The sequence below is a fragment of the Lepidochelys olivacea genome (assembly GCF_965140295.1).
Source record: "Lepidochelys olivacea isolate rLepOli2 genome assembly, chromosome: 4".
Taxonomy (NCBI): Eukaryota; Metazoa; Chordata; order Testudines; family Cheloniidae; genus Lepidochelys; species Lepidochelys olivacea.
This window is the reverse complement of record NC_140414.1, coordinates 134078846-134150934: the sequence shown is the minus strand read 5'-3', so window position 1 is coordinate 134150934 and position 72089 is coordinate 134078846. Positions and strand designations below refer to the sequence as shown.

At 41.1% G+C, this 72089-nt stretch overlaps 2 protein-coding genes across 2 annotated transcripts; both read right to left on the bottom strand.

The window, feature by feature from the left end:
• Nucleotides 1-23426: 23426 nt before the first annotated feature.
• On the bottom strand, nucleotides 23427-53539 carry RNF212 (ring finger protein 212; the record flags this gene model as incomplete). Its single annotated transcript, XM_084627492.1, has 12 exons — nucleotides 23427-23527; nucleotides 28171-28364; nucleotides 29579-29651; nucleotides 31828-31891; nucleotides 34557-34602; nucleotides 36040-36100; nucleotides 36198-36262; nucleotides 37188-37246; nucleotides 40535-40591; nucleotides 43123-43197; nucleotides 49987-50048; nucleotides 53428-53539. 12 exons carry the CDS (start codon nucleotides 53537-53539, stop codon nucleotides 23490-23492), a joined length of 906 nt encoding a protein of 301 aa, XP_084483618.1. The 3' UTR covers nucleotides 23427-23489.
• A 6175-nt stretch (nucleotides 53540-59714) lies between these two features.
• LOC311519720 (transmembrane emp24 domain-containing protein 11-like) lies at nucleotides 59715-70988 on the bottom strand (the record flags this gene model as incomplete). The annotated part of the gene is made up of 5 exons (XM_084626536.1): nucleotides 59715-59872; nucleotides 66495-66641; nucleotides 67977-68102; nucleotides 68744-68844; nucleotides 70859-70988. The coding sequence occupies 5 exons, from the start codon at nucleotides 70986-70988 to the stop codon at nucleotides 59723-59725; spliced, it is 654 nt and encodes a 217-aa protein (XP_084482662.1). The 3' UTR covers nucleotides 59715-59722.
• Nucleotides 70989-72089: the final 1101 nt, after the last annotated feature.

Genomic DNA, 72089 nt, shown 5'->3' with positions numbered 1-72089 from the left:
ACAGATAATTTCTGGGGTGTAGCAAGGTAAATTTCCCTGGTTTCTCCTCAAATAGATAAATCACTCTCCACATTTTGAGAGTGAAATATAGGGGTACAATTGATATTCTTCAATATTCAAAGACATTTTTGGCTTCACTGGTTGATTGCAGAAGTTTCTCTTTAGATATGATGGTACCTGGCTAAGAAACTTATTTCAATAAGGTGTTAGCCCTCAGAGCAAAGTGCCTTACAAACTCTCCTGCTTTTTGCAGTTTCATATATTACTTTCTCAGAAACTAGTTGTGATCATTTCTATCTGTCTTACTGTGATGGATATGACACAGTGGATTAATGCAATAATTTTCCATCTTTGGGATCATGGGTTAAGTTATTAATGTCTTACTGCTTGTACATACATACACAAACCAACACAGAATTTTGCACAATTGATTATGGCTGGCTATTTTTTATGCAAAGCCCAGAACCAATAAGCAGGGATGTACTATCTTGAGCAACTGAGGTCCATTGGCACAGCTAGTTTTTTACTACTATGGACTATCATATTAATGAATACCCTCCCACCTCAAACTCACACATTGGGCCAGCTTCTGTTCTGTCTCTCTGCTGTAATTCTAGAGTACTTCCATGGATTTAACTGGAGTTACTTACTTTGGATTTACATCCATTTAAACTCTGATCAGAATCTAGCTAACTGTCAGTGGGTTTGCTCAGAGTATAAAAAAGAGGGCAGAATCTGGCTTACTATCTGTCTGTTTTTTAATTAGACTACTTTCAGTCTCTCTATATTACAAAGAATATACTGTGCTTATTGATCAAACTCTTAGAATGTCTTACTTTTTTAAAACAAGACCCTCTTTCCTTGCATGTCTGATTCTTAGTTGCCAGTATGTAACTAAGCTTGGACATTAATCAGTGTTGCCAGTATTTTCTCCCCATTTAATGCCCAGGTTCAGAAAGAGTTTAGAGATTTAATTTGCCTTGCTCAGCTCATATTACATTTAAACTGGTTCGATCAATGCATCATGTTCCATGCGTAAAATGGTTTAGGGTTTAAATTTAAAATTCAAATGAGCACCAGAAATCACAACACTCCATATCTCAGACTAGATTATTTCAAACTTTGCGGGGCAATGAATACAGGAACATGGCAACTTCCAATACTCTTGGCCAGAACTGGCAGTCTGTCTGTCCCTGACAGTAGTTAACACTAGCTGCTTCAGAGGAATGTGCAACAAATCCTGCAGTAGAAGTTATGCAATAACCTGCCTCCTGGGAAATTTCCTTCTTAACCCCCAATTAATTAGAGATTAGTTTGCGCCCCAAACCATGAAAGTTTATATTCCTTCCAAAACTTTTTTTTACAAAATTCTTACTACTATAACTTGGATATTTGTGTTACCCATACGTACCCTTTCCTCCCTAGTGGTGGTCTCCAGGCTCTCTTCTTTTTATATCTCCCTGACTATTAAATGGCATGACCATGTGCAGTACTAGAAAAACAAGATAGACCAATAAAAGATATTACCTCACCCACCTTGTCTCTCTAATATCTTGGGAATGACAACACTGCATACAGCAACATACAATATGCATACGATATGTTAGTACTATCACATTCTTCCTCCTTGCACACAACAGATCCTTCTCCAGAATAATCTTCTATCACTTGTTAAATGCTGTTAATTGTACTTTTTTCCTTACTCTATTGTACTCCAACAGACCTTAATACACAACTTTAATGCCTGGGCCCACCACCTTTCTTAAACTACCACCCCACAGTGACTGGGAGGGTGGCTGTGAGCAGTGGCAAAGAATGGGGAATCAGATAGAGTTTTTTGTGGGGAAAGATACTAAGGCTAATGTCTACACGACACAGCTTTTAGCGACATGGCTGTGTCGCCATAGATGTGCCGTTAAAAGTTGAGCAGTGTAGCCACTGTTTGTCAGCTCTCTTGCTGACAAAAAACTCCTACCCCAACGCAGCATTTGCGTTGTCAGCAGGAGAGCACTTCTGCCAACAACGCGCTGTTCACATTGGCGCTCGTCACAGCAAAACTTTTGTCTTTTGGGGGAGAGGGTGGTGTTTAACACTCTGAAAGACAAACGTTTTGTCGTTCAATTGCCAGTGTAGATATAGCCTATGTTTTTTCTGGTTTTGTGGAGAATGGTGTTGGGAAAGAGCGTGTGAGGGAGCGACATTTGCCAGCTAATACTTAAAAAGGGAAGTGCATGTTACTGATAATGTTGATATGGAACACCTCTCTTTGTATATAGTAATGCAAAGGTCCATCAAAATCCATTCATCTTAATACCCTTGACACAGCTGCCAGACCTATCGTTTCTTACATCCATAAACAAGTAAATCTATAGAGAATAAGCATGTCACAGCCTCATAATATAAAATAAGGTTTAAGCCAAAGCAAGTTTGATTTAAAATAACAATGGACAAAACTGCTGCAATTATGTTTAATATAATATTTATTATCATTAGTTAGATCCTAACCAATATCCATATTTAGCAGGCACAGAATGTGAGCTTGAACTTTAATACACTTTCAGGGACTGACTCATCAGTGGATTTATTCCAGGGTAAAACTGGAGTAACACAGCCATGAATCAGCCATCATTCCATATTATGGGCCAGGCCCTCAGCTTGTGTAAATGTGAGTAGCTCCAGAGACTTCACAGTTGCTATACTGATTTATACCAGCTGAGGGTCTCGCTCTTTATCTTTTACTTAATTCAAAATAGACATCAGACATTGTCCTGGAGTGGATTCTAGAGTGTGATTCTCTGCTAAATGAAGGTCTAAATTCTCTGAAGGTCTTTAATTTTCAACTTGTGTTCAGGTTTCAGAGTAACAGCCGTGTTAGTCTGTATTCGCAAAAAGAAAAGGAATACTTGTGGCACCTTAGAGACTTCATCACTTCATCGATGAAGTGAGCTGTAGCTCACGAAAGCTTATGCTCAAATAAATTGGTTAGTCTCTAAGGTGCCACAAGTACTCCTTATCAACTTGTGTTCAGTCGCTTACATGCCTGGTAAGCCCTGGGAACTATTTCACAATAATTAAACAGCTTTTGTGGGGTTTGTTATGTCAAAGAATGCAAAGTCTCCCTCATATTATGATAAGAGCACACCTATTATAACAAATGACATTTAATATCTAGAATGACACAGCCCTGAATACAGGGAATATAGTATCTACCAGATGACTAAAGGGTGCTACTGACATGAAATTAGCCACATGTGCCAGCTTTGCAAAAAGAACACTCTGTTTCTGCTTGGCCTTGGCACACTTTTAATCCTGGCTAATTTAACATTAAAGCTACACTAGTTGTCTCAGTTCCACATTGTTAAAGCCAGCTGAATATGCCAAAAACGGCAAAGACAGAAAGCTTGTGCCTAAACAAACAATACTGTCATTTTGCTTAAGGACTTAATCTTGTTAATGAGCAACAGGTAAGGTGACTACCCTGACTGAATACATTTTTCAGAGACAATTATATTTAACATATTGCATGCTGATATCCAATACAAGACATACACTGAAATCTTAACTTCAGTATTATGCAACAATTTGTACTTTGCTTATGTTTTGCCTTTACACTGATTATAGCAGTCACAGTATATTTACACAACCATGTATCAAAATGGCACGGGGGCCACTATTGTTAAGGTTGCATCATGATATCTGTTTAAAAGTCAATATTTCAAGTCCTCTAAAATCAACATGCTTGTTATGCCGGACTATGCAGATATGCAGGCCTGTTTGTAAAGGCCTAAACTCTAAGAATTTAGGTGTATTTTTATCACTTAGCTAGTTATAGAGGTATAAAAGAAAGAATCAAAATCACTGTCTGCTGGTGTAAGGGCCTTCTCTTACTGTGAGAGTCTGAGGCCCTGTGCTTAGGCTAAGATCTTTGGCTAAGCAGCAGAGGCAGCCATAAGCTGGAAAGTGACCGGTCACATCCGCACATTCCAAACTAGTCACATTGAAATAAGGTGCTATTGGGCTGTTAGGAATACAATCCTGTCCTGATAATGCCTATTGCCTCCAGAGAAAGGGAAGTGCCTAGAAGATGTAAAAGGAAACTTAGTTTCATAGTATCCTATCTGGCAAGAACTCACTTATCAATAGCTGGGATGTGAAATTCTCATTTCTTTGTTGTTCTGTCACTGTAGTCCCCATTTCCCTATTGTTTGTCTGTATAATCTCTGTCTGGTTCTGTGATTGTTTCTGTCTGCTGTATAATTAATTTTGCTGGGTGTAAACTAATTAAGGTGGTGGGATATAATTGGTTACATAATCATGTTCCAATATGTTAGGATTGGTTAGTTAAATTTCAGGAAAATGATTGGTTAAGGTATAGCTAAGCAGAACTCAAGTTTTACTATATAGTCTGCAGTCAATCAGGAAGCAGGTGGATGGGGGAAATGGGAGTGGGGAATTGGAATCATGTTTTGCTAAGGGGGGAGAAATGGGAACAGGGACACAGGTAAGGCTCTGTGGTGTCAGAGCTAGGAAGGGGAACACTAAGGAAGGAAACTGGAATCATGCTTGCTGGAAGTTCACCCCAATAAACATCGAATTGTTTGCACCTTTGGACTTCGGGTATTGTTGCTTTCTGTTCATGCGAGACGGACCAGGAAAGTAAGTGGGTGAAGGAATAAAGCCCCTAACAATGCTGAGTCAGATTTCTTTGAAATTACTTGTGCTCAGGAGGGTTCAGAATAGGGTTAGTAACCCAAATTTGGAGTTGTTTGAGCCCACGGTTCTGGAGATGTAAGCCCCACATAAAATAGACATTTAAAAAAAATTCTGCATGGTGGGGTTCTGGTTTTTTGTTTGTTTGCTTCCCCAGAGCTAGAGATAGAGCTATTGAGGTGCTGTGGCTTAAAATGGCATCAGTCTGCTGATTACAGTACTCATTAAATCTTTGGGGACCCTGTCATAAATATATAGGGAAGGGTAAACACTTTTAAATCCCTCCTGGCCGGAGGAAAAACCTTTTCACCTGTAAAGGGTTAGGAAGATAAGATAACCTCGCTGGCACCTGACCGAAATGACCAATGAGGAGATAAGATACTTTCAAAGCTGGGGGTGGTGGTGTTTTTGCTTGGACCAGAGCAGGAATGCAGGTCAGAACTCCTGTAAAGAGTTAATAAACAATCTAGTTAGATATGCTTTGGATTCTGTTTTGTTTAAAATGGCTGATAAAATAAGTTGTGCTGAATGGAATGTATATTCCTGTTTTTGTGTCTTTTTGTAACTTAAGGTTTTGCCTAGAGGGATTCTCTAGGTTTTGAATCTGATTACCCTGTAAGATATTTACCATCCTGATTTTACAGAGGTGATTCTTTAATTAAAATTCTTCTTTTAAGAACCTGATTGCTTTTTCATTGTTCTTAAGATCCAAGGGTTTGGGTTTGTGTTCACCTATGCAAATTGGTGAGGATTTTTATAAAGCCTTCCCCAGGAAAGGGGGTGTAGGGCTGGGGGGGAATTTTTGGGGGAAAGACGTTTCCAAGTGGGCTCTTTCCCTGTTGTTTTTGTTCGATGCTTGGTGGTGGCAGCAATAAGATCCAGGGACAAAAGGTAAAATAGTTTGTACCTTGGGGAAGTTTTAACCTAAGTTGGTAAAAATAAAATTAGGGGGTTTTTCATGCAGGTCCCCACATCTGTACCCTAGAGTTCAGATTGGGGAAGACAGACCCAAACTGAGAATGGTATTTAAGAAAATGTACACTTCTATACTCTGCATGCTCCAGTACAGAAAAACAGCTAGATGGTTTCCATTGCCACCATTTTATATGCTTTAAAGCTTGACTCTTGCAAGTGCTCTACAATCTGAACAGTTAATTTGATTGCTTTGAAATTTGGTGTGCCTCATGGGGGTGCAAGGTTGCATTATTGACTCAAATTTGCATTATTTGACTAAGGGGTCCCTGAGTTACAGTTTCCATCTGTTCTATTCCATCAGTTTCCATCTATTACTTTGTATTGTTAAACTGAGAGGTCCTAATGACTGGATTAATCTTGATTGCTGTAATCTCACCCTTCAATTAACATAACTAAGGACCAGGTAATCACACACCACCACTTAAGAGAAAGGGGTTTTGGACTGATGTTGGCTGGATGTTGCTATAATTTGTAAAAAAAAAATAAAAAAAAAATCAGTGGATGCATCTGATGAAGTGAGCTGTAGCTCACGAAAGCTTATGCTCAAATTTGTTAGTCTCTAAAGTGCCACAAGTCCCCCTTTTCTTTTTGCGGATACAGACTGACCGGGCTGCTACTCTGAAAGCTGTAATTTGTGAGTCATGGGTGACACATTTTGTTTTGGTGCGAATGTAATCAAAGTCTTTAGTGGAAAATAATTAGACACTTGAATGCTTCCTGGGTGGGGAGGTAATGAGGGGAAGGGAGTGAAGGGATGGTCAGTGGACAAATAGGGGGTTTGGAGTTGCAGTAAGAGGAGGTGGATTTATAGGGGGATGGATATAGAGGAGGTGAGAGAGGGTAGGGGCTTGGGTAAGGGAGGCATGGCACACCTCAGCTCTGCCAGCTCACCCCAACCCCCATGCATTCCACAGGTTTGTCAATGCACCCCACTCTCCAGTTCTGCTAATGCTCCCCAAACCTCATACATTCCCCAGTTCTGCTAATGCTCCCCAAACCTCATACATTCCCCAGATCTGCCAGTGCACCCCAATTAACCTGTACCCCAAGCACCCTGCAACCCCAGCATGACCAGTGTATCCCAACCACCCTGCACCGCAACTTGCCTGCATCTCCAGCTCTGCCAGTGTGTACCCCAACCTACCTGCACCCCACAGCTCTGCCAGTGCACCCCAACTGTTCACTCCAGCCCCTTCACCCCAACCTTCATACACCCCAAAGCTCTGCCAGTGCACCCCAGCCCCATGGTAGTTAATGCAGAATTAAGGTTGCTTGGTGGTACGTCATAGCCTTGCAGAACATTGAGTTGAGCAAAATTCAAATGTCTGAAAGGCAGTTAAAGTTGCCCATCCAAACTGATCTCTGCCCTCTTTTGGTAATACACCCTGTTAACTTTACTCTGCCAATCCCACAGTTGCTGAAATGCACAAGCTCCTCATCTCCTGTTACAACACATTCATTCTCTATGCTACCACTTATGTTAGTATAACTTAGGTCACTCAAGAGTGTGAATAAGGGCTTGTCTACACTGGCACTTTACAGCGCTGCAACTTTCTTGCTCAGGGGTGTGAGAAAACAGCCGCTTGAGAGCAGCAAGTTTCAGTGCTGTAAAGCGCCGGTGTGGACAGTGCCACAGTGGAGGTGGGGTTTTTTATAGCGCTGGGAGAGTTCTCTTCCAGTGCTCTGCCACAATCACACAAGCCACGGCAGCACTTTAACGTTGCCAGTGTAGACTAGCCTTAAGCAACCCCCCTGAGCGACATAAGTGATACTGACCTAAGTTCAAGTGCAGACAGGTCTAGAGAATACTTAATCCTGCCACGAGTGTAGGGGACTGGACTAGATGACCTCTTGAGGTCCCTTCCAGTCCTATGATTCTATGACAGTGCTATGTTGCAGGAGAGCCTCTCCTGTCGACACAGCTACCAGCACTCACTGGGGGTGGATTCATTAAGTTGATGGGAGATCTCCAGAGGTGAAAGGAAGCTGGTACGTCCCGGGACGGCATACTGGCAAGAGCCCGTGTGCCGTACTGGGACTGGCTTTCCCACATGGCAATTTAAAGCCTGGGGTAGCGGCAGCGGGGATTTAAAGGGCCCTAGGGCTCCAGCAGCCGCTACCGCCCGGGCCCTTTAAATCCCCACCGGAGCCCTGCAGCCGAAGCCCAGGGCTCGGGCAGCAGGGCTCCGGCAGCCACTACCACAGTGGAGCCCCAGGCCCTTTAATGCTCTGCCAGAGCCCAGAGCCGCGGGGTAGCAGTGGCAGCCAGGAGCCCCCAGGGCTCCTCAGTGATTTAAAGGGTCCAGGGCTCCACTGTGGTAGCAGCAGCTGGAGCCCTGGGCCCTTTAAATCGCCCCCGAGCCCTGGGACTCCCAGCCGCCTCTTCAGCTGGTAGCTCGGGGGTGATTTAATGGGCCTGCGGCTCCCAGCTGCCACTACCGCAGCTGGAGCCCCGGGCCCTTTAAATCTTGATTTAAAGGGCCCGGGGCTCCAAGGCCCTGCCTCTTCCGGTTCAGGCCACACCTCTTCTGGTTGAGGCCATGCCCCCTGCTCAGGGCTCCGGCATACTGGTAAGTCCTTTAACTTACTTTCGCCCCTGGAGATCTCTCTCCTGTTGGCTTAGAGCGGCTACACTAGAGAGCTTCCAGCGGCGTAGCTGCATCTGTGTAGCCGTAGACATAGAGGAGAAGGCGGCTTGAGGCACCTGGACTACAACTTCTATCAGTTAACTTTCCAAATATATTTTTTTAGTTCTTAGAAAAAAATTAATTTTTTAGCTGAAAACCAATAACTTTCTGGATTTGGGATATTGAGTTTTTTTCACAAAAAAACAAAACAAAACAAACAATCCACAGCAAACAGACCATTTTCCCCCAAGAAATTTATTTACTTAATATTCCAGTTTGTGTTAAAAAACAGTGTCACCTCACTTCCTTAGGCACTTTTGAAATTCCTGCTCTAATTAACTTTTTTAATGCACTGCAGTTTATTTTTAAAGTAATCGTTAACAATAGCTATTTAAAAAAATATGAAAAAGGGTTATGTGGGATCTAAGTATTTATGACAGAATAGGGCCCTAAGTAGTGTAGATAGTTGGCACCCCAAGAAAGGATATTCTACTGCTACACCTTAATCTAATTTTCTTCTAGCTTTACTAAATCATTTTGACAAAGTTACAGTAGATCACTCTTTACCCAAGTAATCAGCACCAAATTTTAAAGATATAAAGATATAATCAGACTTTTTGGAAACATTTCAGTCGTAAGCTCCATTAGCTACCAAGTCATAAATGTTTGTTCTCTCTCTTTTTATAAGAACCCAGTTGCCAGAAAATTGATTATCAAATTATCTGGCAAGATGTATACATACATATCTTGCTAGATGCCAAAGTCCACAGTGTTCTTAGATGCAAATAAAACTGACCATGGTTCACTCAAAAGTGACCTCTACAGAAATTAATTGTTTGGATATTATAACACATTTTTGTTGTTCTTTAGTAAAAATAATTGTTAAGAAGCAAATAAATATACACTAAGTATTTCTGCCCAAAGAGTTTGCATTGAGTAAAATTCACCCTTTGCAGAAGGCTAGTACAAAGTCTATGCAGAGAGCCAGCATAAACCCCATGCACAACTTTTGTCCCACTTAATCTCTATTTTGAGGCTTGCATGGGAATTAAGTGGTGCATATGCCTTTTGCTGGCACTCCTTCCTTGAGTAAATGGTATGGCGTCTGCACAGGTAACTCATGAAAAAAGGCGCAAAACGATTGTCTGCTATTGCTTTTCACAGAGGGAGGGAGGGTCTGACATGTACCCAGAACCACTCCCGACAATGTTTTTGCCCCATTAGGCATTGGGATCTCAACCCAGAATTCCAAGGGCAGTGGAGACTGCGAGAACTGTGGGATAGCTACTCACAGTGCAACGCTCTGGAAGTCGACGCTAGCCTTGCTAGCTGTCAACGCTGTGGAAGCACTCTGCCGAGTTAATGCACTTAGAGCATTTTGTGTGGGGACACACACAATTGACTATATAAAAACGATTTTCTAAAAAACTGACTTCCATAAATTCGACCTAATTTTGTAGTGTAGACATACCCATAGTTTGGATCAATATTAGTATTCTAAAAGGTTTGTGGTATGGGCAGAGAAAGCTTGTGACCATGGGCATCTCTCTTTGGCTCCCCCCCCCCCGAATGTAATCTCAGGTATGCCACAGCCATGTTGTTCAAATAGTTACTCCAGCACACTTGCAGGAGCAAATGAAGATATATGCCTGCAGTGGCCACTAGTGAACAGGATGGGGATGATGAATACCAGTTGATCAGGTGTTTGTCTTACACATACATACATATATCGTCTCATTTTTGGCCCTGAAACTGCAAATGTATGAAATATTTGAAAAACAAAATTATTTAATTTTACTGTGTTTATTTTATAATTCCACCTTTTGTGTCAAATGTGAGGACTGCATGTTGTTATTATTTCATGTCAGATTCAGTGATGTGAGAATAAAAATGAAAAGATAAAAGGAATACCATTAAGTATGCATGTATCCACGTAAAAGGTTTCCCTACATTTCGTTCACATACTTCCTACAACAGCTAGAAAAAAAAATGGAAACTGATAAAAGAGCAACTAAAATGCATATTTCATGAATACAGACTGTCATGTTTTCTTTAAATAATTTCACTCAAAGAGTGCTGTGTCAAAGAACTGACATTGTTATACACTGGTAATTTAGCACTGAAAATATAGTGTGAGTATTCAATATACTGTACTATAGCCACTTACCTTATAACTTTAGAGTTGCAGTTGCACCAAAAGCAGAGAATATGAAGGAAGCATAAAACTGCAAAATGGTCCCCTCCCCAAAACACACAGATAAGAGACCCTGTATCTAAGAAAAATATGTAAACCAAAGTACAGTATTAAAGGCCAGAACCTTGATAATTCACACTTCACTAATCTGCTCACCCTATAATTCTCACACACAAAAAACCCATGGTCTCTTCCCACATCTCAACAAAAATTTAATAAGTGTACTGTAGTGTCATACCATTACTAAGGCTTTGTTGTGTTTACAAAATATATGCATAACATCCATTCGCATGAATTGTTATCATAAATAATGAAAACTAAATTGCACTTGTGAAAAAAGCACAAAGTCTTAGATATCTTGAGGTGCATTACCCTTGCTTTTTAACTCTGTCCATTTACTCAATAATTAGCAAAACTCAGTAATTTGCAGTAGGTCTCCTGGCCACTAGTGTGAATTAGAAAGGGTCTCCTGTTCAGGGGTATGTGGGAAGATGGAGATAACTATTCCAGAGCTCAAATGACATCAGGAAGTTTGGTGTTTTCATCTGAAACTCTCTTTGAGTTACAAAATACCCAATTACATCTCCACTTGCATGGGTGCAACTCCAACAGATGTCACTTGGAGCTGCACTCAAATAACTGAGGGCAGATTGGGGCCAAAAATATTTCTTGTTACATCAGATGCCTGATAGGACACAGACATTAACCTTAAAATATCAAATACAGTAAGAACCGTAGTCACTATTAAAAAGTCAACATTGCTACATATAATGAGAAATAACTACAGTATCTGATACCTCAGTGTGGCTGGCAACCATTACAACCATTCTATGCCTGAAAAGGAAGAATTACTAGTATTACTGCCCTGATAAAGAGCAGGTGTGAAACCACAGAAAAATCTCTTTTCTATGGAATGGATAAACAGTCCCACACATGGGCAGAAAACGGGATTAAAAAATCAATGTGATAATCCCAAAGCATATAAAAACAAAGTTCATGGCCTATGTGGATGGCCTCCAATTAGTCCCTGAATCACTGAAACCATCTTTCTTTCACCCTGGGACCTAAAAGGGCCTAACACAGACAAAAGGACTATCTGATTTGGGAGCCCCTTGGAACCATAATTCTCCAGGGATGATGAGATCTGGAAGGTTGAAAGTACCCAAAGTAGAGTAAAAAGTGTCTCTGACCTGAATATTATCAGCCAATATCTTCTCCTTTTAGGAACTCCCCTGTTGCCAAGAGGATTAAGGGAAGCCAAAATTATTTCCTGGCCTTGAACAGGGTGAATGGTGGGAGGGGATTTATTAGGAGACAGCTTCTGTTTAAGTCTCTACAGGAATTGGCCAGGGCTAAAGGCACATAATGCTGGTTTGCAGGTAGGGTACTTTCAGCCCTTTCTAACTTTTATTTTATCCATGCTGGCCTGGGAAAGAAACAAAATAGAGTTCTGTCTCAGAAGTCATGGAAGGAGTGAACTACTGAACTGCACTTCTTCAGATCAGAGGCTGATTAAGTGCTAGCTGAGAAAGGGAGTGTTATGGATAGACGGTGTCAAAAAATGCTGTACCCTGTTTAGTTACTCTCTCTTGTCAATCTTGTGACGAGATCTGACTGGCAGAACCTGAGAGTACAGAAATAAGCAGTGGCAATTTGGCATCTTAATCAGCTTGATTGTACAAAATGCTACTTGGCAAGCGTTAACTCACAGACTAAACATTTGTCTGCTGCAGACTTCCCCTCCATTACAAAGTAATAAATAATTGAGAGGATTGTATGAGAGTGTCATCTTGTGAGAAAGGTAAGTGAGAAAACTACACAGAGAAAATGAAGTAACTTGGTGCAGACACTGCAAATAGCTGCTACACCTGTAACACAAGCAGTAATCCCAATGACATCTAGTAACTCATGATATACCACTCTAATTCGTTATAAAAATTATACTCATTTTTTTGTTTAAATGTATTAAAACACCCTCGGTTTATTGGAACTTTCCACCAAACGAAAATGGATAAGCACCCTATCATTCCTTCCCAAGGAAAATGGGAGGAAAACTCCATAACCTTCTTCTTACAGAGTTTACTCCCTCATTGTTCTGTTGGGGGAACATGGATCCCCTAGGATCACTGGGAGGTCTGGTTCCAGGCTGGCTCTGTGACATCCTAGGCCCCACTCCTTAGCAGCTCAGTGTAGCCATACTGACAAGTCTCAGGCAGTTGGTAGTTGCTCTTGGGAAGTGGAATCTCCCTTAAAGGAAGATTCCCCAGTACAGAAGGTATGGAAAGATAGCACAGCCAGGGGCCGTATTATTTTTCTGTGTGTTACTCTGGGGGGTTGAGGTGGACTGCCTAGCCTGGCCACTCCCCCCACAGATCCCAGACCCATGAACAGACTGCTATGGAAAAGATTCTGTGGGTCTCTTGATCACAGCTAGGTCCTAAGTTTGGTTTTGCTCTGAAAAGTGACTCTCTAAAACTGAAAAGGAGTACTTGTGGCACCTTAGAGACTAACCAATTTATTTGAGCATGAGCTTTCGTGAGCTGTAGCTCAAATAAATTGGTTAGTCTCTAAGGTGCCACAAGTCCTCCTTTTCTTTTTGCAAAGACAGACTTACACGGCTGTTACTGTGAAACCTCTCTAAAACTGGCACTGTGCAGTTCCACATTTATTATCTGTCAGCAAGCTCCAGATCAAATTTTCTCGGTTAACAAGTAAAAAGGTGCTTTTTTCTAACAGTCAACCTTGCAAATTCTACTTGAGATTGAAAACTCAAGCAGTGGTTTCTTTTCTGGCTTCCACATCCTCTACACTCAGTACTAAAGTAATTTAGTTAACAATTGTGCTGATAATATGCAAGGCAGAACAGACTCAAGCTCTTGCAGCTGCATGACTAACAAGGAGAAAATGGTAAAACTATAGATTTATCAGTAAAGAAGCAGATATGCTTTCCATACATATAGAGTTCAGATCTGTTGATTACAGGTTACTCATCTGTAACAAGTTTTTTCAGATAAAAGCTTGTACAACTCCACTTGGATACACATGCACTCTCCATGCTTTGCCAGGACCCTTCAGTAAGCTTTGGCTCTTGGGGCTGTGTATATGCTTCCTTCTATTACCAGATATTTGTGCCATTGCTTGTTTGGACCTGAGAGTGTATAAAGAGGTGTGGTGCTGTCCTGTTCCTTCCATTACCTGAAAGTCCATTACCTAGCCTAGCGTGGGGGACAGGGCAGGTCATGTGGATCTGCACATGAAATCAACTAAAAAGCCCTCCGGATACAGGTGAGTAACCTGTTCTTCTCCACTGAGTATTGCCTGAACAAATCCCTATCTCTTTCTTTGTTTCACCCACATTATATCTTGTCCACTTCGGGCCAGGTTCTCTTGAAATCAGTGGAAGTTAGGCTCTTGGGCCAGATTTTTACAGGTATTTAGGTGCCTAAAGATGCAGTAGGCACCTTGTGGGATTTTCAGAAGTGCTCGGCATCTAGCCCCCATTGATTTGAACAGGAATTAGGCAAGTAGGCACTTTTCAAAATCTCACTCCTACTGCATCTTAAGCTACCTAAATGCCTTTAAAAAATCTGGCCCTCAGATCTTAAACTCTTTGGGGGAAGGGTCATTTACTATATATCTGTACAGTGCCTAGTATAATGGGGCTATTGGTGTAACTGTACAAATAATATAAATAATAAATATTATGCAAAGGGCACCATTTGAAGCTTTTTACTAGGGCTGCCAATTAATCGCAGTTAACTCGTGATTAACTCAAAAATTAATCGTGATTAATCACAGTTTTTATCATATTGTTAAACAATAGAATACCAATTGAAATTTATTAAATATTTTGGATGTTTTTCTACATTTCATATATATTGTATTCTGTGTTGTAATTGAAATCAAAGTATATATTATTTTTTATTACAAATATTTACACTGTAAAAATGATAAACAAAAGAAATAGTATTTTTTATTTCATACAAGTACTTTATGTAATCTCTTGGTCATGAAAGTGCTACTTACAAATGTAGATTTTTTTTTGTTACATAATTGCACTCAAAAACAAAACAATGGAAAACTTCAGAGCCTACAAGTTCACTCAGTCCTACTTCTTGTTCAACCCATTGCTAAGACAAAAGAGTTTGTTTACATTTACAGGCTCTCTTCTTACAATGCTGCCCTTTTCTTATCTACAATGTCACCAGAAAGTGAGAACAGACATTTGCATGGCACTTTTGTAGCCAGCATTGCAAGGTATTTCCGTGCCAGATATGCTAAACATTTGTATGCCCCTTCATGCTTCAGCCACCATTCTAGAGGACATGCTTCCATGCTGATGATGCTCACTAAAAAAATAATGTGTTGATTAAATTTGTGAATGAACTTCTTGGGGGAGAATTGTATGTCCCCTGCTCTGTTTTACCCGCATTCTGCCATATATTTCATGTTATAGCAATCTCGGATGATGACCCAGCACATGTTCATTTTAAGAACACTTTCACTGCAGATTTGACAAAACACAAAGAAGGTACCAATGCGAGATTTCTAAACATAGCTACAGCACTTGACCCAAAGTTTAAAAATCTGAAGTGCCTTCCAAAATCTGAGAGGGACAAGGTGTAGAGGAGCATACTTTCAGAAATCTTAAAAGAGCAATGCTCTGATGCGGAAACTACAGAACCTGAACCACCAAAAAAGAAAATCAACTTCTGCTTGTGGCATCTGACTCAGATAATGAAAATGAACATGCATTGGTCCGCACTGCTTTGGATTATTATTGAGCAGAACCCATCATCAGCATGGACGCATGTCCCCTGGAATGGTGGTTGAAGCATGAAGGGACATATGAATCTTTAGCAAATCTGGCACATAAATATCTTGCAATGCCAGCTACAACAGTGCCATGAGAATGCCTGTTCTCGCTTTCTAGTGACATTGTGAGCAAGAAGAGGGCAGCATTATCTCCAAATATAAACAAACTTGTTTGTCTGAGCGATTGGCTGAACAAGAAGTAGGACTCAGTGGTCTTGTAGGCTCTAAAATTTTATACTGTTTTATTTTTGAAGGCAGGTTTTTTGTACATAATTCTACATTTGTAAGTTCAACTTTCATGATAAAGAGATTGCACTACAGTACTTGTATTAGGTGAACTGAAAATACTATTTTTTTTTGTTTTTTTACAGTGCAAATACTTGTAATCCAAAATAAATGTAAAGTGAGCACTTCGTATTTGTATTGTAATTGAAATCAATATATTTGAAAATGTAGAAAACATCCAAAACTATTTAAATAAATGGTATTCTATTATTGTTTAACAGTGCAATTAATCACAATTAATTTTTTTAATCCCTTTTTAATTTAAAAATCCCTAATTTTTACCTTACTGGATTGTTCCACTCTTCAAGTTTTGCAGAGAAGTGCCTGTGGCAACATCAAAACTAAAAACAGAGTAAAAAACAATCAGTAGTTGAACTTTACACTCTACCCTAAACTATACTACAGTAAATAAAGGAAGAAAATACACACAATAAGATGTGTGATTGAGAGAAAGCAGAAAGAGGAAGCTAGGGAGGTTCTGATCAGATACTCCTGCCTCTCAAAGAAACTGAAGAACAGGGTAGGGTTGTGGCTCTTGAGATCCACTTGAGCTCACACCTTTGTTTGAGTACCTCAAAAAAGTATGAGACTGCAGGGGACTGACGATGCAAGTCAAGCTCCTTCTTTTGTGCAGGGAGGAGCTAAAATCCTGGATGCAAGGCATAGGGAAGTGCTGGTACCAAAAGCAGCACTATATAATGGTGGGTGTAAAAAAGAGCTTTTTTTTTTGCAGCTGATTTATTGGTTGGCCAGGTAAATTTGCTCCTGTTTAAATATTTGTTGTTTAAATGTTGCTGGGTATACTGTGCTGTTTTAAGATTCACTTTTAAGATTTACTTACATCAAAATAAATATACATCCAAAAGGAGTTGGAGTGAGGATAGGGCCATGCCTCAGATACCCCGTCCTATATTTAGTAGCAAAGGAAAGCCAGCGCTGGAAAGAGTGCATGTTACACTCCTTTTAAAAAGAATTAGTAGTGCCACCTCAGAGTGCTCCCAACTGCCACTGGAGGTTCCTATGGCTGGTACAGTACATTTTCACACACACACAATTGCAACTGACAACTGAAACTCAAAAAGACACAATTTAGCCCTTTTGTAGAATTTGTATTTAAGTAAGGAATACAGAGCTGAAATTCATAGAATTGTAGCTAAAAAGCCCAGACTAAAAACTCTTAGGTTATTCAGGCTGACCCCTGCATTTTTCAGAACGATACACTACATCATTCCCACCAACATCTTATCTCATGTATTCTTGAATATCCACAGTGATGGTGCCTTGACCCTATCCCCTGGGAGTCTACTCCATTGCCAAATTATTCTGTTAAGAATGTTTTCCTATATCTAGCCTAAATATTTCTCTCCTTCACGTCACTGCTCCTTGCCCTACCAGTGCCACTAATTCTCTGCTTCCATTGCTATTATTACCTTTAAGGTATTTGTAGACTATAGATCATGCTCTCTCAGAGTATTTTTTCTGAATTTAAATATAGTCCCTTCAGTCACTTCTTGTATGTTTTATCTTCAAAGCCTTGTATCATTTTGTTGCCTTTCTCTGTATGATTTCTAGCTTGCCTAAACATTCTCTGAACTGAGGGAACCAGAACACTTCACAGCTTTTATACTAGCAAGCCATGAATTGCCTACAAAAATCTGATGACTGAAATTATTTTGTTTAAAGGTAATTTAGCACCCTCTGGTGTACCGTTGCTCTATTGCAAATTTCATTTTAGAGGAAGAAGAGTGAAATATCCAGAGAAACAATACTGTATACGTTTTCATGTTAATGTTTGTGAAGCAATAGTTATGGGTGGTTCAGCAGTTTTATTATTTATGTTTGTATTCAGGAACTTATGGCTCATTGGAAAACTGCTCAGGACGGCAACATGTGGCTAAAAGTTAAACTTCCATTGACTTCAATAGAAGATGCTTAAATATGAGCATAATGTTTAGATCTTTCTGTTCAGTGTATTACAGAGAACACCTTCCTGATTATTTTAGACATTCTCTTTTAAATATTTTAATCATTTTTGTGTTGTACAATGCTAAAAAAACACAAACAAAAAACGGCAACATGGAAGTTAACCAATTTAAGATACTCCTTTTTTCCTTTGCTTACGCCACACATGGTTTCCATTAAAAAAAAATAATTTTTGCAAGTAATTAGTCTGTATTGTAAATAAGATCCACTATGATGTTGTTGTTGTGGTTTTAAATTTCACATGACCTAATTATAAGCTCTTGAATAATGCACATACACAGTTTAAGTTCTCATCAATCTTGAGCCCACAGGCACCTATTAAGAATATTTCCCAAAATTTGCAGCCTCTGTCAATGCCATTTATTAATTTTGAATCAAACTGGATTTACCTTTCCTCTCCCTTTAAACTCATTATCACTGCTGAAGGTAGGGTTGGACTGGCAGCCACCAAGTGGACTAGATGATAGCTTTTGACCAATTTATAATATGGAGCAATTTGTAGCAGAACCATAAATAATATAAGCCCTCCATTCTATTCCCAAATCCCTGTCAACATCAATGTTAAAAAAAAAATAAATTCCCCAAACCTTCCCCAATCAGTGTTTTGACTTTGAAAGGGTAGATGCGCCAGGGACTCCATGACATCCAATAGGAACTTAGCTAGTGCTATTGATTTTACGTGGAAGGCACCCATATACTTCAGGGATGGGAAGCAGTATAAAACTCTAAGATAGATACTACCCTAGTAAGGGGTTCCAGGCGTATTTTCCCCCGATAAAGTGTTCTGAAAATATGCTATGCTTGCAATATGGTGCAACTTGGTGCAATATGGCACATTTCATTAAGTAAATTACTTTTCAGAAGTATTACTAAGATCGAGAGAGAAACTCAAACTGTGTGGGTGAGCATTCCTATAGAAGTTAGGCTGCTGCCTGGGAAAAGGAGTGAGGGAAGAGAGGACTCAGGCTGCCTCCTTCAAGGCCGTGTGTGTGTTGGGAAGAGGAACTTCATGTTGAGCACCAAAAGTTTTGCTAATGCCTAGGGTGACCAGATGTCCCGATTTTATAGGGACACTCGCGATTTTTGGGTCTTTTTCTTATATAGGCTCCTATTCCTTCCCCCCCCCACACACACCCCGTCCCGATTTTTCACATTTGCTGTCTGGTCACCCTACTGCTGCCTGAGGGGAAGAGGAGGATCACAGGCCTTCCTCGCTATATGCTGCCTTTTACCACGCAGGCCTAACTGGGGGCCTAAGAACTCCTCTGAAGGGTAAGAAGATTCGCTAAAGGAAACCAGCAGGGCGATAGTGCTACCATCCAAAAGGTAGAAGGGGACAAGCTTGGCTGAGGCACAGTTTAGTTAGTCATTTTTCATTATAAAAGTAAACTATGTAAATATGGTACCTTCCTACTCACACAATCTGCTCCCTGTGTGTATTCAGAGTCACACCTGCTTATTTTAATGACAGAAGTAAGTTTTTACTACTTTTAATTACTGTCAACTCTGCAGAATCAACAGCTCTAAGAGTGAACTGGATTCTTTCCAGATGTGTTCAACATCAACAAAACTGTTAAGTAAGTTCCATTTGAAGAGCCAACTGTGCAATGTCATTGTGTTCCATTCTGCCTTCAGTTACACCTGTGCAATTCCACAGAAAGCAATGAAGTTCAACAGTTATAACAAAGGGCAGAATTTGGCTTTCAGAAGCCAGAAAGAACACAGCTTGACTTTCAGATCCCAGGATGAATTTGCAGTGAGATGAAATGGCAGTTCAGAAAAATATTTTTTACTTGTACTCTGAAATAATCTGATATGGAAATCATAGAATCATAGAATCATAGAATCATAGAATATCAGGGTTGGAAGGGACCCCAGAAGGTCATCTAGTCCAACCCCCTGCTCAAAGCAGGACCAATTCCCAGTTAAATCATCCCAGCCAGGGCTTTGTCAAGCCTGACCTTAAAAACCTCTAAGGAAGGAGATTCTACCACCTCCCTAGGTAACGCATTCCAGTGTTTCACCACCCTCTTAGTGAAAAAGTTTTTCCTAATATCCAATCTAAACCTCCCCCACTGCAACTTGAGACCATTACTCCTCGTTCTGTCATCTGCTACCATTGAGAACAGTCTAGAGCCATCCTCTTTGGAACCCCCTTTCAGGTAGTTGAAAGCAGCTATCAAATCCCCCCTCATTCTTCTCTTCTGCAGGCTAAACAATCCCAGCTCCCTCAGCCTCTCCTCATAACTCATGTGTTCCAGTCCCCTAATCATTTTTGTTGCCCTTCGCTGGACTCTCTCCAATTTATCCACATCCTTCTTGAAGTGTGGGGCCCAAAACTGGACACAGTACTCCAGATGAGGCCTCACCAATGTCGAATAGAGGGGAACGATCACGTCCCTCGATCTGCTCGCTATGCCCCTACTTATACATCCCAAAATGCCATTGGCCTTCTTGGCAACAAGGGCACACTGCTGACTCATATCCAGCTTCTCGTCCACTGTCACCCCTAGGTCCTTTTCTGCAGAACTGCTGCCTAGCCATTCGGTCCCTAGTCTGTAGCTGTGCATTGGGTTCTTCCGTCCTAAGTGCAGGACCCTGCACTTATCCTTATTGAACCTCATCAGATTCCTTTTGGCCCAATCCTCCAATTTGTCTAGGTCCTTCTGTATCCTATCCCTCCCCTCCAGCGTATCTACCACTCCTCCCAGTTTAGTATCATCCGCAAATTTGCTGAGAGTGCAATCCACACCATCCTCCAGATCATTTATGAAGATATTGAATAAAACCGGCCCCAGGACCGACCCCTGGGGCACTCCACTTGATACCGGCTGCCAACTAGACATGGAGCCATTGATCACTACCCGTTGAGCCCGACAATTTAGCCAGCTTTCTACCCACCTTATAGTGCATTCATCCAGCCCATACTTCCTTAACTTGCTGACAAGAATACTATGGGAGACCGTGTCAAAAGCTTTGCTAAAGTCAAGAAACAATACATCCACTGCTTTCCCTTCATCCACAGAACCAGTAATCTCATCATAAAAGGCGATTAGATTAGTCAGGCATGACCTTCCCAAATCATTGACACCTATTTAGTATGGGAGCTTGCAATGCCATTTTTATGACTTCACCTCTCAGAGGTATTGTAAGCAGAGTGGAAGTATGTCAATTACCGGTAATTTTCATTATAATCCTTTGTTTTTATGTTAATATCTTTCTAAATCATTCAGTTTGGGATAAAATTCTGCCTGAAGATGGATTATTTGGAAATCTTTTCTGCTATTTGAGTTAGAGGAGAGTGGGGACAAAACTTTCTACTGTAAAATAAATAAAGTAACATAATATTAGTCACACATTTCTGAACATGTCTGCAATAAAAACATCTCAAATGTGTAGCTTGAAACTTGTTATGGACATAAGCCTCCAATTTCTTCACTGGCCTCTTGGCTCCTCTGTGCAACCTGCTCTATATCTTTAGAGCTTTGTGCCCCTAGAAGCCTATCCTGAGTTTTGTCCAGAAAATCCTCAGTTTCTCGTATGCAACGCAGGGTCGTTATCTGTTGCTCCAGACCTTCAATCTTCTCTTCCAATATGGAGACCAGCTGGCACTTTGTACAGACAAAGTCGCTTCTGTCCTGTGGAAGAAAGACAAACATGGCACATCCAGTGCAGGTAACAACAGCTGAACCGCCCCCTTCCATATCACCTTCCTACTATGAGCTTCCTCAGAGCAGTTTGCAAGACGTAAGCCTCACTGGGCTCACTCCAGGCGAACTCCCAGGCAAACTCCTGCTGTGAGCTGCTCTGCTGTCCCCCGCTGCTCAGCTGGTTCGCCGCCGCTCAGCTGGTTCACGAAGCTCTGGCTATTTTTAAACAGCCAGGCTTCCCTGACGCAAACAAACAGACACTCTAATGCCTGCCCCCTGCAGGCTAGCAGCCAATCAGACACTCACTCAGGCTCTCAGTCCTAGACAAATTGGAGGATTCCTAGACAAATTGGAGGATTGGGCCAAAAGAAATCTGATGAGGTTCAATAAGGATAAGTGCAGGGTCCTGCACTTAGGATGGAAGAATCCAATGCACCGCTACAGACTAGGGACCGAATGGCTAGGCAGCAGTTCTGCGGAAAAGGACCTAGGGGTGACAGTGGACGAGAAGCTGGATATGAGTCAGCAGTGTGCCCTTGTTGCCAAGAAGGCCAATGGCATTTTGGGATGTATAAGTAGGGGCATAGCGAGCAGATCGAGGGACGTGATCGTTCCCCTCTATTCGACATTGGTGAGGCCTCATCTGGAGTACTGTGTCCAGTTTTGGGCCCCACACTTCAAGAAGGATGTGGATAAATTGGAGAGAGTCCAGCGAAGGGCAACAAAAATGATTAGGGGACTGGAACACATGAGTTATGAGGAGAGGCTGAGGGAGCTGGGATTGTTTAGCCTGCAGAAGAGAAGAATGAGGGGGGATTTGATAGCTGCTTTCAACTACCTGAAAGGGGGTTCCAAAGAGGATGGCTCTAGACTGTTCTCAATGGTAGCAGATGACAGAACGAGGAGTAATGGTCTCAAGTTGCAGTGGGGGAGGTTTAGATTGGATATTAGGAAAAACTTTTTCACTAAGAGGGTGGTGAAACACTGGAATGCGTTACCTAGGGAGGTGGTAGAATCTCCTTCCTTAGAGGTTTTTAAGGTCAGGCTTGACAAAGCCCTGGCTGGGATGATTTAACTGGGAATTGGTCCTGCTTCGAGCAGGGGGTTGGACTAGATGACCTTCAGGGGTCCCTTTCAACCCTGATATTCTATGATTCTATGATTCTATGATAAGCCTCAATGAAGCCTTTACTTGGTTTGAAAAAATGTTTTTTCAATGTATCATTTATGGCAATAGAAAATTGTGTATTAAATTGAAATGGGCTGACCCAGATGTACTTAAAACTGGATGCTGTCAAAATTGGAATTGAGATTTTTATTCAAACCAGGGTAGCAGTTTGGATCCAAATTCAGACCAAGCATCTGAACTAAAATGGTGGAAATTTCATAAGAACAGCTGTTCTTACAAGACCAAGAGCTGTTCTCAAAAGACCTCTATCACCCAGGCACCCTGCTGGTCTCCAGACCCCCATTCATTATTGCAGTGTTTTATCAGGGTAGCAGACAGACTTCCAGTCTCTTCATGGGACTACCTGCTGCTCTTCCCCCACTTTACTCTCTGCTGTCTGGCAAGTGAGGAGTGCCAACCAAATCCAGTGGTGGACTTTGTGGAGTGTTGAATCTCTTACTTTATTATATTCATGGGCACAGCAGTGCCTGCCAGAATTTAAAATCCCAGAAAATTTGTGCATTTCTCTAGTGGAAGCTAACAGTGGTCTTCTGAATAGGAATCTAGATCTGGAATCCTGGATTCAAATACCACCAACTATTAAGATGTTAGGATCTGGAGTTTTGATTTAGACCCATCTCTAATACAGAGCATGCACACAATAGTGTATATGTGCACAACCATTTAAACAAATATGCACTTTGAAGCTACTCATATACAGAGCTAGTTTGGCAATTCAGAGAATTTATAAGCTCTCACCAACAGAAGAGTACTTTAAAGAAGTGCTTATTGAATATGCAGTCATGTTAGTCTTGATGCCTGGTTACAAAAGCGTGAATATTTATGCAATACATTTTTGGTCAAAGATTTTAAGACCAGTAAAACATTTTCCATTTCCATTTAAAAGAACTGTGGATTTTAATTAGCAATATTATTTTAAGAGTGCTTTCACCAAGGTGACCAGTTTGTTGTTTTATTCCAACATTACATTTTATAGAAATTACATATACTCTCCGATTTATACAAGCCAGTGGAGGGTTTCTCCAGATGCTTATTGAACAATATAGATTGCAGACATTTGCTTATCTTTCTACTGAATGTCCTCCAAGATTAGTAGATCCTATAAGGAATATTTAAAAATACAAAGGTATAAATATTTTTACATAAAGCTAAAGAATCATTGCATTCATTTAAGTAAAATCTATTTTGTTAAGAAAAATAATAAAAAAATCAAAAATGAAAAATCATTATAAATATTAATATAAAAAACAAACATAAAGGAACACATGTTGCTGTGAATTTTGGCAAAGCTGTTTCTATGTATGCAAGTGCAAATATGGTAAGTGATTTTACAGGGAACATGAAAATAAGTGTCAGTGCACTTGTGAACAGGATTGAGCCCCATACTTAGAATTAGGATTCTAATTGTTTAAAAGATGCTAAGGTAAGACTCTCATCTCAGTTATACCAATGAACAGAAGCATTATTCAGAGAAACCGTATTACACTACATTTAAATTACTGGATTTACACCAGAAACTGAGATCAAATCCTTGTTCCTTTAATTGAAGCTCAAGATATCTTTCCATGATTACATGTCCAGTTTTCTACCCAATCCTCTATCACCCATTTTTCCCGAATCCATCACATGCATATGTCATTTCACAAGCCAGATCATAGCCCACGGAAGACATTTCTGGGGCAAATTGCATAATGCTTTTGGAAGATATGGGGGTTCAACAATTAAGGTCAATTTAATCTTTCATTCTTTCTGGCTTGTCATATTTCCAAAACTGCTTGGCCTACAAACTCCAAATTTTTCTGACTGTTGGTCTTGGGGACAGAATGGTGCTTCTAACTAGCTTTGGGAAGGAAGCTTGCAATTTTACATCTGAATTGCAATTTTTGAATATATCATAAATAGGGCTGTCAAGTGATTAAAAAAATTAATTGTGATTAATCACACAATTTAAAAAATGTATCATGATTAATCGCACAGTTAAACAATAATAGAATACCATTTATTTAAATATTTTTGGATGTTTTCTACATTTTCAAATATATTGATTTCAATTACAACACAGGATACAAAGTGTACAGTGTTCACTTTATATTTATTTTTATTACAAATATTTGCACTGTAAAAAACAAGAAATAGTATATTTCTATTCACCTAATACAAGTACTGTAGTTCAATCTCTTTCTCATGAAAGTTGAACTTACAAATGTAGAATTATGTAAAAAAATAACTGCATTCAAAAATAAAACAATGTAAAACTTTAGAACCTACTAGTTCACTCAGTCCTACTTCAGCCAATTGCTCAGACAAACAAGTTTGGTTACAATTTGCAAGAGATAATGCTGCCCATGTCTTGTTTACAATGTCACCTGAAAGTGAGAACAGGCATTCACATGGCACTGTTGTAGCTGGCATCGCAAAATATTTACGTGCCAGATGCACTAAAGATTCATATGTCCCTTCATGCTTCAACCACCATTCCAGAATATATGCATCCATGCTGATGACGGCTTCTGCTCGATAACGATCCAAAGCAGAGCGGTTCATTTTCATCAACCGAGTCAAAAGCCACCAACAGAAGGTTGATTTTCTTTTTTGGTAGTTCAGGTTCTGTAGTTTCCGCATTGGAGTGTTGCTCTTTTAAGACATCTGAAAGCATTCTCCACACCTCTCAGATTTTGGAAGGGACTTCAGATTCTTAAACCTTGGGTCGAGTGCTTTATCTATTCTTAGAAATCTCACATTGGTACTATCATAAATATAAGGAGAAGGGTAACCACCTTTCTGTCCACAGTGCTATAAAATCCCTCCTGGCCAGAGGCAAAACCTTTTCACCTGTAAAGGGTTAAGAAGGTAAAATAACCTCGCTGGCACCTGACCAAAATGACCAATGAGGAGACAAGATACTTTCAAAGCTGGAGTGGGGGGACTAAAGGGTCTGTCTGTCTGTGTGATGCTTTTGCCGGGAACAGATCAGGAATGCAGCTCAGAACTCCTGTAAAAAGTTAGTAAGTAATCTAGCTAGAAATGCGTTAGATTTACTTTTGTTCAATGGCTGGTAAAGTAGGCTGTGCTGAATGGAATGTATATTCCTGTTTTTGTGTCTTTTTGTAACTTAAGGTTTTGCCTAGAGGGATTCTCTAGGTTTTGCATCTGATTACTCTGTAAGGTATTTACCATCCTGATTTTACAGAGGTGATTCTTTTACCTTTTCTTTAATTAAAATTCTTCTTTTAAGAACCCGATTGATTTTTCATTGTTCTTAAGATCCAAGGGTTTGGGTCTGTGTTCACCCGTTCAAATTGGTGAGGATTTTTATCAAGCCTTCCCCAGGAAAGGGGGTGTAGGGCTTGGGGGGATATTTTGGTGGGAAGACATCTCCAAGTGGTCTCTTTCCCTGTTCTTTGTTTAACACACTTGGTGGTGGCAGCATAGGGTTCAAGGACAAGGCAAAGTTTGTACCTTGAGGAAGTTTTTAACCTAAGCTGGTAAGAATAAGCTTAGGGGGTCTTTCATGCAGGTCCCCACATCTGTACCCTAGAGTTCAGAGTGGGGAAGAAACCTTGACAGGTACCTTCTTTGTGTTTTGTCAAATCTGCTGTGAAAGTGTTCTTAAAACGAACATGTGCTGGGTCATCATCCGAGACTGCTATAACATGAAATATATGGCAGAATGCGGGTAAAACAGAGCAGGGGACATACAATTCTCCCCCAAGGAATTCAGTCACAAATTTAATTAACGCATTATTTTTTTAACGAGCATTATCAGCACGGAAGCATGTCCTCTGGAATGGTGGCCGAAGCATGAAGGGGCATACGAATGTTTAGCATACCTGCCACATAAATACTTTGCAATGCCGGCTACAAAAGTGCCATGTGAACGCCTTTTCTCACTTTCAGGTGACATTGTAAATAAGAAGCAGTCAGCAGTATCTCCGAATGAAGGCGCTGGGAACGCACCTTGACCTGAAGTGGAGCACCCACAGGGACATCTCTTGAAGAAGAACTTTCTCTTCCTCTTGAATCCCCCCCTTCTCTCCTTATTTTCTGTCTCCCCAAGTGTCATCACTTCTCTCTCTTCCATCTTTGGACTCCTTTCTTCCTTCTTTCTCTTACCTGCTAATTATTCTACCCCATCCTTTCTGAATTCCTTCCAGTCCTCCATGCTCAGTCCCAGGGGCTCTCATTCATCAGCTCCTCCATTAGTTCCCCCCAGCTCCTATCCAGATCACTACCAGTTCTTTTTTTTCCTTGACTCTCAGGATCTCCTGGTTTCTTTTCCACACAGTTCCTCTTCCTCCTCAGGACCTCCCAACTGCCACTCACTCTCCAGCAACATCCTATCCATCCTTCCAACTACTACCTACAGACCCTTCAGTTCATTACACACACTCCCTCAGTTTATCCCCACCACTACTGTTCATCCCTGCACTAAGAGATTCTCTCTACCTACTCCAGACATTCCTAAATTCATTACTGAAGGTTCACAGCTGAAACCCTCCTCTGTCTCTTCAGGGTTCCCATTCAGGCCTACATTTAATACCTTTGACCTCCCAGGGCCTCTAGTTCATCTCTTCAGAATACTCCTACCACATTTGTACCTCCAGTTCACCTGGTTCATTACTCTTCCCCAGGTCCTATAGAACTCCTTCCAGGATACCCCCTTATGTGCTCTGTTTTCTTTCCCTAGCCCTTACCATAACTGAAACTTTGGAGGAAGGAAGGTTTTGATGTTACCACTGGTGATGCTGGGGAAGAGGAGGGTGGGGGAAGGGAGGTACCAGAGCTGGCACTAGCTTCTCCCTGCTACTATCTGGGTGCCAACTGCAGAAGGACCATAAACAGCCTCATGTTGTCCAGCATCTGAAGCCCCAATAATCCGTAGACACCAAGTGAATGCTATTTATGAAAACTAAACTGCAGCCAATTACAACCACTCGCTCTTGCATGTTTATCATCTGCATCTGCAGTTTCTTCAAGAAGGTAAGGCCACCACTGCTGTTGATTTCAAGACTTTCAGACCATGCCTACACTGCAATTAAACACCTGCGGCTGACCTGGCTCATGGGGTTCAGGTTGCAGGGGTGAAAAATTGAGGTGTAGATGTTTGGGCTTGGGCTGCAGGCTGAGCTCTGGGACCCCACAAGTGGGAATAGTCCCAGACCCTGGACTCCAGCCCAAACCCAAATGTCTACTCTGCAATTTTATAACCCCACAGCCCAAACCCTGTGAGCCCAAGTCAGCTGACATAGGTCAGCCATGGGGGCTTAATGTAGCCTTATATTCAAATAACATTACATTTTAAAATATCTCTTAGGGTATTTGCCAAAAAGGTCAGTGGTAATAACTTCTTATTCAAGTTTTTTGCCTCGGAATAATTACAGATTTCAAGGGATTAACTAAGGGAAAAAGAAGTACATTAAAATTGCCATCACAATAGCTTTTATCAAATTATTATATAGATTGAATTTTTCAAAAGTGGAACTTTGCTTAAAAGCAAATATTAAAATTACTAGATTTAAGCTTCTCTATATCTTTATTCCAATGTCATCATACAAATTAAAACAAAAGGTACATTCTCAACTACTCTAAATATTGTATGGAAGGCTTCACATTGTGTTGATATTATACCCCAAAATTTCCAAAATTATAAATTGTGCATTGCATAATCAATAATTTATATTGTACCTTGAAAACTTTTCAAGGCAAATAATTTAATTTTGATAATTCATAGAATTTACTTGCCTACATGTTGCCTCTGTAGAAGACTGGAGATGGTGATTGGCTGTCTTGTTACAGATGTCTGTGAGAAAGGTGGTGTACATGCATACAACTGAGGAGTGAAACGAGGAGTATCCCATAAGCCTATTCTAGTACTTTGTGATCCAGATGATGAAGTGAACGAATGTCCATTATTTGGTATTCTTAGTGGTGTTGATCTGTTAATGCAATCAGTGAAAAGATCTGAAACATTTTTATACTTCAATAGATTTCAAAAATTGTTAAAGAAATTCTCAAAGTTTATATTTTAAAGGAAAAAATTATTATCAGTTATTTCACACATACATGTATTATTTATCAGAATGTTAGACTGTTGGGTGACATTTTTGCAAACAACTGAAAGACAAGACAAGGGAGAAAGTGATGAAACAGGAAAAAAGGACTTTTTATATTTGTATTATGTATTTTCATATCAATCTGAAAATGTATAATAATATGAAATTAATAGGTAGCAGGTTTAAAACAAACATAAGGTCACACAACACACCTCCAAAAGTCTAACTGGGTTCAAAAAAGAATTAGACAAGTTCATGGACGATAGGTCCACCAATGGCTATTAGCCAAGATAGTCATCCTCTGGGTGTCCTCCAAGACTCTGACTGCCAGAAGCTGGACTGGATGACAAGTAACAGATCACTTGATAATTGCCATTTCTGTTCATTCCCTCTGAAGTATCTGGCACCAGCCACAGTGGGAAGACAAGCTACTGGGCTAGATGGACCAGTGGTCTACCCCAGTATGGCCATTTTTCTGTTCTTATGATTGAAAATTGTGGATGCAATGCACTTGCATGGTCTGGAACCATACCACATTGTTCTGTGATTTCCACAGTTCGTGCAAGTTTAAAAACGAGGCTGGTCAATACTTGGATGAGAAACTTCTAAGTGAGATGTAGGTGCTGCAGGAAGTGTTTCAGGTGATTTAGTGGGTAGCACTATTCTCTCTGAGTAATTACAGAAGCCATATCCCAAGTATAATGAATGCAATATTGTGCTGATGGAAGTGCTGCCTTTCAGATGAGACATAAAACAAAGATTTTGGCCACTTTTTTCACATTAGAGACAGATTTTTGTGTGCAAATACCATGATTGCAGGTGCAAACAGCTATATATACTCTAACTGCCTGTGCAAATTTTGGAACCCATAGTTTCAAAATCAGGCCATCCAACAAGAATAAAAACATGTATAAATTGCAGTTAGCTTGCACAATATCTTTTCTTTTTTGGAAAGGCAAAATACACAATTCAGCCGTTACACTACATAGATTAAGTAAGATAAAGTAGATTAAGTAAGATAAAGTAAGGCAAGATTTAATTTCATTCTCTTTACAAAACCTGTAACATTTTGAAAAGCATAAGCTGTATCTAGTTACCTTAGAGATCCTGCTGTGCTATTTTGACTTGCAGTTGGTCCCGATGATTGACAACTTTTATAAGAAACACTACCTATAATGATTTAAAAACTATATTAAAAATTAAGTGCACCCTTTACTGAAGGTATCATTTTTGGAGACAAAGGTAAGAATCTTAGTTTATAAAGTTTGGGCCAAATTCACCACAGGTTTATGCCAGCATAAACAATGGTGGAGAGCCCTGAGGACAAAAAGTGAAGGATAGAGGTAGGCACGTTGTGGCAGCAGAAAGTGACAACTAGTATGTGGATGAGGGAGTAACATAGTATTAAAATTGTGTACAGCTGTGTGAATAGCTAATTTTTCAGTTCACTCACCATACAAAAAATTTTAAACAAAAATTTATTTCAGTTGACCCAACACAATTTTTTTGGGGAGTTTTTCAATAAATAAATAAAAGTGTAAGGGTTTTTTTTCCAACTGAAATAATCTGACAAATTCTACATCAATTTGTGAAATGTTGATCAAACCAAATCTACATTTTTTGGTAAAAAAAGGGTTTGGGTGAAAAAATTTGCCCACCTCTTTTGTTAGTTTCTTTTTCCTGCTCTTGTCAATTAAAATATTAAAATAGTATCCACGAGCTGCTTCAATTCTCCAATTATTGTTTCTCTCTTTCACCCATCCTTTCTTAAGAAGCTTTCCTTAGTTTACCAAGAAATTGCTCTCCGTATTAATATTTAGTTTTGCAAACATTATGCCTCTTGTACCAGCTTGCTTTGATTCACTGAACTTTGTCAACTACAAACCTTTGTTTTCTTTGGGCTGAATCCTGAAAAGTGCAAAGCATTTAATTTTATTTATGTCAGAGGCGGTGCTAGCCCATTAGGGGCTCTAAACAGGAATACTCCTCCCTAACACATAATAAAAAGCGAATAGGGGCCCCCTTGAGCTGCTCAGGGCCCTAAGCAATTGCTTAGTGTGCTCATGCCTAGCGCTGACTCTGGTTTACATTTATGCTCAATTTTATTATTTAATTCATTTCATGCATTTATTTATATTTAAACATCATGAGAAAATGGTTATCCAAAGCTCTAGACATACAGACATCTTGAAAGGAAATATGTAGCTTCGGAGGATCTGAACATTTAAATAAAATATGAAATAGATGATAAAATCATTATTGGTTACTGATAAGTAGTAAGAAAAGTATGTGTATTACAATTACAAAATCATGTGTATTGCACACAAACTAAGGACTCAATCCGGCAAGGTGCTGAACAATCTAGCCCTGATCCTGTGAAACACTTAAGCATGTGCAGAACTTTAAACTTTAAAATATGAGGAATGCCATTGCAGCCCTGGAGCACCTTTGCTCCAGCTTTTTTACATCATGTAAAATGGCTAGAGGAGCGTAAAGGGCCCCTAAAAATTCTTTATCCAGCTGGTAGAGAATTACCCTGGTGCAGGAACTGCAGAACCCAGCCATAAGGCTGCCTCCTGAGGACTCCCCCACAAGCTGTGATATAAGGAAGCATGTTGGGGATAAGGCTGGAGGTGAGAGGGGCATATTGGAGATGGGTCTACAGGATACAGCACTGCGGAAGATCTGGGAAACATTGTGGCACACAGTACACCCCAGGAAGGTTTCCATAACATAGACATGCCTCCAGGGTTGTCTAGTTTACCTCAGGGACCTCTCCAACCGCAGAACTACCCACTACTGGGAAGGTGCAAAGGTAACTTAAAGCCACCATAGCCATTTCCCATTCTCACCCCACCCTTGTGCTAGCAGAAATCAACTCTTATGAAGCTTCCAATTTGGACTCTTACTTTCATTAACAAACTTCATTTTTTCCTTTTCATACCAAATGTCTGTACTAAGACAATGTTAATCTGTAATAACTAATAAGAGAGTATACGAATCAAGTAAAAGGCTGTGCATGCACCACAAGTAAATCACTTCTGTTTCTGAGCATTACATTAGTCTAATTGTTCTGCAACTATTAACAATGGTTGTTTAGCAAACATTACTTAGTTTAAAGGAGGTCACCCACTGACCACTTCATTTCTGCTTCTTAACTAGCTCCTTCTTACTGGACTGATCTCTCCACAATACTTTTCTTACAGCTCAGAGGGCTCAAATCAGCAATCCATCCCTATTCAACAAATCACTCAAGCATGTATTTAACTTTACACATATGCTTAAAACTAAGCATTATAGATATATAATACATTATGTCTAGACAGGTACTTAAAAAAAATCTTACCCATACGTCCATCATGAGGTGGGCTTATCAATGACAGTCTTGTTGGACCAGTCACTATCTCAGGCTAAGTGCATGGAAAGGTATTAATAATAGTATAATACATGAGCTATTTATTAATGCACTTTAACAATACATTATAGATATTTTATAAAACATTAAGGTAAAACATTTTAAATAATTTTGATAAATACTGCTCAAATGTGAGACTACTCTTCATGCATAGTACTTAATGCATAATGGTACGGGTGTATGCAGCATTCATGTAGTTTGAACGTAGTACAGCACATATATATGCTGCCTTCATTTTCAAAATGATGCTCACACATAGTGTTTTCTATTTCCCCTCCATGCCTCATTTCTCTACTCAGTAGCCCTCTCAGAACCTTTTTCTAGCAACCAGCACTTACAGTAATTCAACAAAATAGCTCTTTTCAACTGGGCTTCAGAGATATTTTCATTTAACATATATAGCTATAAAGCAAAAACTCTCAGACAAAATACTGGAGACAGGGTTGATAGTATATATTAATAAGTTAAAGATAAAAAAAATTACAAGACTGTTCAGACCTTATGTGAGATAAAAACAAGGAAAGATTGGAGGCTAGTGCCACTACAGCAAAAAGTTAAGATTGTCTGGGTGCCTTAACTGTGCATTTGCATCCCTTAAAATGTTGAGATTTCTTTTAAGTTTAACCTTAACTCTGAAGTTCCTGCATACGGATGATAGAGGATGATTACAACATTCTTGTAATGTTAACATTTTGGGATTCATTTCAGAACAGATTTCAAGCATTTTGCTATATGACTTGGTAATGGCACGTGGCTACATCTCTATTTATTGTATTCAAAGGATGGACTATTAGAAACTAACTGCTAGAATTTAACAACTAGTGCTTCAAAAAACATCCTTGTTCTGAAAAGCATGCAAGCACTTAAACATGCTGCGATAAATGAAGTGGTGGGAGGGAGGCAACTCCCTTTTATGGACACCAAGCCACCCAGTTAGCTATAAAATTCCTCTTGGTAGCTGTTCTCTACTTGCTTTACCTGTAAAGGGTTAAAAAGTCTGACTGCATGCATAGGTAAAAGGAAGTGAGTGGGCACCTGGCCAAAAGAGCCAATGGGAAGGCTAGAACTTTTCAAAATTGAAATAAGACACCCCTTTGTCTGTATGTGGTTCTTCTCCCAGAGAGCAGGGACACGGCTGGAACAATGCTGTAAGAGCTTGCCCAAGGTATGAAAAATCATCAAATCATACCAAGAAACTACTCATTTGAAACACCAGATATGTAAGTAGATCAGGAAATGTCTAGGAAGACGTGATTAGGTTTATCTCTTTTCATAGAATCATAGAAGATTAGGGTTGGAAGAGACCTCATCTAGTCCAACCCCCTGCTCAAAGCAGGACCAACACCAACTTTGTCAAGCCAGGCCTTAAAAACCTCTAAGGATGGAGATTCCACCACCTCCCTAGATAACCCATTTCAGTGCTTCACCATCCTCCTAGTAAAATAGTGTTTCCTAATATCCAACCTTGATCTCCCACACTGCAACTTGAGACCATTGCTCCTTGTTCTGTCATCTGCACCACTGAGAACAGCTGAGCTCCATTCTCTTTGGAACCCCTCTGCAGATAGTTGAAGGCTGCTATCAAATCCCCCTCACTCTTCTCTTCTGCAGACTAAACAAGCTCAGTTCCCTCAGCCTCTCATGTGCCCCAGCCTCCTGATCATTTTTGTTACCCTCTGCTGGACTCTCTCCAATTTGACCACATCCCTTCCATAGTGGGGGGCCCAAAACTGGATGCAATACTCCAGATGTGGCCTCACCAGTGCCGAATAGAGGGGAAAATCACTTCACTTGATCAGCTGGCAATGCTCCTACTAATGCAGCCCAATATGCTGTTAGCCTTCTTGGGAACAAGGGCCGACTGCTACTTATATCCAGCTTCTCATCCACTGTAATCCCCAGGTCCTTTTTATGCTGAACTGCTCCTTAGCCAGTCAGTCCCCAGCCTATAGCGGTGCATGGGATTCTTCCATCCTAAGCGCAGGACTCTGCACTTGTCCTTGTTGAACCTCATGAGATTTCTTTTGGCCCAATCCTCCAATTTCTCTAGGTCACTCTGGACCCTGTCCTACCCTCCAGCGTATCTACCTCCCCCCACAGCTTAGTGTCATCTGCTAACTTGCTGAGGGGACAATCCATCCCATCATCCAGATCAGTAATAAAGATGTTGAACAAAACCAGCCCCTGGACCAGCCCCTGGGGTACTCCGCTTGATACCAGCTGCCAACTAGACATCGAGCCGTTGATCACTACCCCTTGAGCCCAACAATCTAACCAGTTTTCTATTCACCTTATAGTCCATTCATCCAATCCATACTTTTTTAACTTGCTGACAAGAATATTGTGGGAGACCATATCAAAAGCTTTGCTAAAGTCAAGATATATCACGTCCACCACTTTCCCCCTATCCACAGAGCCAGTTATCTCATCATAGAAGGCAATCAGGTTGGTCAGGCATGACCTGCCCTTGGTGAATCCATGTTGACTGTTCCTGATTTTATTTCTTTATGGCTTGTGGAATCAGCCTTGACACATGCTTAAAAATAAGCATGTGCTCAAGCATTTTCCTGAATCAGGGCCCGGGAGTCTAAGAGTTTCTTTATACAATGATTATCAGCATATAGGAGAACCCAAGTTTGTATACCTAGAAATGAACTCACTTTCCTCACTGGGGAAGGTACAGGGTCAACCTCCATGGATTCTACCCTAGTAATACAAAATAAATTTGCATGTTGTAATAATAAATAACAAATGTATTCTAATTAAAATAATATTATTGAAAATTATATGTTATATCCTCACATCCATGAATGACAAATAATATATTATTGCAGTATTTATTGTACTATTTTAGTTAATATAAATACATTTATTTACAGCTCCTTCATTTGTATAGACAATAATATTATTCTGAATTATGAATAAAACATGCTGTTTTAAAGAGTATCAGTTACAGGTTATGAGATCTGCTCTGCTGTCAAAACATGGAGAGTTATGGCTGAGATTTTGAAAGACGCCTAAAGGAATGAGGTGCCAAATCCCTTTGAAATTTAATGGGATTTGGGCATCTAACTCTTGTAAACTCTGTTGAAAATCCTAGTTTATGTGTATAAATGAGAGGAAAGCAGATTAAAAACAGCATTAGAAACAGATATGAAAAATATGGCCAATATTTTAAAAAGTGATTAATAATTTGAGGTTCCTAACTTGAGACACATTATGGAGATCCTGATTTTCAGAAAGTGCTGATTTCCTACACTCCGAAAATCAGACCTCTTTAAGTCACCTCAAACGGAGCTCCAAAAATTAAGTCTCTCAAAATTAAGTGACTACACTTTTGAAAATCTTTTTAAGAAATTAATGTTCATTGTATTGTCATGTACACTTAAATATTAGAAATGCAGATTCTGACATGATATTGGTCTCTCTCGGACCAAATTCTGCTCTGAATTATAACTTGTGCAATTCCATTAAAGACAGTTTGGGGTTTGCACAGAAGTAAGTCAATAAAGAATTTGGGGTTAAATTATTTTAGAGATTGAAACAAAAATATAGGTAGGAATTATGGTCCCAATTCAGCATGGCTTAAGTACATGCCTAACTTTAAAGATGTGAGTAGATCCACTGAAATCAGTTAAACTACTCACATGCTTATTGTTGGGCACATAGATTCATAGATATTAAGGTCAGAAGGGACCATTATGATCATCTAGTCTGACCTCCTGCACAATGCAGGCCACTGAATCTCACCCACCCACTCCTGCAATAAACCTCCCACCTATGTCTGAGCTATTGAAGTCCTCAAATCATGGTTTAAAGACTTCGAGACATGCTTTAATACATTGCAGAACTGAGGCCTATACCAGTAATACAACAACATTTAGTACTTAGCTGACTAAACTAATTGCATCCTGAATTCATTGACTACTGTACCATAAATAGCTGTCGTTCTCATCAATTCTTTAGTCTCACTACTGAGGAGAGACTAGATACTAAAATTAGAATATATATTAGTGTTTGGGCTCATAGCCAATAGGACATATATTCTTCTAAAGTAAATATAAGAGGCTTCAGACAAATACTAATTTTAAACCTCCCATTGTTCCTAAGGTTTTCAGTGATAATTAATGGATCTGTACCTACATTTCTGAGGTTGATGGGCAGCTGGGATGAAGTGAGTACGGAGAATATCCATTCTGTTTTGCTGAAGGAAGTAAAGTAATTAAACTGAATGTTAGAGCACTGTTACAATCAATGGTACATATTTCATAGTTAATGTTTTAAATTAGTACTTCTCTTACTGGAAATGGGATTTCTAACTGTAGCGGAAACTGCAGGTCGAGTAGTTTGTTGGGGAGGCCTCATGCTAAATGCAAAACAAAAGTTACAATGGACAAAAATTAAACAAAAAATATGTTTGAGTTATATAACTACCATCTATTGCTCTTTTATTGTGCAAAGTTGCTCATAAAAAATGTATATGATTAGCTATAAAGTCTATTATATGTGTATTATATTGTCCACACCAATTCCTCTATCCATAGCAATATCTACTTATGGTAACATCTGGCAGACTCTCTTATTAAAAGGCTCAATATTAAAGTACAAGTAATTGCAATTAACTCTGCAACCTTAGCTTTGTGAATTTCCTCAGCCTTTTTAAATAAAGTTTTCAAGAAAAAATATTGACATGCATGTGTTTATTCATTAACATATCATCCTGCATATGAGATGCAGGAGGATCTGCTGTTTGTGTTTCTGAACTTCTAATGTCCATTGGAATCCTTGTTGAGCACAGAAGCTTTATTCAGAAAACCATAAGTCACATGGAAAACTTGCCAGGCCCATCAGACTTTTTGCAAATATTTCTAGTTAACATGGTGAAGGTTTAAAAATTGTAATTTTCAATTACTTTTAAAAAAAGTAATTTTCAAATGTACATCTATTCAGATCTGAGTCATTGCCTGGTACAAACATAAAATATGGACAACAAAAAAAATGTTAACTTCTTAGAATACTTACTGATTTGAATGTTAAAATAAGAAGCTTGTTTCCTGTCATGTTATGTTTGTATCAGTGGGAAGAGGTAGGATGGCAGAAAATATCATTCATTCATTTCTAGAAAGCTAAATAATAAATTCATCTACTCGCACAAGTATGCGTCATAGAAGAGAGAGGCAAATAAGCATGATTCTTTTTGTATTTTAATTTATATAACTTCTTGTTAAACATGTGGTATTCCAAATGCAAAGCATACCTCAAACTTATCTTTGCTATGCTAAGCCTCTTACCATTGAATCTGATGTATCTGTTGTGTTGCCTTCTTAAGAGATTCTTCCAATTTTGCAATCTATATGACATAATCAAAGACTTATAAAAATTCTATTTATGCGAGACACAGTTTGATTGTCAAACACATAGTTTTATAGAGAGTTTACAGATTGCATCCCAGTTATTCTTAGATACTATTGGCATACCAGTACACAGAAAGAGTCAGCAGAGTAGTGGGTATATGGATCAGAGTCAATTTTATTTCTGAAGATCTACATGTCCATGTTTTTTGGCTGACATAAACTTCGATTTTGATTCTAGAATGCACTGCCATTTTATAAAGCTTTGGTAAAGGGATATTGAGAAGAGAGTTTAAAGGAAGTTTCTATCTTTCTTCTAATTCTTGTCCCTGATATAAAATTGGAGAGAATAAGAATGAAAATAAATGAAAAACCCAAATATAAAAAGTGTTATCACAGATTTCTTTTCTGAGATCTGAAATGCAATTAGCTTTTAAGAGTCCTTCTTTGTACTCTGACTTGATTCAAAAAGAATTTTCAAGAGATACAATTGATTGTATCACATAAAATACATTAAAAGAACATCAAGATTTGCAAAGTCAAGCACTCTAAAGGTCACAACTTCAATGAATCACTTGCACGTCAATATGATTTTTTTTCAGTTTGCTTTAGTAGGTATCTAGGAAATCAAACATTCACACAAAAAATATGATAAAAGAACATTATTAAGGCAGGGGGTCTGTGGAAAAATAATATGTAATCAGGTTAGGTGTACCAGGTTAGTCACACAGAGACAGAGGAAAAATGGATGTGAGCAACAATAACAATTTTATTGGTAAAAAAGGAATGTAGAGTGTCTCCAGCATTCAGTAAAGATGTCCTGCCGTATTCTTCACAAGGCACCACTTAGTAATTAAACATTATAATGCAGTTTAAGCTTTCCACCACAACTACACTTATTTTTTTCTTTCTGCTTTTTAACAATTTTAAAACCATGAAACTATTTTTTTAAACCAACTTCAAATTTCAACATGTGTCCATCTGCTATTCATCCTTAAATCATACCGTTTGTTTTAACTATACAGCCAGAACGGGTAACAACTTGGAGGCTAAGCTGCCTTTTACTTGCAACGGTTGTCTCTGACAGCTCTGGAATAGGTGAATCATCTCCTCCTGGTTCTGCATTTGCAGCTTGTAGAGTTTGCTCAGTTGATTGTTCAAACTCTGGAACGAACTGAAGATGTCGACAGTTTCTGTTGCCTATCTGTCTCAATAGAGTATGCCAGGGACTGGCAACCTCTGGCACGCGGCCCATCAGGGTAATCCGTTGGTGGGCCACGAGACATTTTGTTTATATTAACCATCCGCAGACCCGGCTCCCCCCGCAGCTCCCAGTGGCCGTGGTTCGCCGTTCCCAGCCACTGGAGCTGCGGGGGTCAACATAAACAAAACATCTCGCGGTCCACCAACAGATTACCCTGATGAGCCACTTGCCAAAGGTTGCCGACCCCTGGCATAGATTAAGACCCTAGCCTGCATCTCCCTATTCACCTTGTGGAGTTCAGCTGCGATGTGAAATCATGTACACTGTTCCTTCCAGTATGATGGTCTGTCAAAGATTAAGTTCTTTTGTGCATAAGGAATTATGATGAAATTCTGCAGTTTCTATTGTTACTCTGACACCATGTCAGCTTAGTCACACAGAGACAGAGAAAAATGGATGCTAGCAACAACTTTATTGTAAAAAAAAAAATGTAGACTGTCTCCAGAATCTAGCATTCAGAGAAGATGTGCTGCAGTAATCTTCAAACAGCAACACCTAGTGACGAAGCATGATAATGAAGTTTAAGCTTTCCATCACAATCATATAATTAAAGATTCTATCATAGTGCATGTGCATAAATAGGTTGAATTAAGGTTATACAAACAAGCTTAATCCTGGCATTTCCTAACTTTGGAGTGTTTGATTTGCAACCTTAGTGATGTTCTTTTAACATAGTTTTTTCGTATATAATTGCCCAGGTTTCTATAAAAGCAAACTGAAAAAACCTCTGCCCCTTGAGCTAATGGAATAGCTCGTAGCAACAGCAGGTTATCCTCTGTGACACCCTATACCCGATGTGATACCCTGTACCTCTTTTATATGGTTATGATGATACGTTTTGTAGAAAGGATGCCTTGTGAGGTATCATTTAAAAACTCATAATCTGCTGAACAGCATTGTCCTATTAAGATGTGTGTAACATCACTGCAGATAAAATTATGAGATTTTTGCTATATGATTCTTACTGAAATGTGTTGTAGTACTGCGTGACTCCCACAAACCGTTTTCTCAGAGAAAAAGGCACACTGGCATGCCAGCAAGGTGCTAAAGAGCTATTGACTGTTTAATCAGACATTCCTCTGTGGGGGGAGGGAGGTATAAGAAAATAAGAATAAGAAAATTTACAATTCATCTGAAGGACATCTTGGAGTTCACGTAGACAATGGAACTGCCTGGCCCTATGACCCAGCAAGGATTTTTCCAGCACAAAAGGGTTGGAGTATAATAAGTAGGGGAAAAATTCCTCTAGCCACCTCTCCTCTCCTGTCCACCTTATATCACTCTGCACATAACATCAATGAATACTTGAAGAACACTGAAGTAAAGGGAGTGGTACCAGGCTAAAAGAAAATCTGAACTAAGAATTGCTTGCAGCATTTGGTGGTCCTCAGAGTTATTCTGGGTAGCCCTGAGAGACTTTTGGGAAACTGGCAGTTTACAACATCTCTGCTACCATTTGGAATTATAGACTGTGACTCACCTGCTTTGACCTCTCAATAACTCTAATTTCCTTTTCTTAGCTAATAAACCTTTAGTTAGTTTACTATAGCATTTGCTACCAGCATTGTCTTTGGTGTAAGATCTAGGGTACCAACTGATCTGGGTAAAGTGATTAGTCTCTAGGAACTGGAAGCAAACTGACTGTGGTGTGATTTTTCGTCTAAGTAACTGTTTCATCACAATGTCCAGTTTGTTTGGGTGGCAAGATAGACAGGAGAGTCTCAGGAGTCTGTGACTCCATGGTAAAACTAGTATAGTGAGCCAGCAGTTCACATCTGTTACTGGCTTGGTGAAATCTAATTATAGACTACACAACCAGTTTGCAGTGTCTGCCCTGTTTTCTGACAACCTACCCTGAGGTAGGCATTCATGGTTGTGAGCCACTCCAGACAGCATGACAGGTGCTAACAGTCCCCTCTTAATAAGTAGGAAAGTTCAATCAAAAGTTGTTTTCTAAATATAAACCAAAGAAATAAGGCACACAAAACAATCCTCCTTCCCATCCAAAGTCAAGCTTAGTTACCTTTCCTCTATAGTATGCTAATAAGCGTCTTCTGTGTTTTTCTTGAAATTCTGAAATCTAAAAATAAAACTTGTGTAGTAATGGTCTTCAACTAATCATATGGACAAATTGAAATCACTTCAGCTATAGTACATTTCTAAAACATGAAGGAAAAAAAAACTGAAGTGATTCTGTCATCTCAGATCTGCTTAGGCTTCATCAGGGGAAGTTTGAGTCGCAAGACCGAGGTCCCAGTTATGCTGGTACGCCCTGAATATGATATTTGGACATTGGACTATAACCTATGAACTATGTCTAAAAGAACTCTTTGCACCTACAAAGCTCACCATCTCTGCTATGAATCTGCACCTAAATGAATTGAACTCATGTCTGTATGTATATTGATCTTTTAACCATACCGTCTCTCTCTTGTTTTTTAATAAAGCTTAGTTTAGTTAATAAGAATTGGCTGTAGCGTGAATTTGGGTAAGATCTGGAATATTCAATAACCTCAGAGGTAATGTGTCCAATCCATTGGGTTTGGTAGAACCTTTTCTTTTATATGATGAAATAAGATTTTCAGAAATCATCATATTTGACTTAGGTACCTGGATGGAGGCCTGAGGCCGGGTCACTTTAAGGGAACTGTGTTGTTTGGACTTCTGAGTAACCAGTGAGCTAATAAAGAAGTTGTTTTATGCTGGCTTGGTAAATATAAGTATTGGAATATCCACCAATTTGTGGGGATTGTCTGCCCCATTCTTTGCAGTTCACCCGAATTGAGTGACCATAGCTGGCTCCCACTAGGACCCCGGTCAGAGTGAGACATCCTGCTTAGTTGTTAGTACTTCTTTAGTCAATAGTAACTCTTGCTGAACTCAAAGAATAATTTCCAGCTACTTGGAAACTGCCATATTGTGGCAAATCTCACTAATATGAAGTAGCAGAGTATAAATTTACACACAATAGCATCAGTTTTATTTTTATAGTTGGGTTAAACACATAATGTATTTTTCCAGCAGCTGGAAAACTACAGCACATCTACAATGATTTCATCCTGCCAGGTATATGTTGTTTTTGTTTTCAGAACTCATTGAAAGTCAGTAAAAAGAACACATAACCTAGCAGTGAATTTCATAATTTTTTAAATTAAAATAACATTTTATTGGGGCTTGAAAAATCCAATTGTCAAAATACCAATGTGGCTAGGATGTGATCTGTATCGTCAGTGCAGACAGCACTTCTACTTGTAGGTGGAAATGTATCTTTATCTTAGGTTTAAGTTGTCTTATTTTTATATTATGTTGTTGTCATAGTTGTGGGGGAGGGGTGGCTAGGAGGAAGTTCAGTCCTGTCTCTATGTGCTGGAGTTGTTACTTGCAGTGTTCCAATAAATCCTTTTATTTCTATAAGAAGATATTACAATGCATAGTCTGTGAGGCCAGACTCATGATGGGAGTGGGTGAAAGATAAACTGTTAACTGTATATTTCAGCTGGGCTGGAAGAGAAATGAGTGACTCTCTTTATGCTAATTTCTTGTGACTGTGTCAAAATGGCATGAGGTGTTTTGGGAGTAAAGTATTAGGCACAGGAAAAAACAAAGGCTTGGGTGCCTGATCAAATGTTACTGATAAGGAGGCTGTGAGTATAAAATAGAAGAGAAGCAAGAATAACCAACCGCTCTGTGCCCCTTACAGGGAAAAAAGAAATATATTGTACAATAAAAAACATATTCTAATATATCCAGATCTGCGGCTCAGTACCCAGGCCATGTGCCATGTCCTAAATGAAACTTGGATTTTGTCACATGAAACTTCATTTTCTGGAAAATTAAGAAAGCTAAGAGTTTACTGGAAACTATTGAACAGACGTCTGAATAACTGTCTTTTGATTCTGACTGTAGTCTTGAAAATTTCTGAATGGATTCTGAATTGTGCACATTGAAACATTTTCTATAGACTACTCATCTAGACAACATTCAAATGCTCACGAGTTTCTACATCATATTTTCCTTCTCCTTCCCTATGAAACATTTTGTGGCTTGTATTTTTTTTTTTTTAGCCATAGCATGTGGTGCCAAGAGTGATTTAAATGTACCTGTTTAATTTCTGATATAGCTAATACTTTTCCATTGCAAATATTTATGCATCATTAAAATAAGAAGTAGTGATAATTAGTATGAAATTAAGACACAAACAGTAGCCCTGATGCTTTCTTAAGCACCTTGGAACTGTGTACTGTTTGTCTGAAGAAAGAAAATGTGAAAGTTGAACTATTCATACAATGTTTCCTTTACACTGAAGTCAATAGAAGCTGCTAAATGCTTAGCACTTTGAAAATCAGGCCATAATGAGTTGCTCAGTCCAAAAATGCCAAAAAACACAAAACAGAACAAAAATCAACCAACTAAACAAACAAAAAAACAGAGAAAAGAAATGAAAACTGGAACTGCTAGACCTACAACTACACTGACAAAGGGAAAAAAAAGGGTTGGGAATGAAAATAAGTCAGTTTCTAAAAAAGAAGAAAAAGCACAAAAAAAATCTGGATTCTTATTGACAGATGGCAATCAAATCTCACAAGGACTCACAAATCTTGTAGGACTCACCTGTGTAATTTCTCTTGAATATTTTTTGCATAACATATCTATTCCCATAAACAGTGACTGAATTTCAGGATTTGTCTGCAGAGAAAGAGTAACTAAATATTACCAAAATTAATATCTACAATAGAGCATTTTCAAAAGTAACTTATGTACTTAGAAGCCTAAATTTCATTGACTTTTAATAAGGCACTCTTGAAAATTTTACCTGTGGTACTTAGAAAAGCTTTAAAATACAGCATTACATTAAATGTTCCATAAACTCATTGATTGAATAGCTATACATGGATAATAAATGTTAATGCAACAATTTGTAGGGTGGTATCTAATAGGAAAATGCAGGGATTGAGATTAAGTCTGGTTTCATTGAGTATCTTTTTAATAATCTGGAAGATTTTAAAAAAATATATTTAAACACTCTAGATAATCTATTAAAGAAATGTGCTTCATACATGTAAGAGTGAAATTTAAAAGTAAACCTTAATGGAGAGTAATATCTGAAGCAGTGACAGTTTTCTTATCCTGGTATTTTATAAGTGAGGCCCCTAATATAACATTAATGATGTGCTGAAATTTTTAAATATTCTGCATAATTGTGTTCCATATTTTAAGCTCTCATTCAAAAAGTGAATACCTCCATATAGTGGCAAGGAACCCTAATTGGAACGGAGTTTAAAACTGATGCCTGAAGAGCCTGAAACAAGAAATCAGAGAGAACTATGGGATATTTTAATTCATCTGTAAAGGGTGCTGACTCTGAAGCTGAAGACGAATGGTCTACATAGCCATATGAACTATTTCAGAGCTGAGCATTTCAGCAGAAATTGCAAGATAATGTGACTATCCACTGTTGTTGGATGCAGTAGCATACATTAAACATTTTGCAGTGGGACAGCTACTTGCTGAGGTGGGTAATTTTCTCCCCCAAATTATAAGTCAGCTCTGTTCCCAAAAAGTTGGAAAATTAGAATTCTATCCATTCCCCAGTAAGAAAATTGGCCATTACCTTTGAAAACTCGTGGCAAATGGGGGAAGTCCCGGATGACTGGAAAAAGGCTAATGTAGTGCCAATCTTTAAAAAAGGGAAGAAGGAGGATCCTGGGAACTACAGGCCAGTCAGCCTCACCTCAGTCCCTGGAAAAATCATGGAGCACGTCCTCAAAGAATCAATCCTGAAGCACTTGCATGAGAGGAAAGTGATCAGGAACAGCCAGCATGGATTCACCAAGGGAAGGTCATGCCTGACTAATCTAATCGCCTTTTATGATGAGATTACTGGTTCTGTGGATGAAGGGAAAGCAGTGGATGTATTGTTTCTTGACTTTAGCAAAGCTTTTGACACGGTCTCCCACAGTATTCTTGTCAGCAAGTTAAGGAAGTATGGGCTGGATGAATGCACTATAAGGTGGGTAGAAAGCTGGCTAGATTGTCGGGCTCAACAGGTAGTGATCAATGGCTCCATGTCTAGTTGGCAGCCGGTATCAAGTGGAGTGCCCCAAGGGTCAGTCCTGGGGCCGGTTTTGTTCAATATCTTCATAAATGATCTGGAGGATGGTGTGGATTGCACTCTCAGCAAATTTGCGGATGATACTAAACTGGGAGGAGTGGTAGATACGCTGGAGGGGAGGGATAGGATACAGAAGGACCTAGACAAATTGGAGGATTGGGCCAAAAGAAATCTGATGAGGTTCAATAAGGATAAGTGCAGGGTCCTGCACTTAGGACGGAAGAACCCAATGCACAGCTACAGACTAGGGCCCGAATGGCTAGGCAGCAGTTCTGCGGAAAAGGACCTAGGGGTGACAGTGGACGAGAAGCTGGATATGAGTCAGCAGTGTGCCCTTGTTGCCAAGAAGGCCAATGGCATTTTGGGATGTATAAGTAGGGGCATAGCGAGCAGATTGAGGGACGTGATCGTTCCCCTCTATTCGACATTGGTGAGGCCTCATCTGGAGTACTGTGTCCAGTTTTGGGCCCCACACTTCAAGAAGGATGTGGATAAATTGGAGAGAGTCCAGCGAAGGGCAACAAAAATGATTAGCAAAAAGAAAAGGAGGACTTGTGGCACCTTAGAGACTAACCAATTTATTAGAGCATAAGCTTTCGTGAGCTACAGCTCACTTCCTCAGATGCATATCGTGGAAACTGCAGCAGGCTTTATATATACACAGAGAATATGAAACAATACCTATTCCCACCCCACTGTCCTGCTGGTAATAGCTTATCTAAAGTGATTTCCAGCACAAATCCAGGTTTTCTCACCCTCCACCCCCCCACACAAATTCACTCTCCTGCTGGTGATAGCCCATCCAAAGTGACAACTCTTTACACAATGTGCATGACAATCAAGCTGGGCTATTTCCTGCATAAATCCAGGTTCTCACATCCCCCCCACCCCCATACACACACAAACTCACTCTCCTGCTGGTAATAGCTCATCCAAACTGACCACTCTTCAAGTTAAAATCCAAGTTAAACCAGAACATCTGGGGGGGGGGGGGTAGGAAAAAACAAGAGGAAACAGGCTACCTTGCATAATGACTTAGCCACTCCAAGTCTCTATTTAAGCCTAAATTAATAGGAGAGGCTGAGGGAGCTGGGATTGTTTAGCCTGCAGAAGAGAAGAATGAGGGGGGATTTGATAGCTGCTTTCAACTACCTGAAAGGGGGTTCCAAAGAGGATGGCTCTAGACTGTTCTCAGTGGTGGAAGAGGACAGGACAAGGAGTAATGGTCTCAAGTTGCAGTGGGGGAGGTTTAGATTGGATATTAGGAAAAACTTTTTCACTAAGAGGGTGGTGAAACACTGGAATGCGTTACCTAGGGAGGTGGTAGAATCTCCTTCCTTAGAGGTTTTTAAGGTCAGGCTTGACAAAGCCCTGGCTGGGATGATTTAACTGGGAATTGGTCCTGCTTTGAGCAGGGGGTTGGACTAGATGACCTTCTGGGGTCCCTTCCAACCCTGATATTCTATGATTCTATGAAAATTTCAGCTGTCTCCTGAATGCCAAAAGAAAAACACCACCTCTCATAGTTACTTTGATGCCAAAAACCCCATCTGTTCCCTACTCTATTATGAAACCTCCTGAGTTTTACTAAAAAATTTCTACAGTGCAATTAAGTATTTTCTCTTAAGAAAATGTGGTGCATTTTAAAATTTGGAGGGTGTGTATAATAAACTGAATTTAACATAAATAACATAATACATGATGATAGCTTTCTCTGAAATGTTTCTGGTTCTGTGTTCAGGGACAACTAGACAGGATTTCAATTCATGAATGAATAAATGATGTAAAGAGGTGGGGCTGTAAATTTATTAGCTGTTGTAACTTTTTAGGGGAGGGATGAGCCTGTATAGAAATATAGTGGAATGACAAATATAAGTTGGATAATGGAGTACTTGCCTATGAAACATAAAGGAAAAACAGACTAGATTGTAGAGGCTGGTAAGTAGTGCTATTCAAGAAAGATTTAATAGACTCTGAGATATAATTTCTTTGATAAAATTTTCTTTCCTGAAGCTTCTGCTGGGGCAGTGCCCCTCCACACTGTCTCCGAACATAATGACATGGTTGATCCCCTATTGTTTTACCAGGTAAGTTAGGAAGCAGTTATTTAGTTTTCACTGAGTGGACATTTTGTAGACCTATATAAATATAAACTAATGCACTCTAACCTATCTTTTATTCAAACTGAAACCTGTGCTAGCAAATCTCAGTGACCTTTATTCACCAATATAAGAAAATAAAATTTCATCCAGTGAGCAACCGTCATATTCATACAAATGCAGTATGCATATTTAAAATACATTTTGTGGACAAGTTATAAAATCTATTTAAGGTTCTAGCAAAGAGAGAGGTCCCTAGATTGAATTAATGCTTGAAATCTATTAAAAGTTATGGACACAAATGAAGAATTCCACTAGGAAGAGATTTACAAACCATCAAAAATAAGGGTTTGTAACAAATGTTTAGATTATTATTGTATAAAGCAATATTGGATGTTTTCATAATATCCCAAAATAATAAACACTGAGGCTTTGATTCAACAAAGTACTTAAGTCTGTTCTGAAATAATGACCAGTTTGGTGACTGAAGTACAAAAATAGTAGAAATGTAAAGCGATAAATGACAATCATGCACTAATTGAAAAATGTGACCCTTCAACTACCCCAAATAAACAATGTAATGAGGAGTTTTAGCACATTTATAGGGCCCTATCCTGCTTTCATTGAAGTCAGTTGGGAGTTTTGCCCTTAGTAGCAATGGGGTCAGCATCATACCCATAAAACTTACTTGCCATTTTTCCTCTCGGATCCCTAAATTATGGAGCTCCACCATTTTTTTGTTTGGATCCTTAATTATCATTCCCATTGATTTACTTAAGCAAGGCTTACTGATCACCACTAGTACCTTTTTAAAAGATACAGTAATTAGCTACCTTTCAGTACTCCAATATAGTGGCAGATTTTAATGAAACAGTAATCATTTTGTTAACTGCTCAGCCACTACATTCTTGAATTCCTTTAGAATGCTTGATGTCTTCCATCCAGTTCTGTTGATGTGTTCCAATTTAAGACTGAAATCCTGGCCCTACTGACTTCAATGACACAACTCCCATGGATTGCAATGGAGCCAGAATTCACTATACTTTATCAGTTTGTTGACATCTCAATCTCTGACAGTGATTCATTGATGTTACCTGAAAATAGTGGGTATGGGCCTGGGCATGTAGCTCCCAACACCATTTGTGGTGAAAACTGATGCTAAGAAATAATGAAACTTCTCTGCAATGTTCTGCCCATCTTAATTACTCCCTGGTAGTCCAGCAGACCCACAGATTCTTGCAGGCTTTCTACTGATGATATATTTATTAAAAAAAAATCTTATTTGTTCATATGTTTTAGCTATTTGCTGTTCAAATTCTTATGCTTCTTAATCTCATTTTACATGTTACCTGCCAGAGTCTGTCTCCTTCTGCTGGCTTCAGTTGGGCTGGATATCCATTTTTGAAAGATAAATGTTTTGCTCTAATAACGTTTTGTGCTTTGCCATCTAATTATGCGTCCTTTTTTTTGGTCTGTATATGCATGCCTACTCACCCTATTTTGGTATGCTTAAATAGCCTCCATACTAAGTTTAAAGATTTTCATTTTTGTCTTTAGGGTCTTCTTGATTAGCTTCCTCAGTTAAACCATTTTGAAAGTTTAGTATCATGATGTTGAACTTAATTATCTTGCGATCAGCTATTATAATGAGCCTTAGTGATTCATCTGTTGTTATTCCTTGGCCTCGTTCTTGTGTGTTGCTTAGGACTATGTCAAGAAAAGTCTCTCCTCCTGTTATAGAGGACAGTAGTAAAACTATTATCATATATTTACATTCTTATGACCTGAGTTTTATATTCATACATAGTCTACTGAACAGTAATACATTTTAGTTCAATAGATTTTATATTATTTTTGGTATAATCGTACTTCCCCCAGCTCTACAACCTAATCTGTCCTTATTAGACCTTAATAATAGAGTATTCCATAGACTTTTGTTTGTCATGCCACCAAGTTTCAGAAATGCCTAGGCCATAAAGATCTTCAATTGCCTGACAGTCTAGTTTACTTATTTCCTTTTAAGCTTCACAAATTGATGTTGATATAGATATATACACACATTTAGGATGGGGTTTTTAAAAACACTTAGTGTTGGCTTAATTCTGCCCCACTGAAGTCAATGGGAGTATTAACATTCCTAAGTATTTCTGAAAATCACACCCTTAGAGTTTTTTATTCTGGCCAAGTGTCAGACTCCTTTATCTGACACCCTATTACTTTTCTGTAATGTGCCTCTGTGATATCATCCTGTCCTTCCTCCAGTTCAGCAGTATTTTTCACTCTGTACTTTATTCATAAATACAGAATCACCTTTGTATTATTGGCATACTTAGTAGATGTATGTTAACCTGCTGTTAAATACTTCTAGGGATACTAAACACTAGTACAAGGCCCAGGAATGTAATACTGATTTCTGCCCAACTCTGCCTCTGTTCCAGGGGCATGATTGCCATATGGGCTTATAGGAATGCTGTTTTCACTAAGCATGTTTATGATGTCCCCCTTACCCTCATAAGGAAGGTGTGGCCTTTACCTGGCTGGTAGTTAGTCAGGGAGGAAATATAAAGTGCCTCCACAACCCAAATATGAATTTAGCTAAGGAGAAGAAGGTGTCTAGGTAGGAAGAGGAAGGATTAACTTTTCAAACCCATCTTAACAAAAATAGGAAGTGGGGGCTGCACAATCCTCTGGTGAGTGAGGGCAAGAACCCCTATGAATACTTTTATTCAGCTCTATCACAACAAAGGAAAATAATACAGGGTTGAGTGGATTATTAAAAAAGGGAAGGCTAGAGCTAATATCCATATGTCTAAACACTGCTTGGACTGTACATGAGTTTTTCCTCCAATCCAAGAGCCAGAGTAACTGGTTGCACACTTTTTGTGGAGGGCAAAAAGGCCACACTCATTATAGCGAACTGTAGTGCACAGGAGGACAGGGGAAATCTGATGATGACATGGAACTTTCTACTTTTTTGACAATCCCCTCTAACCTTTTACATTAGTCACCAACTTGGTTCCTGAAGAAGTTGGACTGATTTGCTGCTGAATTCTGGGGTGTACAAACTCCAGGCTATATATAGTTATATCTGAAGAAATCCGTAAGTGTACCCTATATAGTAACAGAGCATCTAAGACTACTGTCAAAATGTTAGCGAATGTCCATGTACAGCTGATAGACAAAAGGAAAGTATATTATAATAACTCTACTGTTAAGGAAACTACAAATTAGTATAATACAAATATTATGAAAGCCTTAATTTACCTTTTTAGAAAGAAATATTGTACGGCAAGGAGCTCTACAAATTAAACATTCATCTTTTTTGCCTGTAAAATAAAATGAATGTCATGAGTGTATGTCATACAGTATATGCAACCTGTTTTGATGCTTAGACTTTGTTTGTATCAAGAATCAGAGAGGCTGTACATAATTGCAAATAAAATCTTAAAAGGGGTTTGATTTTTCAAAAATGCGAACACACAATTGCACAGGGAAAAATGTGCAATGGCTCCCAGGCCTGAATCCTACAGACACTTATGTATGCAAGCAACTTTATGCACAAGAGTAGTCTCACTGAATCCTGTTGTTTGAGTACTTCTGTTGACTTCAGTGAGACTACTCACATGCTTAAATTTAAGTTCATGCTTAAATGATTTGATGGACGAGAGCTAACCAGAGGTATGACTAAGATATTTGGGGACCAATTCTGCTCTCACTGAACTCAGTGGGTGAAATTTGTGAAGTTTTGACTTCAGTAGAGCCAGAATTTCACCCTTCGTGTTTTTTTTGTCTGTGACTTCAATAGAAGCAGGATCAGACTTTATTCCTGAGCATAAAAATAATCATTTTCTAAAATATGTCTTTATTATTTGAAAAAAGAAAAGGAGTACTTGTGGCACCTTAGAGACTAACCAATTTATTTGAGCATAAGCTTTCGTGAGCTACAGCTCACTTCATCGGATGCATTCAGTGGAAAATACAGTGAGGAGATTTATATACAAACAGATCATGAAAAAATGGGTGTTTATCATACACATTGTAAGGAGAGTGATCACTTAAGATGAGCTATTACCAGCAGGAGAGTGGGGTGGGGGGAGAGAAAACCTTTTGAAGCATTATCAAGGTGGGCCATTTCCAGCACATTTCCAGGAGTTAACAAGAACGTCTGAGGAACAGTGGGGGCGGGGGGGAATAAACAAGGGGAAATAGTTTTACTTTGTATAATGACTCAACCACTTCCAGTCTCTATTCAAGCCTAAGTTAATTGTATCCAATTTGCAAATTAATTCCAATTCAGCAGTCTCTGGTTGAAGTCTGTTTCTGAAGTTTTTTTTGTTGAAGAATAGTCACTTTTAGGTCAGAAATCGAGTGACCAGAGAGATTGAAGTGAAGTGTTCTCCAACTGGTTTATGAATGTTATAATTCTTGACATCTGATTTGTGTCCATTTATTCTTTTACGTAGAGACTGTACCTGTTTATTATTTGAAACACATTAACAATTATTTTAAATAGATACACACAATCATAATATTTAAATACACTCCTTATCTTCCTTGATAGTTGACTAGATATGTCTTAGGTATTTATACAATAGCTATTTGCTTACTGCCTAACGTGTTCAGTATCGATGTTTATAATGATGTTTGGAGATGAAGAACACTGTAAAAATGGTATTATAACAGGTAGAAATGGTATCTGAATTCACACCAGTAAAATCCTAGGAGAGTAAACATTTTCAGAGTAAACATTTTCTAGGCACCTGTGTTTCAGAGTCTGGGCATACGCACTAGTGCCTTCATCTATCTGTCCGGCAGTGCCTAAGCCCCAGAGCAACTTGCGAAGCAGGGGCAAACAGGTGCATGCACAGACCATTGACTGGATGGGCTTCCATTCAAAATGCATACAAAGGACGAGATGGTGCCTGCCTTATAATGTTTAGCCCAGTGGCTAGAGCACTCAGCTAGGATGTGGGAGATCTACATTCAATTCCCACTCTTCTGCCAGCTGGGGAGAAAGTACCCCTATTCAAATCCTCTGTGGGACATGCTCTAACCACTGAGATATTACATATTCTGATGTGGTGACTCCCTCAGTTTCTCTTGTTGAAGCTGTGGCACTATTGGATAAATAATGACAGAGTGTGTGGAGCTGCGGCACTGGACCCAGGGTCTCCCACGTACCATCTGGGTGCCCCAACCGCTGGACAAGAGTCATTCCCATGTTCTCTCTCTCTCTGGCCCAATGATTATTCCACTGTGGATAAATACTTCAAACATAATTGGGCCATTCTGTGTGGAGCGAGGTGCATAATTCATTCCCTCAAAGAGGCTTAGGTGCCTAAGCTGCCTCACTCCAAGTGGTGTATACCAGTTCATGGATCACAAAGTAGAAATAGGCATCTCCCTGCAACCTGGACTTATGTGCCTATCTCTGAGAGAGGAGCAGGGCCTAGCACACACCCTTCTGGTTAGCATCTCCCATTGGCTAAGTTAAGCAGCTCCTTGCCTACTCTGCTGGCTTTTGTGAATTCCATTCTGAAGCGTGTGTCTCTCCCCATTTATTGTAGAAGGAGCCTAGACAACTAACTCAGCTTTGTGGATTTTCTAGACACCTAAGCGTTAGCTGCTGTGACACTGCAACGCTTAAATCCTGTTGTGGATCCCACTTTATGAGCTTGATATTTCCAAGAGAAATCTGCCTCCCCTATGCTTCTGCCACAGCTCCTAAATATATATTGGAAGGCTTCCAAGATGGAGGACTAAAAACGTTGCAGGAACTTCCCTTTTTTAAAAGGTCCTGTAGCTGTCAAACAGTTATGATTTAACTAAGGAAAATTTCATAATATTGTAGTGGGGTTTGAAATGTCTGAAGCAACTAGCAAAATCTATCTTATAATGTAAATCCCATATGTTGAAAACTGTTCTAAAATTAAAGCAAAATGAAACAGTGCTTCAGAGTGAATGAGGCAGTGAATGTGGGGACCACATCTGTCTTGCCTCAGACTTTTTATTAAAGCCTCAGATTTGGGATACATAAGGCATGTTTCCAAAGTATCAAGACTTTGAGTAACACTATAGTCAGATAAGGAGTTTTTAAATTCATTTAAAAAAAATTAATTTAGAAAACATTTAATATTTGTTTTAACGATACCTGCGGTAGGAAAGTTATGTTAGGTGATTTTTTTTAAAAAAGGAAACTCTCAGGCTTTTCAATATCAGTGGACAAATACCACACAGCTCTGTGATCTTTTGATTATATGAAGGTGGAGGCTGCCCGGGGGAAGGGGCAGGGCAGGGGGCTGCACATTCTCCTCATAAAAAGACTTACTTACTTACTTGGCTAGTCTGCTCTGGTTCACACTGATTAAGCTCACAGTGCCCTTCAGCCACAAGCTAATTTGCTAGCGTGGCCAGCATAGGTGCTGGAACTAGGGGTGCTACTGCACCCTCTGCCTTGCAGTGGTTTCCATTATATACAGAGTTTACAATTTGGTTCAATGGCTCTCAGCACCCCCACTGTACACATTGTTCCAGCACCCTGGTGGCCAGTGGGAAATATTGCACAGCTCTTGATGTGACCCTGATGGGTTGAAGCGCCACCAGACCTGCCACCCTCTCTCCCTGCCTGAGCCCTTAGGCCAGGGAGCTGCATGGCCTGGGACAGGGCAGACCAGGGCACATCTCCCTCTCGTGATAGGATGTTACCTTTCTGAAGACACGGCTCACAGATAACGTGGCCGCAATTGGTCAGGCAGAACCTTGGCGTGGCCGTTCGGGGCTGTCGGAAACACACGTTGCAGAACACCAGGGCAGCCATCTTAATGGGGGAGCAAGAGAGCTAATGGGCCCGGAGAGCCCAACCACGATGGAGGCTGTCTCGTCTCCTGGCCTTCCATCCGCGGCAGGCAGCATTTGGCAGCTGCACCCGCAGCCCCACTCCTGTTCCTCCTACCCGGCGCGGTGGCAGTTCAGGGCTGGAAGTGAGTGGCAGTTATGAGAGGAGGGAATTCCAGCTGACAGTCACCCGCCCCTCCCCCCCAAGAGGGCGGTGAGCGTGTATGAGGGGGATTCACCAACCCCTCCCGCCCCAAGAGGGCGGTGAGCGTGTATGAGGGGGATTCACCAACCCCTCCCGCCCCAAGAGGGCGGTGAGCGTGTATGAGGGGGATTCACCAACCCCTCCCGCCCCAAGAGGGCGGTGAGCGTGTGTGAGGGGGGATTCACCAACCCCTCCCGCCCCAAGAGGGCGGTGAGCGTGTATGAGGGGGATTCACCAACCCCTCCCGCCCCAAGAGGGCGGTGAGCGTGTATGAGGGGGATTCACCAACCCCTCCCGCCCCAAGAGGGCGGTGAGCGTGTGTGAGGGGGGATTCACCAACCTCTCCCGCCCCAAGAGGGCAGTGAGCGTGTGTGAGGGGGGGATTCACCAACCCCTCCCGCCCCAAGAGGGCGGTGAGCGTGTGTGAGGGGGGATTCACCAACCCCTCCCGCCCCAAGAGGGCGGTGAGCATGTGTGAGGGGGGGGATTCACCAACCCCTCCCGCCCCAAGAGGGCGGTGAGCGTGTGTGAGGGGGGATTCACCAACCCCTCCCGCCCCAAGAGGGCGGTGAGCGTGTATGAGGGGGGATTCACCAACCTCTCCCGCCCCAAGAGGGCAGTGAGCGTGTGTGAGGGGGGGATTCACCAACCCCTCCCGCCCCAAGAGGGCGGTGAGCGTGTGTGAGGGGGGATTCACCAACCCCTCCCGCCCCAAGAGGGCGGTGAGCGTGTGTGAGGGGGGATTCACCAACCCCTCCCGCCCCAAGAGGGCGGTGAGCGTGTGTGAGGGGGATTCACCAACCCCTCCCGCCCCAAGAGGGCGGTGAGCGTGTGTGAGGGGGGATTCACCAACCCCTCCCGCCCCAAGAGGGCGGTGAGCGTGTGTGAGGGGGGATTCACCAACCCCTCCCGCCCCAAGAGGGCAGTGAGCGTGTGTGAGGGGGGGATTCACCAACCCCTCCCGCCCCAAGAGGGCGGTGAGCGTGTGTGAGGGGGGATTCACCAACCCCTCCCGCCCCAAGAGGGCGGTGAGCGTGTGTGAGGGGGGATTCACCAACCCCTCCCGCCCCAAGAGGGCAGTGAGCGTGTGTGAGGGGGGGATTCACCAACCCCTCCCGCCCCAAGAGGGCGGTGAGCGTGTGTGAGGGGGATTCACCAACCCCTCCCGCCCCAAGAGGGCGGTGAGCGTGTGTGAGGGGGATTCACCAACCCCTCCCGCCCCAAGAGGGCGGTGAGCGTGTGTGAGGGGGGATTCACCAACCCCTCCCGCCCCAAGAGGGCGGTGAGCGTGTGTGAGGGGGGATTCACCAACCCCTCCCGCCCCAAGAGGGCGGTGAGCGTGTGTGAGGGGGATTCACCAACCCCTCCCGCCCCTAGAGGACGGTGAGCGTGTGTGAGGGGGATTCACCAACCCCTCCCGCCCCAAGAGGACGGTGAGCGTGTGTGAGGGGGATTCACCAACCCCTCCTGCCCCAAGAAGGCGGTGAGCGTGTATGAGGGGGGATTCACCAACCTCTCCCGCCCCAAGAAGGCGGTGAGCGTGTGTGAGGGGGGGATTCACCAACCCCTCCCGCCCCAAGAGGGCGGTGAGCGTGTGTGAGGGGGGATTCACCAACCCCGCCCGCCCCAAGAGGGCGGTGAGCGTGTGTGAGGGGGATTCACCAACCCCTCCCGCCCCAAGAAGGCGGTGAGCGTGTATGAGGGGGGATTCACCAACCCCTCCCGCCCCAAGAGGGCGGTGAGCGTGTATGAGGGGGGATTCACCAACCCCTCGCGCCCCAAGAGGGCAGTGAGCATGTGTGAGGGGGGGATTCACCAACCCCTCCCGCCGCAAGAGGGCGGTGAGCGTGTATGAGGGGGGATTCACCAACCCCTCGCGCCCCAAGAGGGCGGTGAGCGTGTGTGAGGGGGGATTCACCAACCCCTCGCGCCCCAAGAGGGCGGTGAGCGTGTGTGAGGGGGGATTCACCAACCCCTCCCGCCCCAAAAGGGCGGTGAGCGTGTGTGAGGGGGGATTCACCAACCCCTCCCGCCCCAAGAGGGCGGTATGCGTGTATGAGGGGGGATTCACCAACCCCTCGCGCCCCAAGAGGGCGGTGAGCGTGTGTGAGGGGGGATTCACCAACCCCTCCCGCCCCAAGAGGGCAGTGAGCGTGTGTGAGGGGGGATTCACCAACCCCTCGCGCCCCAAGACTTACCAGGAGGAATTAGTCAGGCTTTTAGGTTGAACTGCTGCTATCCAGCATAGGTCCTCAAAGGTTCTGGATTCATGTTGCTTCTTGAAAGAAACATGATTCCGTATCAATTTCTAAATCTTATTAAAAATCTTAAAAATAGAATCAAGAAAACATGTCACCAAAGCTAAGATATTAGTAATAATAAAGTAAACTAAGAATAAAACACTGTCATATCATAATCTAATCAAGCCAGGTAGTCTCAAGAGTGGACTGAAGTTAAATCATCAAATTAATGCCAGAGATATAATCAACCCTTATATAACTTTTAAGAGGGAGGCTAAGAAGGTGGCTGTCCATTTATTTATAAATCCCAAAGAAGGAATTTTACTAATGTCAATCAAATAAATAATTTGTATCTGGCTAAATAGCTTAATACTGAAATCAAATTATTATCTAATGTTTGCACCACAACCTTAGAGCCAATTATAAAACTTCCTTCTTAACCTTCAATTAGTATGCAGTATCTAACCCAGCAGTTCTCACACTGTGGGTCAAGGCCAGTGATGAGGTGCCAAAATCTTAACAACTGGTTTCCTCCTCACCCCACAAGGGGGTTGTTGCCCACCCCCACACCCCCGGGACTCCTGCCCCATTCAACCCCCCGTGTTCTTTGATGCCCCCCCCCACACGACCCCTGCCCCATCCACCCACCTCCCCTGTCCCCTGACTGCCCCCAGAACCGGACAGGAGGGTCTTGTGGGCAACCGTAGTGGATGCCCACCCCACCCCTAAGAGCCAGAGGGACCTGCCGGGGGGCGAGGTGGGGAGTCCCGGCGGTGCTTACCTGGGGTAGCTCCCAGGAAGCATCTGGCAGGTCCCTCTGCCTCCTAGGGGTGGGGGAGCGTAGCTAGGGGGGGAGCAGGGGGAACGGTCGCTCCCCCCACTGATCACATCAAAAGTGGTGCCTTAGGCACCTACTCAGTGGGTGCTCCAGGGCTGGAGCACCCACCAGGAAAATTTGCTCCCCGGCCTCTGCCCAGCCCCAGCTCACCTCCGCTCTGCCCCTGAATGTACCGCCCCACTCTGCTTCTCCACACCCCCCCGGCTTTCCCTCAAATCAGCTGTTCCACGGGAAGCCTGGGAGGGCTGAGAAGCAGGTAGCGGCTTCCTGCTCAGGCCGAGGGTGGTGGAGGTGAGCTGGGGCATGGAGTGGTTCCCCTGCACGCCCCTGCCTCAGCTCACCTCCGCCTCCCTGGGCCTGAGTGCGAAGCCGCTGCCTGCTTCTCAGCCCGCCCTGGCTCCCGCGTGAACAGCTGATTCACGGGAAGCCAGAGGGGATGGGGCGGAGCAGAGCGGTGCAGTGCGGTGCGTTCAGGGGAGGAGGCAGAGGCGGAGCGGAGGTGAGCTCTGCACCCACCAAATTTTCCCCTTGGGTGCTCCAGCCCTGGAGCACCCATGAAGTCGGCGCCTAAGGTGCCACTTTTGGCCAGTTAAATTTCAAAGCCCTTTTAGAACCGGTTGTCCCAAGGGCTTCGAAATTTAACAACCGGCTCCAGCTCACCACTGGTCGCGGCCCTGTTTTAATGGGGTCGCCAGGGCTGGCTTAGACTTGTTGGGACTCAGGGTTAAAGCCCAAGCGCTTCAGCCCTGGGCAGTGGGCTAAGGTTACAGTCCCGCAGCCTGGGGTTGAAGCCCTTGGGATTCGGCTTTGCCCCACCCAGCCTGAGGCAGTCAGGCTTTGGCTTTGCCCCCTCCCTCTATCAGTTGAATTTGACCCAAATTAGGCAAATAGTTTCAGGACCCTCCTCCCCAAATGAATTTTTATGTAGAAAAACAATTAGTCAAAAAAAAATTGCCTAGCTCTACACATACCTGTGCGCATACAAACACACTTTTATTTTCACATGCTAAAAATAAAGGATGGAACAGCTTTCAGGGAATTAAAACCAAAAAACTAAACAATACAAAAAGATGAAATATGATACTTAAAATTATAGAGGGGTTGTGTTTTCTGGACTTTCATTGTTTAGGAGCTGGAACTGCAGAAAAGTTGCCAAATGGTGATGTTCTGCTGGCAGTAATAGACCTTCTTCGGGTGCAGGGAGAGACGTTGATGTCATTCCTCTCTCTAAGCTGATCAGTGTTGGAGACTCTGGAACATGAGTTTTTCCTTAGATGGCTTGTTGATCTGAAAGTTGAGGCTTCTTGGCCTGATCTTTGATTCTTATGGTTTACAGATTTCTCTCACTCACTATTCAGTACCTACCTTCAAGGTCTATGGACAAATCTGGGGTGAGGCCTACCTGGGAACCATGCAACTTGGTCCTATCGAGTCTGAATTAGGTCATAATTAGCAAACATCAAGTTAGAAAAGTCCTACTTAAATCACCATTTTAAAAATATTTAGTATATTCCATATCCCACAGACTTAGTCTGGGATCCCTCCCAAAACATAAAAAATTCAGATGCATAGACTGCTTGCATCAAATGTTTTAAAGAGATTGTATAGGACACATTTTAAAAACTACTTAGGTACCTAAAGATGCAGATAGTGGGATTTTCAAAAGTATCTAGGTCCCTAATTCCCACTGATTTCAGAAGACAAACTGTCTGACCTATAACCATTGATTTCAATGGGAGTTAGGTTAATATGAACTAGGTTCCTATTAGTTCCCCCTAGTAGGGTCTACATGAGGGCAGACACATTGCACACTGCCGTTCATAACCCCCCATAGTCTGCAATGCGGGGCTATGTACACAAGCCCAAAAGCTTGAAAGAGAAAAATTACTTGAAAGCTGATGAGGATGAAACCCATTTGAAATATATAACTTTAAATTTTATAAACGGTCTATGTGTCCTTTCAAGCTATTTTCTTCACAGAAGGGAATAGGACATAAATTAGTAAGGAAGTAAGTTGCTAGATGTTTGCCGTGATAGATGCACACCACCCATCTTCTGCTTTTAAATCAAGTTCTCCATAAACTATAACTAAATAAAACATGTCAAATTATAGAAGAAACTCTCTCAACCCATCTGTTAATCCAATTGGAGGGGAACTACATTATTAAGTCATACACTGCAAAGCTCCTGATAAATCCACTATGATCTGTACTCAAAAGTAACATCTGTGGCCTCTTAATTAAAATAAAAATAGCTTTCCAACAAAGAAACATACTGAAGAATTGAAACTGTATGAATAATCTTACATAAAGTTGAGAGTCACAAATCCAGGGATTGCCAGGAATTCTATAATCCAGACTGAATAAAATAGTTCTCACATGTGATAATTTACATAACTATTCAAGATTACTTGGAGTGGGACTACAAAACTGCCAAAAGGCAGAATGGACTGCCAACTGTATGCCTTTTAGATTTATATATATATGGTGCTAGTCAGATTAAGATATAAATTAAATCTTTAGAAGGAAGTGGGGGGGAACTACGGTTGGGATTTTGCAGAAGGAAATGGGAGGGGAGACCCAACAGTGTGAATCTGGGAGTGGTAATTATTGAGCGTGGGAGGCATGAGTGATGCTTGAGAAGAGTATATTGCCAATTTCCTCCCTCCTCCCACTCAATTCATATACTTCATATTTTCTTGTAATATTTTTCTTACCAGAGGATTACTATATTCAGCTACTTGAAAACTAGTTTCATTTCACCTTTTTATGTCTATGATAAGACATCAGAAATAGTGCATATTTTTGCATTTTGTGCTTTATTAATGTAGACATTATGCATTATATGTTGAATAATTTAGAAGTGTATTCACTTCTATCAGTCTTAAACAAGCTTTTTAGCTATAAAGAAATCTTTAAGACATTTCATTTGCCAGACTCCAACTAACATAAGGATTAATGTTTGTGCAAGAGCCCACCACAGGATATTGCTGTTGGTTTCTTCACTTGTCAATCGAAAGTACTCCTCACGTTCCTGTTGAAAAAAGGGAAAAGGCATAATTATTTGATTTAAAAAAAAAATCTAAGTACAGTACTTGATGCTGCCACCTGGTATCAAGGCATGTGTTGTCTGTTCACGTACTAGAGAGAATGAACAAGCCCTATGCAATGTTCTCTTCTTAACTATTATCAATTTGATGAAAATAAGATTTTGAACTTACTCTTATCCATATTACTATCAGGGTTGCAAATCACTGCTTGAGCGCTGAACAACAGGTTATGTAAGGTTGGCTTTTGTGCTGCAGTGGAAGTGTGAGCAGAAGTTTCATATGGTCATGGGTTGGGCTGGGCATTAGATATAGTTCTTTAAGCACATGCATACGTCCTATTGAAGTCAGTAGGACTAAAAACACATGCATAAATGTTAAACATATGCTTATGTGCTCTGCTGAACAGGGATGGACTTAAGCACAGACTATTTTTTTTTCCCTGAATTGGAACCACAATAAGGCACTTAGGGCCATATATTTAAAGGTATTTAGGCATCTTAAGAAGCAACTAGGTGCCTGGAACTAGATTCACAAAAGGGACTTAGATGTTGCAACACTGCAATCTGACCCTTCACTCCAAATTTCCTTCTCTGGGACCTGCTCCGGCCCCTGTTAAAGACAATGACAAAACACCATTGATTTCAAAGGTATCGGATCACATCCTGGGCTTTATTCCTACTACTAAATTGGAGCAACTTGCATACACCTCCACTCTCATGATCGCAGGATTGAGTTCCCTTTTCCAGCCTAACAGACTTGTTTTTTAACCTTGTATATGCATATGCACTAGTCTGCACAAGCATCATGCAGGATGAAGCTCAGAAAGTCTCACGGGGCTTCCTTAATTACTTTTTCTTCTATTTTAGAGAGAATTGTTCTAGATAGAAAAATTAGAACACACTGCAAAAATCCAGTGTTGTTATGCTTAATGAGCTTATAGCTGGCACAGGCACAAAGATTTCAATCAATAATATGCACTATATAGTAATAACACTCATAGAATTCAGAGTAACAGCCGTGTTAGTCTGTATTCGCAGAAAGAAAAGGAGGACTTGTGGCACCTTAGAGACTAACCAATTTATTAGAGCATAAGCTTTCGTGAGCTACAGCTCACTTCCTCAGATGCATATCGTGGAAACTGCAGCAGGCTTTATATATACACAGAGAATATGAAACAATACCTATTCCCACCCCACTGTCCTGCTGGTAATAGCTTATCTAAAGTGATTTCCAGCACAAATCCAGGTTTTCTCACCCTCCACCCCCCCACACAAATTCACTCTCCTGCTGGTGATAGCCCATCCAAAGTGACAACGCTTTACACAATGTGCATGACAATCAAGCTGGGCTATTTCCTGCATAAATCCAGGTTCTCACATCCCCCCCACCCCCATACACACACAAACTCACTCTCCTGCTGGTAATAGCTCATCCAAACTGACCACTCTTCAAGTTAAAATCCAAGTTAAACCAGAACATCTGGGGGGGGGGGGTAGGAAAAAACAAGAGGAAACAGGCTACCTTGCATAATGACTTAGCCACTCCAAGTCTCTATTTAAGCCTAAATTAATAGTATCCAATTTGCAAATGAATTCCAATTCAGCAGTTTCTCGCTGGAGTCTGGATTTGTAGTTTTTTTGTTTTAAGATAGCGACCTTCATGTCTGTGATTGCGTGACCAGAGAGATTGAAGTGTTCTCCGACTGGTTTATGAATGTTATAATTCTTGACATCTGATTTGTGTCCATTTATTCTTTTACGTAGAGACTGTCCAGTTTGACCAATGTACATGGCAGAGGGGCATTGCTGGCACATGATGGCATATATCACATTGGTGGATGTGCAGGTGAACGAGCCTCTGATAGTGTGGCTGATGTTATTAGGCCCTGTGATGGTGTCCCCTGAATAGATATGTGGGCACAGTTGGCAACGGGCTTTGTTGCAAGGATAAGTTCCTGGGTTAGTGGTTCTGTTGTGTGGTATGTGGTTGTTGGTGAGTATTTGCTTCAGGTTGCGGGGCTGTCTGTAGGCAAGGACTGGCCTGTCTCCCAAGATTTGTGAGAGTGTTGGGTCATCCTTTAGGATAGGTTGTAGATCCTTAATAATGCGTTGGAGGGGTTTTAGTTGGGGGCTGAAGGTGACGGCTAGTGGCGTTCTGTTATTTTCTTTGTTAGGCCTGTCCTGTAGTAGGTAACTTCTGGGAACTCTTCTGGCTCTATCAATCTGTTTCTTTACTTCTGCAGGTGGGTATTGTAGTTGTAAGAAAGCTTGACAGAGATCTTGTAGGTGTTTGTCTCTGTCTGAGGGGTTGGAGCAAATGCGGTTGTATCGCAGAGCTTGGCTGTAGACGATGGATCGTGTGGTGTGGTCAGGATGAAAGCTGGAGGCATGCAGGTAGGAATAGCGGTCAGTAGGTTTCCGGTATAGGGTGGTGTTTATGTGACCATTGTTTATTAGCACTGTAGTGTCCAGGAAGTGGATCTCTTGTGTGGACTGGACCAGGCTGAGGTTGGTGGTGGGATGGAAATTGTTGAAATCATGGTGGAATTCCTCAAGGGCTTCTTTTCCATGGGTCCAGATGATGAAGATGTCATCAATATAGCGCAAGTAGAGTAGGGGCTTTAGGGGACGAGAGCTGAGGAAGCGTTGTTCTAAATCAGCCATAAAAATGTTGGCATACTGTGGGGCCATGCGGGTACCCATAGCAGTGCCGCTGATCTGAAGGTATACATTGTCCCCAAATGTGAAGTAGTTATGGGTAAGGACAAAGTCACAAAGTTCAGCCACCAGGTTAGCCGTGACATTATCGGGGATAGTGTTCTTGACGGCTTGTAGTCCATCTTTGTGTGGAATGTTGGTGTAGAGGGCTTCTACATCCATAGTGGCCAGGATGGTGTTATCAGGAAGATCACCGATGGATTGTAGTTTCCTCAGGAAGTCAGTGGTGTCTCGAAGGTAGCTGGGAGTGCTGGTAGCGTAGGGCCTGAGGAGGGAGTCTACATAGCCAGACAATCCTGCTGTCAGGGTGCCAATGCCTGAGATGATGGGGCGCCCAGGATTTCCAGGTTTATGGATCTTGGGTAGTAGATAGAATATCCCAGGTCGGGGTTCCAGGGGTGTGTCTGTGCGGATTTGATCTTGTGCTTTTACAGCAGACTGGACTTCTACATAGAGTGCTTCCGCCGACGTGCACGGGCTGAAATTGTGGAAAAGCAGCATCACTTGCCCCATAACCTCAGCCATGCGGAACGCAATGCCATCCACAGCCTCAGAAACAACTCTGACATCATAATCAAAAAGGCTGACAAAGGAGGTGCTGTTGTCGTCATGAATAGGTCGGAATATGAACAAGAGGCTGCTCGGCAGCTCTCCAACACGAGTTTCTACAAGCCATTACCCTCTGATCCCACTGAGAGTTACCAAAAGCAACTACAGCATTTGCTCAAGAAACTTCCTGAAAAAGCACAAGATCAAATCCGCACAGACACACCCCTGGAACCCCGACCTGGGATATTCTATCTACTACCCAAGATCCATAAACCTGGAAATCCTGGGCGCCCCATCATCTCAGGCATTGGCACCCTGACAGCAGGATTGTCTGGCTATGTAGACTCCCTCCTCAGGCCCTACGCTACCAGCACTCCCAGCTACCTTCGAGACACCACTGACTTCCTGAGGAAACTACAATCCATCGGTGATCTTCCTGATAACACCATCCTGGCCACTATGGATGTAGAAGCCCTCTACACCAACATTCCACACAAAGATGGACTACAAGCCGTCAAGAACACTATCCCCGATAATGTCACGGCTAACCTGGTGGCTGAACTTTGTGACTTTGTCCTTACCCATAACTACTTCACATTTGGGGACAATGTATACCTTCAGATCAGCGGCACTGCTATGGGTACCCGCATGGCCCCACAGTATGCCAACATTTTTATGGCTGATTTAGAACAACGCTTCCTCAGCTCTCGTCCCCTAAAGCCCCTACTCTACTTGCGCTATATTGATGACATCTTCATCATCTGGACCCATGGAAAAGAAGCCCTTGAGGAATTCCACCATGATTTCAACAATTTCCATCCCACCACCAACCTCAGCCTGGTCCAGTCCACACAAGAGATCCACTTCCTGGACACTACAGTGCTAATAAACAATGGTCACATAAACACCACCCTATACCGGAAACCTACTGACCGCTATTCCTACCTGCATGCCTCCAGCTTTCACCCTGACCACACCACACGATCCATCGTCTACAGCCAAGCTCTGCGATACAACCGCATTTGCTCCAACCCCTCAGACAGAGACAAACACCTACAAGATCTCTGTCAAGCTTTCTTACAACTACAATACCCACCTGCAGAAGTAAAGAAACAGATTGATAGAGCCAGAAGAGTTCCCAGAAGTTACCTACTACAGGACAGGCCTAACAAAGAAAATAACAGAACGCCACTAGCCGTCACCTTCAGCCCCCAACTAAAACCCCTCCAACGCATTATTAAGGATCTACAACCTATCCTAAAGGATGACCCAACACTCTCACAAATCTTGGGAGACAGGCCAGTCCTTGCCTACAGACAGCCCCGCAACCTGAAGCAAATACTCACCAACAACCACATACCACACAACAGAACCACTAACCCAGGAACTTATCCTTGCAACAAAGCCCGTTGCCAACTGTGCCCACATATCTATTCAGGGGACACCATCACAGGGCCTAATAACATCAGCCACACTATCAGAGGCTCGTTCACCTGCACATCCACCAATGTGATATATGCCATCATGTGCCAGCAATGCCCCTCTGCCATGTACATTGGTCAAACTGGACAGTCTCTACGTAAAAGAATAAATGGACACAAATCAGATGTCAAGAATTATAACATTCATAAACCAGTCGGAGAACACTTCAATCTCTCTGGTCACGCAATCACAGACATGAAGGTCGCTATCTTAAAACAAAAAAACTACAAATCCAGACTCCAGCGAGAAACTGCTGAATTGGAATTCATTTGCAAATTGGATACTATTAATTTAGGCTTAAATAGAGACTTGGAGTGGCTAAGTCATTATGCAAGGTAGCCTGTTTCCTCTTGTTTTTTCCTACCCCCCCCCCCAGATGTTCTGGTTTAACTTGGATTTTAACTTGAAGAGTGGTCAGTTTGGATGAGCTATTACCAGCAGGAGAGTGAGTTTGTGTGTGTATGGGGGTGGGGGGGATGTGAGAACCTGGATTTATGCAGGAAATAGCCCAGCTTGATTGTCATGCACATTGTGTAAAGAGTTGTCACTTTGGATGGGCTATCACCAGCAGGAGAGTGAATTTGTGTGGGGGGGTGGAGGGTGAGAAAACCTGGATTTGTGCTGGAAATCACTTTAGATAAGCTATTACCAGCAGGACAGTGGGGTGGGAATAGGTATTGTTTCATATTCTCTGTGTATATATAAAGCCTGCTGCAGTTTCCACGATATGCATCTGAGGAAGTGAGCTGTAGCTCACGAAAGCTTATGCTCTAATAAATTGGTTAGTCTCTAAGGTACTCATAGAATTAATTCCTACATTGCAATCTCTGTCCAAAGAAAATGTCTGTGTTTAAAACATTCTTCATAGATATTGATCCTACAAATAGTGCATGTGTGCAAAATCACTCACATCTGTGTTGTTAGAATAGGGGTTTGTGGTGCTGAGCACCACAGTTAGCATTGTAGTTCCTATTATTAGCAAAAATTACTACTATGCATGCTCAAACAGCTTTTTTAACATTGCAACTCACATTTATTTGTTTCATTGCTTTATTTATATACAACTAGATCTTGTAAGTGTCCTCCTTTTCTATCCTGTGCATCCATATTAGGACTGTTGAAACCATGGCTCAGACATGTACAAGGGAGATACTTTCTCCCTTGCAAGCAACTGGTCAGAGAAGATGAATAGAGTGGGCAGCTAAATGCTATAATCTATCCCTTATTTATTTAATTTTTGTGAAAATAATGAGAGGCCCTCGTCCTCTGTGAAGAGGAGTGAAACTGAAATTACCACTCTTGTGTTCTGTTAACCAAAAAGTGTCTACAAATTGCTGTTGCAAATGGAAGGATTTTACTCAGTCTTTCTAAAACAAATTCACTTTTAGGTTGAGATTAAGAATTGAGAATCTCAGCCCAAAATAGTAATTTATCACAAAGTTATGAGCAAGTGAAAATAGAATTTAAATGAAAATCTGAAGCACATACAACTTGAATTATAGAAGTTATGGCCAGCAAAACTAAAATTAACCAAATGATTTAATTAGTGGAAAGTACTGTCGAGTAAAACTGATCGTTATATAAAGAATAATTAAAAATCAATGCTTAGCTTATATACTGTGTTTTGCTTTACAGCTTCAAAGTGTTTTACAAACCTTAACATGTATTGTTCAGTTTTAAGTAATAACTTACATACTGTAGAATCATTTTGGTTAAATATTAATAGTACTTTTAATAACATTTAATTTAAAATAATACTACAACTAAATATTGTAATATGCCACCCAACATTTTACTTTCCAAATCCAGATGTTTCCATGCATTATTCTTTCATATTTCTATTAGGGAACAAACATACTCTGTGATAGTTTTGTTCTTTGGATATGTGATGAATTTGCTCAATTAGATGTCCGAGTCTAAAGTTAACTTCATTAACTTTGTTCTTGGCTTGAGCGATAGCTTCATCAAGAAAATGCTCTCCAACTCTAATGTCCAAGTGGATACGCTATGAACACAACAACAACAATTATTAGTCCCATGGATTTATGGTGTGTTTTTTTTTTTTTTTTTTAAAAAAAGTCTTCAGAAACAAAGTGAGTCATAAATAACAAAGGTTTCCTTTTAGCCTTCTTGTAGGAATGGTATTTAACTTATTTATAGATGTCCTTACTAAAGAGATAAGATATTTAAAATTAATATATTTCAAGGTTTTAATCTTTAATTACACAAATTTACATACTTTGTTATTAGTGTTGTATTTTATACTGATGCTATTGATTCGACCAGTATGAACTATTTATTATAGTGTGTCCAACAAAGGGCAAAAAAAGAACATTCTTAGGACTAACCACTCTAATTAAAAATTGATACCATTATCAATCCTTTTTTTTAAATACTCTTCCCACTTAGTCAGGTTGTAGCTGAAGCAAAGTCAGAAACAGAGATAATGAGAATCAGTCCTACGTCTTCCACCCGGCATAGTGTAGCACTTCCAGTAGGTTATTAAAGATGCATCTGAAGGCAATTTCCTCCAGTAACTTCCAAAGTTTAGCTTAGTTTATAATGATAAAAAGAACAATAAATATATGATTCATGTGTGGCTCTCTCTCACGAAAGCTTATGCTCAAATAAATTTGTTAGTCTAAGATGCCACAAGTACTCCTTTTCTATTTTGCGGATACAGACTAACACGGCTGCTACTCTGAAACCTGTCAAAGTTTATAGAGTTATTGCTCAAAGAAATTGGAGTGACAGAAATGTAATAGCTTTCAGATAAGTGTGCTTTTGTATCTGCATTTGTGTTGATAAACCAGTCCCCTTATAACATTTCATCATATTAATCAGGACTTTGAAGCTTTACATAATCAAGGTGCTGTACAAACATTAATTAATCTGCACTGTATTAGACTGACTACGCCCTGACTCCTTGGACATGAAAGGAAAGTCTGTTTCATCTCTTCATCTTCTGAGCTCCAGCATTATATTTTGCAATCACTAGGAAATGTCATATATTGACTGAAGAGTCATCTGCAATATCTGAGATAATTCATCAAAGCAAGATTCTTCTAGTTTCAAATACTGACCACAGCCAAATAATACAGGATGCTCTGCATGGGTGGAGCTCCATTGAATTCAGGAAGTCCAAAGGTCCACCTATGTGGAATTGCTTTGCAAGATCAAAGAGCAACATAGAACAAATGGATCGACTGCGATACTTTCATAATCTCATCATTAATTATGCTCCTAGACCTCTATACTGTATGTCCATTTGTCTTCCAGAGCCTGTATTTAGATAGGACAGATATCATCATTAAAAATAATATTCAAGAAATACTCTTACCAGTTTACTTCCTCCAAATGAGATAAGCTTTGTGGAGTTAGACTGCAAACAGATATTATGCTCCCCAGGTAAGTGTGACGTAAAAGAGAATGTTCCTTGTGGACCATACAATTTTGACAACAGTAGCTGTAAATGTGTTAAGTGTATTTTTTTATTTATGAACTATAGATATTAACATAAAAATAAAATTCTATGTATCATACCTCAGAATATATTTAACATTTTAAACTTGTATTTATATTAATAATATAATATAATTAATATTCAAGTAACCTAAGTTTCACATTTTATTTAGGGAATAAAAACTAGAAACAATGTGGTCCACACTGAGGACTAAAACTTGTCTATAGACACTAAATTAAAGTCAAAATTGTGTGTTTAAGCATAGCTCCTAAGTCCTGACTTTGGCACATAAATAACTAGCCTGATTTTCAAAAATGTAGAACATCCAATGGCAATGAAGGTAGTTGTTGTGGATTGCTGGTATATGCATCCTGATGATTAATCTAATATTTTTGGTTTAATTTATCATCTCCTTCTTTTCTAGTACTGAGTACCCTTCTTCTCTTATTGACCTTAATGACAACCAACATGTGCTCTGCACTTTTGAAAATCAGCCCACTTATTTAGCTGCTTAAATATGGATTTAGGAACCTAATTTTAGGCACCTATTTTTAAAAATATTGTCCATTCCTCTTAGATTGTATGACCTTCCTGTTCCAAGAGTCAGTACAAATGCCTCCAAAAATGTGAATAATACGTTTTACCTCCTTAGCAGGAGTTGTAACGGTCACAAACATTCCCAAACCAGGAGCAGATTCAAGAAACCTGTGTTCATGTATGTCCCATTGCTGTACCTTGTAACTCCCTGAGAAGACAGATACAAATCTGTTAATTACAAGTTAGTATATTAAATATATGTCACTTTTTCATTTCACATCAAGTCACTATAAAAACAAAATTAAGTACAAGATAACTTACATATTTAATAGAATTATGATTTTGTCCAGTTCACCATATAATTAGATTGTGGCATTTTGCACCACAATGGAGTGAGCAAGAAGTTACAAACTAATGAAAGAAAAGTGACAATTTATTATCATTGCCTTGCATGCTCTGGCCTGGTTAGCAAGCCATGGCACATGGCAGATCGTCCCAAAAGTTCAGGTATCCATTACTCTAGTTACGTTTATCTTTTATGCAGCCCCCAGCACTTATGAACAACAAGCTATCAGCTCTTTGATGGTTCCCTGGCAATCTTGCATATTTCTCCTTCTCAAATAAGGGCTTTTTGCTTTCTCATTATCTGGGAAGATTTTAATGCACTCAATATAAAACACATAGTGGAATGGTTTCTTTTTTTTTTTTGAGCAGGTGTTGAATGAGGTCCTGAGCACTGCTAAACAGAAAATGCAGATCTCACGTTGGTGGGGAGAGTGGCAAAACCATGCTGTAATAGGTTGTAGGAGTAATGGTTGACTAAACCGGAATTCCTCCAAGGAAGCACATACTGCAATGGCATCTGTAGAAATAGGTGCTTTGTGTGCTTTCCATCTTAGCTCAGCCAGCTCTTCTGGTCAGTGCAGAGGACTCTTGTAGCAACGTGCATGGAACTTGGAGGGACGAGCACAGGAGATAGAAGGGAAGAGTTTGGAGATGGCATCAAGAAGCCATTCTGTGCGCACGCAGCTTGAATGCTAGCTGCTGTCACAGCAATTCTGTAACTAATTCTCTTAATAAAGAGCTAGTTTAAATTCAGAAACATGGAGTCCTCTCATGTTATTACTCAGCATGCAATACATGACACAACTGTAACACTTGCATGGCTAGCATGGAGCAGTAGCTATAGTGCATTTCCATATTGTGACCGGCCCTTGTTTTGGGAGTAAAGAAGGAAATACTCTTTGTGCCTTGTGACAAAGTTCCTCCTCTACCTTGGTGGGTCCTGCGCTTATTGGCGGATTTGCTTGCCTCAGAGATTCACGGCTGCCCTCAGTTTGGCCACTTTTGCTAGTGACTCAAACCTGCTGTTCACTCAGCTAACCTCATCACTGGCCAGCATGGGGAAAGGGAGGAGAACAATCCCCACAGTCTCTACTGACCCACCTAGTGGGTCGGGGAATAGGCCAAGGACCTTCCCCTCTGGTGGGACCCACAGATCAGGTCACCTCCTCTTGTCTCAAATAGGGAGTTGAGGGGGATGGGGGGAACCCAGGACTGCCCTCTACTCCGGGATCCAGCCCAGGGCCCTGTGGATTACAACTGTCTACAGGTTTCAGAGTCTACAGTCTGTCTACAGTGTCTCTTGTAACAGCTGCATGACAGCTACAACTCCCTGGGCTACTTCCCCATGGCCTCCTCCCAACACCTTCTTTACTCTGTCACCACAGGATCTTCCTCCTGAAGCCTGATCACACTTGTACTCCTCAGTCCCCCAGCAGCACATGTTCTCACTCCCTGCTCCTTGCACAACCTCCCCTAACTGATGGGAGGTCCTTTTTAAACCAGGTGTCCTGATTAGACTGCATGCCATAATTGATTCTAGTATGTTCTTAATTAGCTCCAGGTGTCTTAATTAGCTTGCCTGTCTTAATTGGTTCTAGCAGGTTCTTGATTGCTCTAGTGCAGCTCCTGCTCTGGTCATTCAGGGAACAGAAAACTGTTCATCCAGTGGCCATTATATTTGCCCTCTACCAGACTCCTGTACCCCACTGGTCTGGGTCTGTCACAGTGCCCTACTCACCATCACCACCACTCATTCACCTAAGCAGGGCCAGCCACAGGGCTTTGGCATTATAAATCAGGCTGTCAGTATTAGAACTTCATAGATTGACATTTTAAATATTAAACACATTGACCATTATGTAGCAACATCTACCTACCAGTAATCAAGGTATCACTTGGAATGTCTTCTATTATGCATTTCTCCTCTCTTTCCCCTGAATGAAAATACAAAGCAGGTGAGAGAGCAACCCAGATGCTCAAAAGAATTCCTATTAAGTGGCTCTTCATGATTTTGGTGTATCCTTGTTGTACTACTTTTGGAAAGGATTAGTTAGAAATGAGCACAGCTCTGTGCTCACTCCTTGTTTGCTGTTTATCAGTGTGGTTTTGGGAAAAAATGTGAGAAAAGACATCTGCTAGTTACGTCAGTTATTTATATATGTGTATGCGCCATCGAATGAGATAAGAAAAAGATAATTTGTGAAGTCTTTCCTAACATGAAAGGAGCAAACTTTTATTTTGTAGCTCAGATATATGAAGTTTTATAGGACTAATTTATAATTCTTTGTGTGCGCACACACACACGAACTACATTAGGACTGAAAGTGCCACAATGGGAAAATGAAATACTTCATTTTTTTCTGAGTTGTATGTGTAACCCTTTGGGGTTTAGAGAGCATGGCCCCTTTAAATCTTTTTCCTATTGGGGAGGGGGAGCAGTGAGAAAAAGGAGGGAAACTTGGGGGTGTGGCTCTGGAGCCCCGGGAGAGAAGGCCTGCAGCAGGGAGGCCCTGGACAAAGTGAAGGGGAGAGAACCTGCCTGAAGCCTGGGAAGGATAGGGCGGCCGATCGGGGACACCCCAGGACAGGAGCCAGGAGCAGCACTGTGCAAGGGAGGAATTGCCCGAGAAAGACAGGCCAGAGCTGGACCCAGTATCACTGCTGCCCCGAGCTGCACTGGGCTGTGAGAACTGGGGCTTGTGACTCTGCATTGGAAATAAGGAGGGGTGCTGCTAGTTAGTTAAGTGGGGAGCTTGTCGCTCTGTGTGGCTTTGCAGAGAGCGGCAGAAGAGGGCACCAGACTGGTTGTTGGGGAAAGTTCACTGGTGCCGAAGACAATCAGGAGCACCCAAGATTCAGCAGTGGACTGGAACTTTGCTCAGGACTCCTGAACTTTGTGTGCAGACACATTGCTCGGTGTCTGCCCTTTCAGACTGTGCTACCACTGGGCCTGTGGGGCCTTGGTTTGGATGCAACCCTGTTGTACTGCTCCCCCTACATTTCCCCTTGTTGTTTTTCTCCTCTCATCCCTCTGTAAATAAACATCTCCCTTTGTTATATCCATTGTTCTTTTCCTTTGGGTGTGTGTGTTCACTCTGGGGGGTTTGG